General features: G+C 44.7%; 2 protein-coding genes across 2 annotated transcripts; one reads left to right on the plus strand and one right to left on the minus strand.

Moving 5' to 3' along the window:
* Nucleotides 1-10830: 10830 nt before the first annotated feature.
* Nucleotides 10831-24292, plus strand: THEMIS2 (thymocyte selection associated family member 2). The gene is made up of 6 exons (XM_020909119.2): nucleotides 10831-10963; nucleotides 13519-13659; nucleotides 16145-16555; nucleotides 18402-19474; nucleotides 23063-23219; nucleotides 23646-24292. The coding sequence occupies exons 1-6, from the start codon at nucleotides 10870-10872 to the stop codon at nucleotides 23696-23698; spliced, it is 1929 nt and encodes a 642-aa protein (XP_020764778.2). The 5' UTR covers nucleotides 10831-10869; the 3' UTR covers nucleotides 23699-24292.
* Nucleotides 24293-26531: 2239 nt separating this feature from the next.
* Nucleotides 26532-44806, minus strand: RPA2 (replication protein A2). Its single transcript, XM_020909118.2, has 9 exons — nucleotides 44564-44806; nucleotides 44196-44302; nucleotides 39787-39888; nucleotides 39547-39660; nucleotides 33677-33751; nucleotides 33056-33172; nucleotides 28779-28886; nucleotides 28518-28612; nucleotides 26532-27212 (listed from the first exon to the last, which is right to left on the minus strand). Exons 1-9 carry the CDS (start codon nucleotides 44571-44573, stop codon nucleotides 27128-27130), a joined length of 813 nt encoding a protein of 270 aa, XP_020764777.1. The 5' UTR covers nucleotides 44574-44806; the 3' UTR covers nucleotides 26532-27127.
* Between the last annotated feature and the right edge of the window lie 22336 nt (nucleotides 44807-67142).

Raw genomic sequence — 67142 nt, forward strand, 5'->3', positions numbered from 1 at the left:
TACTGAGCCCATGAGCTGCAACTACTGAAGCCCGCATGCCCTAGAGCCTGTGCTCTGCAACAAGAGACGCCACCGTAGTGAGAAACCTGCAAGCCCCCCGCTCTCTGCAACTAGAGAAAGCCCATGCACAGCAATGAAGTCCCAGTGCAGCTAAAGAGACATATTTAATTTTTTAAAAATGTATGTTCATATTGTTGTAATACCAATCTTCAGAAATTTTTCATCTTACAAAACTGAAACTTGATCCCTACTAAGTAATACCTCCTCATGTTCCCTCTCTCCAGGCCCTGGCAACCACCCTTCTACTCTGCATCTCTCTGGTTTTGACTACTCTAGATACCTTGGTTTGGTTTTAGCTGCTGTGTCCGACTCTTGTGACTCCATGGACTGTGGCCCGCCAGGCTCCTCTGTCCGTGGAATTCTCCAGGCAGGAATACTGGGATGGGTTACCATTCCCCTCTCCAGGGGATTTTCCCGACCCAGGAATTGAACCCGGGTCTCCTGCATTGCAGGCAGATGATTAATGACTGATCTATGAGGGAAGCCGAGAGACAGCTTACATAAATGGAATCACAAGGTATTTGTCCTTTTGTCACTGGCTGATTTCACTGAGTATAATATCCTCAAGGTTCATCCATGTTGTAGCACGTGTCAGGATATCCTTCCTTTTTGACTGGATAATATTCCATTTTACATACATACCATGTTTTGTTTATTCATCGTTTGTAGGACACTTGGGTTCTTTGATGTCCTGGATATGGTGAACAACACTGCTATGAACATGTGGGTGTACGAATCTCTGTCTGAGTCTCTGCTTTCTGTTCTTTTGGGCTATACCTAGAAGTAGTATTGCTGGATTACGTGATAACTGTATTTTTAGTATTTTGAGACAGAGAACTTCTTTTTATCTTTGCTGAGAGGAGACTGCAGACCCAGCTGTTTCCCCCAAACCCAGAAACTACATAGAGGTTTTTGTGGTGTTTGGAGCCCAAAGCGACCCCTGCTCCCAGAACTGGGCCCATTTCCTTCCCTCTGTTTGCCAGTCACGCAGGCGCTGCAGTCCCTTCTGGGACAGAAGTAAATGCCACAGAGAGCAGGGAGTTTCGGCTTCTATCCCCTCCCAGCTAGGACTGGTGGGGTAAACATTCTTGGGCTCACACCCACTTCCCCAAGCCCAAGGCCTCTGCTTCTACTTTCTCTGTTCCCGCTCTGCTCCACCCCAGCTTCCCCTTTTGGAACCCAACCTGTCCTGAGGCCTGAGAGCCTCCTACTCAGGCCTTCTCAGCTGCCACCCCTGCTGATCTGGGTCCTGCCAGATGTCTTGGGACCCTCACTACCCCCACCCCCTGGGCCAGTATCCCCCATGCCTTCCCCGAGGTCCTGGGACTTGAAGAGGGCTTGCAGCTAACTTTCAGAGCTGCACAAAAGACGGAGCAGAATCAGACCTTTGAAGCTTCACCACCAGACATGGCTCCTCCTTGACGCACACCTCTCATGACCGTCAGGGCTGGTGCTCGAGGAAGAAGTCCACAGGAGCCCGGGGAAGGCTTCAGGCTGCAAGACAGAAGACTTCTAACCCAGCAACCAGTGTGCAGAGGGCTTCCAGCCTCCGCCAGCTGGCTCACCCCTGAGCAGAGGTGTCCTCCTGCTCTCTCCACACTGGCCTGGACCCTCCTGATGGCCGGCATGTTTTCCGTCCCCTTGGGCAAACTCGCCACGCTGGCGGCCACTGAAGCAGACACCGAGACCCTGGACCCACCATGTCCGGCGCTCCCTTCCTGGAACCACCCCGCCCCCCTTGAGTGTGGCCCCATAACCCCAGGCCACATGACATCACGTGCCAGAGCAGATGGCGCAAACGCAGCAGCAAGGGGCCCGGTCACCCCGAATCACCCTGACCATTGGTGGCCCACAGCAGGCCGTCACCTTCGGACTCCACAGACCTGACAGAGAGACCGTGGAGAAAACTCCAGCCCTGGGCCTGGCAGGCACCCTCCGTGAGGGCTCCTTCCCACAGCACCTCCCCCACCTCGCTGTGGGCCTGGGCTTCCCCTTCCACAACCCACTCAGCTCTTGAGGGACCAGGGGAGGTCTCAGGTGATGGCAACCACAGGCCTGGCTTCAAATTCCAGATCCTCCATTTGCATACTGTGTAACAGCAAAGACCAGTTTTCCAGTCAGAATCTCGTTTTCAAAAATAGAAAGCAGGAGGCTGGGAGAAGGAAATAAGAGCTGAGGGCTCTGAGAAACGTCTCAGACACAAGAGGCGCTTGGGAAGCAAGAGCGATAAGAGTGAGCACTTGGCGCGCGCCCAGAGGCCTGTGTTCCTCTGTAATTTTCACCAGGACGCCCCTTGCTAGTCCCCACCGTACAGAAGGGACCGACTCCGAGAGGTTAGGAACTTGCCCCAAATCACACAGCCAGGTGATGGAGCTAGGATCCAAGCCCCGCTCTGTCTCCAAAGCCCATCTTTTTATCCACCGACCTCTACTGTAATCCTAGGCAAGACTGGGCTGTGCAGAAATCTGTCAGACTTACATTACATCGTCTCCTGAACCAACAGCAGAGAGATGAATTGCCGTTTTCAGGACTTCTCTGGTGGTTTAATAGCTGAGATTCTGTGCTCCGAATGCAGGGGACCCAGGTTCAATCCCTGGTCAGGGAACTAGATCCCACATGTTGCAACTAAGACCCAGTGCTGTCAATTAGAAAAATAAATAATAAAATAAGCAAAAATATATATTAAAAAAAGAATTGCCATTTTCTCTGGCCTGCTGAAGGAGCAGCAGAGCTGGGCTAAAATCCAAGCAACTCCCCTTTTTCATTGCCCAATCTTAGGCCAGTCCTTTCACTTTTCCGAACCTCAGCTTGCTCATCTGTAAAGTGGGACTGTGTTTTGTCTTGCTTACTCTTGCTCACTAGTTTTGTCTTGTTTATGAATAGTGAACTGAGTGAACCGTTGTATAGGGCCTGCTTGGAATAGGTGCTCAGAGAACACCCTTGATGGTGTTTCTGGAAACACATGGAAATGTCCCTTCCATCCCATCTCCTCTGCTTAGCAGACCCTCCTCCTGGGTCTGGAGCCCTCTTGGGTGCCTCAGCTCTTGAAAATGTCTCTCTCCTTCACTGTCTTACTGCATCTAGCAGAGGTATGGCAGCCTGTCACCAGGACTAAAATACACCATTGGAGGCTGTAAAAACAAGCACATCATTTGACCCAGAAATTCCACCTCAGGAATCTATCCTAAGAAAGCAGTTTCCACCCATCAGTAATGATGCTGATCATTGAGCACCTACTGTGTGCCGGGCCCTGTTCAATATGCTGGAAGTACAATGGGAGAGGATAAAGCAGACTGGTACCCTGGTCTCTGCCCCCTCAGAAGCTACCTAATTGCTTAAGAGCAATTAAGCAAATAACAGGTTGGCCAAAAATTTCCTTCAGTTTCTAAGTAAAAACAAAAGACACATTTTTCATTTTCATTAAGAACTTTATTCAACAAAATATTCACCATTTTATTCCACTACATTCTGCCATTTCTTGGGCAACTTCATAATTCCATCTTCCCCAAATTTTGAATCTTTTTGAGCAAAGAACTGTTCCAGGTACATTTCACAGTCTTTCAGAGACACAGGTTGGATCCCTGGGTTGGGAAAATCCCCTGAAGGAGGAATTGGGAACCCGCTCCAGTATTCTTGCCTGGAAATTTCCATGAACAGAGGAGCCTGGTTGGCTACAGTCCCTGAAGTCACAAAGAGTTGGACACAACTGAACGACTGAGCACACACACAGGGAACTGAAATTCTTTTCATTAAGAGAATCTTGCAAAAACGGAAATAAATGGAAATCTGAAGGTGCAATGATGAATGAACTAGAACTTCCCAGCCACACTGTTAACAGTTTTTGCCTGGTCTTTAAGGAGATATGTGGTCTTGCATTACCCTGATGGAAGATTACGCATTTTCTGTTGACTAATTCTGGATGTGTTTCATTGAGCACTGCTTTCAGATGTTCTAATCTGGAGCAGTACTTGTTGAAACTAATTGTCTGCTTTTCTGAAAGGAGCTCTGAATACAGGACTCCCTTCCAATCTCACCACATACGTAACATCACCATCTTTGAATTAAGACTGGCCTTTGGTGTGGTTGGCGGTGGTTCACTTCAGTTGCCCCATGATCTCTTCATTCCACATTATTTCAAATTAATAATACTGGAATTCAACATGAGGGTAGTGGGACTTACGTCCTTTTTATGCAAAAACTATCAGTAAGTAAACATGTTGGGCTTTCCAGGTGGTGCTAATGGTAAAGAACCTGCCTTCCAATGCAGGAGACACAAGAGATGATGGTTCAATCTCTGGGTCAGGGAGATTCCCTGGAGGAGGGAATGACAACCCACTCCAGTATTCTTGCCTGAAGAATCCCATGGACAGAGGAGACTCGCGGGCTACGGTCCATAGGGTCGCAGACTCGGACATGACTGAAGTGACTTAGCACATCCACTCTTCATCACCTGTCACAATTTGTTTTAAAAATGAAACGTTTTCGTTACACTTAAGTAGAGATGGCATACACAAATATGGTCAAGGGTTTTTTTTTCACTTAACTTCTGCGGAACCCAAACCTCAACATGATTAACGTAACCAAGATGGTGTAAATGATTTTCAATGCTTGATTGGAATATTTTGAGTATGTCAGCTATCTCCTGCATGGTATAACACTGATTGTTCTCAGTTTCTGTCTTGATTTGATCACTATAACTTCAACCAGTCTACCTGACCTTGGAACCTGGTCCAGCAAGAAAGCTCCAGCATGAAACTTTGCAAACCACTTTTGACACATTTGATTAATCACAGCACCTTCTCCATGCACTGCACAAATCTTTGTTTGTTTGTTTTTGCATGTTCACCTTTCTTGAAATAATAAAACATAATAGGCCAAAAATGTTATTTTTTCCTTCCATCTTAAATATTTAAACGGCTACACAAAAAATTCACCAATTTTTAGGTTAAAAAAAAAAACGCATGCTGATATGACAGCTATCACAGTACAAACTAACGACAGTGCTTCAAATGAAGTTAAAGATAAGTAAGAGCTACTAGAGCTATCTTACAGAAAAAAACTAGACAAATTTTTTGGCTAACCCAACAATTACACAGATAGATACACAACTGCAAGTTGTACTGGCAAGGAGATGGTTTCTATATGTCAATACTAGTACGTTTTGCCTACTCAGTTTTGGTAATCCCACTTCTGTGCCCAGGAATCCAGGAAAATGCTCACAAGGTAAACACCAAATGAAAAGTCAGGATTTGAAAATTTCTGTTGAAAATGATTACTCAAGAACAACTTCTTCCCCTCCTCCTTTTTCCCCTTCAGCAGCTGTATTTATTTATCTACTTATTTATCTGTCTTCTAGTTTTACGGACATATATTAATAACTGATGTACAGTACTGTGTACATTTAAGGTGTCAGCATAATGGCTTGACTTACACACATCATAAAGATTAGTGAATATCCATCAGCTTATATAGATACAAAAGTAAAGGAACAGAAAAAATGTTTTTCCTTGTGATGAGAACTCTACAATTTGTTCTTAACCACTTTCATATGTAACACATAGAATTGTTAATAGCCTTTATCATCTTCTACATTATATCCCTAATACTTACTTATATTATAAGGAATTTGTACCTTTAGCCTGTCTTCATCCAATTTCCCCTCCCCCCACCCCTACTTCTGGTAGCATAAATCTGATATCTTTTTCTATGAGTTTGTTTGCCTGTTGAGATATGACACTATGTTAGTTCCTGACACACAACACAGTGATTCAATATCTCTGTACATTTCAAGATGATCCCCTTGATGATTCTAGTTATGATCTGTCACCGTACTGAGATGTTACATAATTATTGACTATTGCCCACACTCTATACTTCTTTCTTATCACTCATTTATTTTGCAAGTGGAAGTTCTTAACAGAGGAGCTTCTTCTTGGAACTGAGGGCTGGACCTGACATTAGCTGGGTCATAGGGCAGGAGGTGGTGTCTGTAAATGTCTATGCAATGGAAAAAAAAAAGACAAAAAGAACAGGCAATGCAGTAGCAAGGAGACTCTCAGCAACCAGAGTGTGGTTTCTAAACACCATTCTCCGATAGAAGGAAATCCTGGCTTCTGGGAGAAATGGCTGATTGTATGGTGGGGGCAGGGAGAAGACAAGATGACCTGGGAATGTCTGAGCACCAGGCAGAAAGGAAGGGCTCAGAGAAAGGAACAGTGAGGCCATGGCAAAGGGGCCCAGGAGCCAGACGAGGAGCTCCCAAAGCTGGAAGAATTTGAGCAACCAAATAATGTAGTATTAGATTATAATCATAGTATAAAACAAATATACATGAGTCCACACTGACATGCTGCTGCTGCTGCTGCTGCTAAGTTGCTTCAGTCGTGTCCGACTCTGTGTGACCCCAGCCCACCCCAGCTCCCCTGTCCCTGGGTTTCTCCAGGCAAGAACACTGGAGTGGGTTGCCACTGCCTTCTCCAATGCATGAAAGTGAAAAGTGAAAGTGAAGTTACTCAGTCGTGTCCGACTCTTCACGACCCCATGGACTGCAGCCCACCAGGCTCCTCCATCCATGGGGTTTTCCAGGCCAGAGTACTGGAGTGGGCTGCCATTGCCTTCTCCACCATACTGACATAAATAATTGAATAAATAAATAGGGGAGGGACTTCCCTGGTGGTCCAGTGGTTAAGAATCTGCCCGCCAATGTAGCTGACACTAGCTTGATCCCTGATCTGGGAAGAGTCCACATGCTAGGGAACAACGAAATCCATGCGCCACACCTACTGAGCCTGCAGCCTACAGCCCGTGCTCCGCAACGAGAGAAGCCACCGCAATGAGGAGCCCGCACACCGCAGCAAAGAGTCGCCACCACCCACTGCAACTAGAGAACGCCCTGGTGCAGAAACAAAGACTCAGTGCAACCAAAATAAATCAAGTCAAACAAATAAATGGGGGGGAGGAGAGACAAATTAAAAAAATAAAAACTTCGTTTATTTATTGTTGGCTGCCCTGGGTCTCTCTTCCTGAGCCAGGGCTTTCTCTAGCTGCGGTGCACAGGCTTTTCACTGCGGTGGCTTCTCTGGTTGCAGATCGGAGGCTCTAGAGCTCAGGCTCAGTAGTCGTGGCACGTGGGCTCAGTTGCTCTGCATCATCTGGAATCTTCCCGTACCAGGGCCCGAACCCGTGTCCCCTGGCACAGGCAGATCCTTAACCACTGGACCACCAGGGAAGTCCAAGACAAATTTTTCTTGTAGAAGAATTCCAAATAATTTGGATGCTGCCTCCCAGTGGTTAAGGTTACCATCACACTGAGAAGTCATGTGGATATGTCATGTATGCCCCAGAGGATGTGATAAGAAGGGCACCTCACCTGGGAAGTAACCGCCCCTAAAATTCATAACCCCAGTCTAGTCATAGGAAGACATCAGAAAACAGCAACAGCAATAACAACAAATTGAGGGACAATATCTGACGAGTACTCTTCAAGACAATCAAGGTTATAAAAACAAGGTCAGAGAAATGTTGAGAAAGTGTCACAGACAGGAATCATTATGATTAAATGCAACATGGAAACTTTGTTGGGATCCTGGACCAGAAAAAGGACATCACTGAGAAAACAGATAAAATTCAAATAATGTCTGTAGTTCAGTTTACAGCAACGCAGCAGTGTTGGTTTCTTAGTTTTGGCAAATGCACCCTGGTAATGAGAGATGATACCAACAGGGGAATTTTAAATTAGCTGAGGGATATATGGGAAATCTCTACTATTTTTGCAACTTTACTGTAAATAAAAAATTAAAAACAAATAAACAAACCACCACGCACATTCCCAAGCAGGATAAAGAGTAGAAAGAACACTGCAAAATGTTAGTTATATTTGGGTAGTGAGAAAAGAATGTCCTCTTTTTATTTGTCAAATGTCTTTTTATTTTTATTTTAAGCGTTAGTTATGATTTCTGATTAGAAGTCTTCTGTTACTCTCATAGTGACAAAAACTGAAATAAAGCATTTTGCACAGTATCTATATTATCTCACTTAATTCTCGAAACCAGCTCAGAAAAGGTTCTTTCTTCCATTTTACATGTGAGGAAATGAAAACTCAAAATCAAAGTGATTTGCCTAAAATTATATAACAAGCAACAGAAGGAGCTGGGATTTGAACCTTAGTTGGTCTAACTGCTGAGGGACAGGGAGATGGAAAATCCTTATCCATCTCTCTGCAGTCATCAGAAATAGTTGGTCTCTGTCCTAAGCAGATTTCTCTTTAGCCCAAGGAAGAATTTTTCAGGAGAATTGTCCAGAGGGAAGGAGCATCCTGGAAAGTTAATGAGTTCCCTGTCGGTCGAGGACCATGAAGTGTCCCTGAGAGGGATTTAGGAGACCTGATGCTTTATCTTCCTCTTCAAACCCAAAGGGCAGGGCTGTGTCCCTCCTGTGAGACTCAGAACTGGACCAGGAGTTCTAATTGACCAGGGCAGGGGATGTGGGTGGAATAACGAGGGCATGGGGGGCAGGGGGGAGTAGGGGATTTCTCCTTCATCTTCATCCTCTTCCCCCCTCCACGATAGAGTACATCACTGATGCCTAGGCACATGGGGACCAGTTTTTATTTACTCAGAGCCTCCCGGGACAGAGGTTCACGATATTGTACAGGAGACAGTGATCAAGATCATCCCCAAGAAAAAGAAAGGCAAAAAGCAAAATGGTTGTTTGACAAAGCCTTACAAACAGCTGAGAAAAGAAGAGAAGCTAAAGGCAAAAGAGAAAAGGAAAGATATACCCATTTGAATGCAGAGTTCCAAAGAATAGCAAGGAGAGATAAGAAAGCCTTCCTCAGTGATCAATGCAAAGAAATAGAGGAAAATAATAGAATGGGAAAAACTAGAGATCTCTTCAAGAAAATCAGAGATACCAAGGGAACATTTCATGCAAAGATGAGCACAATAAAGGACAGAAATAGTATGGACCTAACAGAAGCAGAAGATATTAAGAAGTGGTAAGAATACACAGAAAAACTATACAAAAAAGATCTTCGTGACCCAGATAACCATGATGGTATGATCACTCACCTAAAGCCAGACATCCTGGAATGTGAAGTCAAGTGGGCCTTAGGAAGCATCACTGCGAACAAAGCTAGAGGAGGTGATGGAATTCCAGTTGAGCTATTTCAAATCCTAAAAGATGATGCTGTGAAAGTGCTGCACTCAATATGCCAGCAAATCTGGAAAACTCAGCAGTGACCACAGAACTGGAAAAGGTCAGTTTCCATTCCAGTCCCAAAGAAAGGCAATGCCAAAGAATGTTTAAACTACTGCACAATTGCACTCATCTCACACACTAGCAAAGTAACGCTCAAAATTCTTCAAGCCAGGCTTCGACAAAGCATGAACCGTAAACTTCCAGATATTCAAGCTGGATTTAGAAAAGGCAGAGGAACCAGAGATCAAATTGCCAATATCTGCTGAATCATCGAAAAAGCAAGAGAGTTCCAGAAAAACATCTACTTCTGCTTTATTGACTATGCCAAAGCCTTTGTGTGGACCACAACAAACTGAAAAACTTTTAAAGAGATGGAATACCAGACCACCTGACCTGCCTTCTGAGAAATCTGTATGCAGGTCAAGAAGCAACAGTTAGAATTGGACATGGAAGAAAAGACTGGTTCCAAATCGGGAAAGGAGTACGTCAAGGCTGTATATTGTCACCCTACTTATTTAACTTATATGCAGAGTACATCATGAGAAACACTGGGCTGGAGGAAGCACAAACTGGAATCAAGATTGCCAGGAGAAATATCAATAACCTGATATGCAGATGACACCACCCTTATGGCAGAAAGCGAAGAACTAAAGAGCCTCTTGATGAAAGTGAAAGAGGAGAGTGAAAAAGTTGACTTAAAACTCAACATTCAGAAAACTAAGATCATGGCATCTGGTCCCATCACTTCATGGCAAATAGATGGGGAAACAATGGAAACAGTGACAGACTTTATTTCTGAGGGCTCCAAAATCACTGCAGATGGTAACTGCAGCCATAAAATTAAAAGATGCTTGCTCCTTGGAAGAAAAGCTATGACCAACCTAGACAGCATATTAAAAAGCAGAGACATTACTTTACTGACAAAAGCCCCTCTAGTCAAAGCTATCGTTTTTCCAGTAGTCATGTATGGATGTGAGAGTTGGACTATAAAGAAATCTGAGCACGGAAGAATTGATACTTTTGAACTGTGGTGTTGGAGAAGACTTTTGAGAGTCCCTTGGACTGCAAGGAGATCCAACCAGTGCATCCTAAAGCAAATCAGTCCTGAATATTCATCGGAAGGACTGATGTTGAAGCTGAAACTCCAATACTTTGGCCGCCTGATGGGAAGAACTGACTCATTTGCACAGACCATGATGCTGGGTAAGATTGAAGGTGGGAGGAGAAGGGGACGACAGAGGATGAGATGGTTGGATGGCATCACGGACGCGATGGACATGAGTTTGAATAAGCTCGGGGGGTAGGTGATGGACAGGGAAGCCTGGCGTGCTGCAGCCCATGGGGTCGCAAAGAGACCCGACTGAGCTACTGAACTGAAACTGAACTCCCCTGTGTCAGGTCCTGGTCTTGACTTTCTACAATAGCGCCACGAGTGTGAGAGGTGGGTACTGCAACCCCCGTGTAGAGACGCGGGAACTAGGGCCGGCAGGGGAGGGTGGGTGTCCTGGAACGCCCCTGGGCGGGGCCTCAGACCAACCTCGCCCCGCTGGGCCGGCCCGGGCTGGACCGCGCGCAGGCAGTTCAGTCCGCTTCCAGCGAGCCGAACGGGCCATGGAGCCGGTGTCGCTGCAGGACTTCGTGTGCGCCCTGGACCCCGCCTCCCTCCCGCGTGTGCTGCGGGTCTGCTCGGGGGTCTACTTCCAGGGTGAGTGAAGGGCCGAGACCCCTCCGACCCCACGGCCTCGCCTCGGACCGGCTTCCCCCGACCCGGACGTTGGAAACCCGGGGCCTGCGCCCCGGGGTTCGAATCCGACGCTGCCGCTACCCAAGCTGTGTGATTGGGGCCACTCTCCAGCTTCTCCGGGCCACGACTTTGGCCTCCGTGGAATTGGTGGGAGGGGGGTGGTCGCTGACTGCCCGGCAGGGTGGCGATGGGAAGTCACTGAGCTCAGATACTCAGGTGGGTGGAACCGAGCCAAGCTGGGCTGGAACCGTCGGGCGCATTGCAGGAGGTCGGACCCTGCGCGGTCTCGGCACTCAGGCGCTCGCGACGGGGAGCTGTTGCTTGATGATTCTGAAGGGCCAGGTCAGCCCTCCCCTCCTTGTACCCTCCGCTGCCCCACCTTGACACCTGTCTACGTGTCCTATTCTTCCGTCCCTCCAAACCCACCTTTGCCCCTCTAGTCGGCATTGGGCAGTACTTGATTCGACCAGCTCTTTGGTTCGCAGCTGAAACCACTCCTCCTCCGGGAAGCCCTCCTGGCTCCTTGCACGCCCGCACATCTGCCCACCTGGCCGCAGCCCGCCTGGTTCACAGGGGTGGCGCACAGCTGGGGCTTTGTCAGTAGTCATTGCCTGAAAGATCTAGAGGGGAAGAATTGACAGGCCGTGAAGGTGAAGGGAGAGGCGGCAGCTCTGAGCGGGGGCGGGCGGGAGGAACTGTGGGCGGCTGAGTGGGGAAGGAGGAGGCGGAGGAGAGAGGGAAGCGAGAGTCTGGGTGGGGTGGAGAAGGTTCCTTCCTTCGAGAGCAAACTCCGCCTGAGTGCCCTGACCCATCCTGTTCCCTCCACCTGCTCCCTTGCTCCGCACAGGAAAGCGTTCTGAGGCTCCAAGTGGGGTCACAGATCAAGGCTGAGACACCTGAAGGGCCACCGGCGGCGGGACCCGCCACCAGGCCATGGGGCCCTGCCAGGCCCGCTTGGGAATCCCTCTTGAGGGATCTGGGTTCAAATCTCACTCTTCCTGTCTCTGGGAGCTTTCTGCAGGCATCTGTGCTGTTTGCTCTCCTCCTGACTCCCCCCGCCCCACCCCGCACTGTGTCACAATATTTGTTTCCTCATTCTGCTCCCCACCCCCACCCCGGGAGAAGGGAAGTGGAGGAAGTAAGGAGAAGAGAACCTGACAAGGTGACTGCGTGGGGGTGGGGGTGAGCTGGAGAAGGGCCAGTGGTGATCCTGGTGGGACAGGTGGCTCTGATTGCTGCGTGGTTCGGAGCCCCAGGTTGGAGGCAGACATCCGGGCCCGAGTCCTGGTAATGCCTTTTATTACCTGATCATCTTGGGCTGCCCGCCCATTCATCCTTGCCAAGTCCTTATATAGGAACAAAAAGTCCTTCCCTCCAAGGATAGTCATGAGTCTTGAGCACGGTGATACCCCTGCAGAACTGGGCACAGCGGTGGGCATCGAGGCCATCCCCAGCACCAGGGCTGCTGTTCTTACCAGCCCTGAGGGTCTGGAGCCTAAACTGTGTGTTGGAGCCTGAGTGTATTTTCCTGGGGGTAAGGGATGGGGTTTTCATCAGTTTTTCAGGCCCTGCTGGGGCTGCCCTCGGTGTGAGGTAGAGTCAAGTGGCCTCAAGGTTTGCCCACCTGCAATGTCTGTCCTTTGTTCAGCAGGATGGCGGGGTGGGGGCCTACGCACTGTCCTAGTGGAGAGATCTTTATCGAGCACCTTCCATGTTCTGGATGCTGCTTTAAGCTCTTGAAACCAGGAAACGTGGGGCTACTGTGCTTGAAAGTGGGGGCCCGGAACCCTGCCTACAGGGCCCACCCTCTCAGTGGCCTGCCATTCTCTCCTGTGCTTCCTTTAAAAACAAGTCATTTGAGGAAGAAAGTGCCAGTGTGGGTGTTTGGCTCTGTGTGATCTCAGAGCCTCTCTGGGCTTGACTTTGCAACTGTCTAATAAGGGAATTGGGCTTCTCCAGTGACTCAGATAGTAAAGAATCCACCTGCAATGCAGGAGACCTGAGCTCGATCCCTGGGTGGGGAAGATCCCCTGGAGGAGGGCATGGCAACCCACTCCAGGTTTCTTGCCTGGAGAATCTCATGGATGGAGGAGCCCGGGAGGCTAACAGTCCATAGGGTCCCAAAGGGTTGGACACGACTGAAGCGACTTAGCACGCAATAAGGGAATTGGGATTTACTGGGTGGTTTATTCATTTGTGACTTAAAACACCCTCTTTGAGGCTGAGCCTGTGCTGGGTGAGCTGGATCAGTCCTGTTGTATGAGTTAAGTTCTGGAGGCTGGGGGCTGTGACCACAGAGGGGTACGGTCAGCGCTAAAAGCAGGCAAAGTGGCATCGATGCTGCCTGAGGACAGAGGAGCCAGTGGGTGCTGGGCAGGGAAGACAGGGAAGGGCATTCCAGGTGGTGGGAACAGTGCGGGCAAAGGTGTGGTGAGCGGCGCCTTGGGGGAACAGAGCCCTGGCCCCCAGTGACTGGCATTCACTGAATGGGTGAAACCGAGTCTGTGTTTCTGCAGGCTCCATCTACGAGATCTCTGGGAACGAGTGCTGCCTCTCCACAGGAGACTTGATCAAGGTCACCCACGTTCGCCTCCAAAAGGTGGTCTGTGAGAACCCGGGGACAGGCCAGACCACCGAGCTCGCTCCCAACTTCCAGGGTAAGGCGGGCACTTCTGCCTCCCTGAGTGCCCCAGGACCCTCCAGGCACACTCTCAGACCCACTGGACTCCCTGCACAAACCCCCGGCCCTCTGGGTTGGCCCCCACGGCCCTCTCACATCCACCGCCACCTATCCCCGAGGCGCAGATGACCCCTGAGCGCTCTGACGGTGCCCCGAGCTGGCATGGCTTTGTGCTATCCTTGTCCATCTCTGATGACGTCTGCCTCTTGGCGGAGACTTTCCCTATTTTGTGTCTTTGTCCACGTGCCTGTTTTTGTCTTCATCCCCACATTCACTCACCAAACATTTATTGACCCTTGCTGCGCACCAGGCCTTGTGCTAGGGGCTGGGGGGTGTGCGCTCAGGATGAATCAGATGCAGCCTCCTCTGGTGGGGAGCTTCCAGGATGGCAGGAGGAGGACAGCAGCGGTAGGCACCCTTTAGAGAGGGCTCTGGGCGCGAGGGGCCTGCCTCAGAGGTCTGTGCAGGCTTCCTGGGGAGGTAGCACCTGAGCTGGAGGAAGGATCCCAGCTAGAGGGAGTGGCATGTGTACAAAGCACAGTCACTGCAGTAGGTGTGTGGCGGTCTGCAGGCCCAGACGCTAGAACCAGCACCCTGGATGGGAACTCCCAGGTCTGCCGGCTACTAGCTGTGGCCGTGGTGAGTTCCCATGGTCTCTTTGCCTCAGCTCCGTTTTCTGTAATGAGGCAGTCAGGCTTGATGGCATCACCTACTCAATGGACACGAGTTTGAGCCAACTCCGGGAGATAGTGAAGGACAGGGAAGCCTGGCGTGCTGCAGTCTCCGGGGCCGCAGAGTCAGACCCGACTGAGCGATGAACAGCAACAAGGTTTGATGTGAGCATTGAATGAGTTGCCACGTATGATGCGCTCAGAACAGGGCTGGGCTCAGAGCAGGCACCCTCGGGGGGCTTCTTTTCAGTATGGTTTCCTGAGTTTAATCACCGAAGTACAGTTTTGTGAGTGAATGTTTTTGTTTTTTAGGACATGCACCAAATATTAGGAGTAATATTTAAATATAACGGGGCATCAGGTCTGTAAGGGGCCTGGTGAGGGCATGGGTTCCAGGTGAGGAGCAAGAGGTGGGGAGGTGAGTGGAAGCCAGACCACTGAGGCGGGCTTGTGTGGGGCACTGATCCATTTCAGTCTTTATTTTGAAGCTATTAAGTGGCCAAAGAGGGTTTTAAAAAGGGAAGTGATGTGTTTTGTTTTCTATTTTGAGGATTTTTTAAAAACTTGAAATAATTTCAGACTTACAGAAGACTTTCTAGAATTCCTATATACTGTTTATCCAGATTCACCAATTATTAAGCATTTTGTTACATTTGTTTTCTCTCTGTGTATATTATATATACATATACATACATATGAACATATATTACTATTATATGTGTGTATATATGTAATCTTTTTATCTGTGTGTGTGTGTATATATATATATATATATATATATATCTCTTTTTCTGAACCATTTGAGAGTAAGTTACAGACATGATGCCCCATTACATCTAAATATTACTCCTAATATTGAGTGTATCTCTTAGAAAACAAAGGCGTTCACTCACAAAACTATAGTTCAGTGATTAAATTCCGAAAATCTAGTATTGATACAATACTACTGTTTAATCCACAGTCTGTATTCAAATTTCACCAGCTACCCTATAATATCCTTGATAGCCTGGTGTTTGCCTTGATTCAGAATCCAGCCCCAGATCACACGTGACATTCAGTTTGGCCTCCTTTAGTCTCCTTTAGGCTGAAATAGTTCCTCCGCCTGCCTTTGCCTTGATATCAGTGTTTTTTGAAGAGTCCAGATCAATACTTTTGCAGAATATCCTTCAGACCGAGTTTGTGTGCTGTTTCCTTGAATAGATTTGTGTGGAGGGTTTGGGGCAGGAAAACGCAAGAAGTGATATTACCTCCGGACATGGGGTATCTTAGGCCAGTCTGGTGGCAGAAGAATGGACAGGGCAGGGGGCGGGGGTGGAAGGGGAAAAGGGAGGTCAGGGGTCATTTGGCCAATAGCTCTTGGGTTTCTAGTTTGGGAAGGACAGTGGTGCTCACCCACCCAGGACAGGGTGATGGGAGCTAGTGTGTGGAAACAGAGCAGTGCTGAGCTATCTGGGGGCAAAGATGGAAAACGTCAGGGGCAGGAGGGGCTGGGAGCCGGGAGAATGTGGCAGTCAGCGTGTCTGTCCTGTTCTGTCTCTGCTGACAGTCCCTCTGTGTCTGTGTCGGAAGGAGCCGTCCCCAGCCCTGCCCCTCGCTGTCCACTCGATACGGTCACTTGCTGCCTCTAGTCCCTCAGCCCTGCAGCCCGGATATGCCAACGCTGGCCCACCTTTGACCCCTGTCCTCGGGATTCTGCCTGGTTCTCTGCAGCCAGAGCTGGGTGTGGGGTTCATGGCCCTAGGCTGAGCAAAAGCCTGCCCCACCCTGACAGCCCCTGCTGTGCCCCCACAGGCCACTTCAGCTTCCTCACCGGCCCCCAGAGCTATGGAACCCTGGAGGAGCTGGTCTATGCTGCAACCCAGAGCTCCAAGCTACTGCCCATCCGCTTCATGTCGACCCACAGAATCACCACCAAGGCCAGGGTGGTGCCTGAAGAGCAGCCCCTCAAGCTGGAGGCTGTGGAGATGCACATGGGGACCTGCTGTGCCCGCTGCGTGCTGGACTCCGGGGCCCAGCAGGTCCTTCTGCACCTGCCCTTGTCCCAGCAGGGGCCCTTCTGGAAACTGGAGCCCGGGCCCCCTCGGACCCTGCTCCAGGTGCTGCAGGACCCCGCCCTAAAGGACGCCCTCCTCACCTGCTCCGCCTTCCCCTGGCGCTCCCTGACCTTGATGCCCCAGTATGAGGTCGAAGCCATCATGCACTGTGAGTTCCCGGGGCAGGAGGATGGGGGTGGGAGGCGGGAGGGACAGCGAGGTCCCAGGGGAGCTGCTCTGATGGACAATGCCCCCCTCCCTGTGGATAGACCAGGGATTCTGGGTGGTTTACCTGGTATATACAGTGTAACAGAGTAAAGATTCCCCAGCAGTGGAAGCTGGGTGCAAAAGGAGATAGGAAAACAGGGTAACTTAGGTGAGATCCCATATAGTTTATAAAACTGGGCAGAAGTTGGGTTGTGCGCTTGTCCACTGCTAGGACAAAGAAACAGAGTGTTACAAAGTGAAACCTTGAGCCTTTGCTCTGGAGAAATGTATTTTCCTGTTCCTGGGGAGGGCAGGATTGTTGGTGAAGGGCCTCCAGTCTGGGAAAAGGCACTGTCTGGCTGAGTCCCCCGGCTGTTTCTTAGGTCACTTCTTAGGCGGGCTGGTGGCCGCACACAGAGCGTTGGTGAAACAGAGGCAGAACCTGCCAGGTCTGGCCTGTCGGCGGCCACGCTGGAGCAGAGGTAGAAGGATTGGTGTAGATGTCGAGGTTCCCAGGGCACCCCCACCCCGTTCTTCTACCTCCAGTCAGGCTTGGCCTCCAACTGGCCAGACCTCTGTCTCATCAACCCTGCTTTGGATGCTACCAGAAGCCTCACTGAGGACTGTCTTAAAGAACCTATGCTTTGTTTACTAGTTTTTTTTTTTTTTTTAATAACAAGTTGGCTGTCCTGGAGAATGAGGCAGCTCAGGTAATCTAGAAAACATTCTAAAGGAAAAAAAAACAAACCAAAAACAATATAATGAGCCTGCATGTGCCCATCTCCCAGCTTCAACCAGTTATCAGCTCGTCTGGCACAGAGCAAAATTGCCAACCTGTGACCTGAGGGAAGTCATCACCACTCCTCGGGGTCTCAGTGTTCTCATCTGCAAAATGGGAACATTCCCTGTTCCAACCTCCATGTGGTGCGACTCACCCAGCACAGTGGGTAGGCCAGTTTTCCTCGTTCTCTTAGAGTTTAATGCACTTGGCACTTTCAACACCAGGACAGGACGTTGTCCAAAGTCATGTAGTCAGTGTTTTTCTTGATTTGACTTTATCTGTTCAAATCCAGAAAGGATTTGGAAAGACAGTTTATACAATTATATTCAAAATTCAATTAAAATTTTAAAAGTAAACTGACTGGATATTCAGTGATATTAAGGAATTACCAAATTATTATTTCAATGTGATCATTACCTAGTTGTTATTAAAATTTTAATTATTCTTCTTTTAGCAATACACACTGAAATGGTCACAGATGGCAAGATATGATTATTCTGATTCAAAGTAACCCAGTGGAGGGGGAATGGATAGATGGGGGTATAAATGAAAGAAGATGGTTTAATGTTGAAGCTGGATGACAGGTACATAAGGGTTCACAATACTTATTCTACTTTTGTAAACATTTAAAACTTTCTATAATAACTTTTTTTTTTAATTTTTAAAGAGTTTTTTTTTTAATGTAGATCATTTTTAAAGTCTTTATTGAATTGGTTACAATATTGCTTCTGCTTTATGTTTTGGTTTTTTTGGCCACTAGGCACGCATGTAGGGGTCTTAGTTCCCCGACCATGGGTTAAACACACACCCCCCTGTATTGGAAGGCGAAGTCTTAACCACTGGACCACCAGGGAAGTCCCTATAATAACTTTTTAAAAAGAGGTAGAAGGAAAGGAGTGGGCGAGGAAGCTGGCACAATAGGAAAATGCTGGTAGGAAGGAAAAGATGGAGACAGGCAGGAGGTCAGCAGTCCCAGACCTCTGAGGGGAGGAGGGCGTGGGCCCGGGCTGACCTCTCCCCTCCACAGTGCGCAGGACCGTCGTCAAGATCCCCTCCACCCTGGAGGTCGACGTGGAAGATGTCACCGCCTCCTCGCAGCACATTCACTTCATACAGCCGCTGCTGCTGAGCGAGGCCCTGGCCCGGGGAGGCCCCTTCCCCCTGGCCACAGAGATCCTGGAAGTTCCGGAGGGGTCCCCCAGCTTCCTCAGCCCGTGGCTGAACTCCTTACAGAAGGGCCAGAGGCTCTGCCTCCATGGCGTGGCTTCGCCGCCCTGGCGGTTCTTGGCCTCGACCAGGGGCCGGAAGGTGCCCAGACACTTCATGATCTCCGGCGCCTACCGGGGCAAGCTGCGGCGGCGGCCGAGAGAGTTCCCCACGGCCTATGACCTGCTGGGAGCTTCCCAGCCAGGCCAGCCACTCCGGGTCGTGACCACAAAGGACTGTGAGGGAGATGAGCTGGAGAACCTGGGGTTTGCGTCCCTGGCTGTGGGTGACAGGCTGGAGGTGCTGGGGTCTGGCCAGGCCCTTGGGCAACATGAGAAGGACATAGATGTCTTGGTGTGTCAGCGGCTAGGTGAGCAGACTGGGGAGGAAGAGTCTGGGGAGGATGAAGAGGCGGAGGACCAAGAACAGATTCTGCTGCCCCTCTACTTCTCTGGCGGCTTTGTGGAGGAGCTGAGCGATGCCCGGCGCTACAGCCTGCAGGACCTGACTGCCCAGTTCTCACTGCCCTGTGAGGTCAAGGTGGTGGCCAAGGACCCCAGGCACCCCGCCGACCCTCTGCCCTCCTTCCCGGGCCTGCAGCTGGAAGAGAAGATCCTGGAACCCTTCTTGGTGGTCAGCCTGGACTCCGACCCCGAGATGTGCTTCGAGATCCCTCCCCGGTGGCTGGATCTGACTGTCGCAGAGGTCGAGGAGCTGCCGGGCCAGCCTTCTGGGCCCCTGCCCACGGCCACAGTGGAGGAGCTGACGGAGGCCTTCTACTATCGCCTGCGGAAGCTACCGGCCTTTGAGAGTCAAGCTCCCCCGCCCAGGCCTCCAAAGAGTAAGGGCCTCAGTGAGCAGAAGAAGCAGATGAGCAAGGAGAAAGGAGTCAAGGTACCAAGAGAACCCAGCGGGCAGGGAGGGGCCCTCTGTTGGGATCATTCAAGTCCTGCTCTTCTTTCTTTGGCGTCGCACTTCTCTTCCAGTTGTAGGGAACCTGCGGTTTATAAATGTGCACACCTGGTCCCTACTATTCCATCCTGACCATCCTGACATCAGCGTGATTATCCATACTTTATGGTTGAGAAAATGAGGTCTCAGAGACTCTGAGATGCATCCCAAGTTACACAGCTCAGGGGCCCTGAACTGGAGCATAGCGTTGTGACTCCAGGTTCACGGGGTTCTTCGTGTCTCTGCTAACCCTGCTGTCGCTCCCCACCTCAGGCTACAGCACTTTTCACCCGAACCGTTATAGCAGCCTCTTCAGCCCCTCCCCACCAATATCGGAATGGCCTTCTACATCTCTCCTGGTCGCTGAGGGGCCTCAGCCCCATCTTCTGAACCCTTCAGTGGCTCCCTGTTGCTGGGGGTGATGGCCTCCCTTAACATGGTATCCAGGGTCCTTTAGAGCTGACTTCAGCCTCGCCTTCCCAGGCCGATTGTCCATGTCAGCAGCCCACGCTCCAACTCCTGACGTGCCCTCAATATGCCAAGATTCCCGCCTCAGCACTTGACGCAAGCCAGTCTTTTTGCCAGGAATGTTCTTCCTCCTTTCAGACTCCTGGGCAAGGCTCAACTTAGATTTCTTCCAAGGCAGTGACAGTCCTTCCTCATCTGTATGCACACTGCATGCTGTATGTAGCCTGGAGGCGGGGCTACACCTGTCGATTTTTCTTTTTCTGGTTGCGCTGGGTCTTCACTGCTGTGCGCACTCGCTCTAGTTGCAGCGAGCGGGGGCTACTTGAGTTGTGGTTTGTGGGTTTCTCTTGTTGCCGAGCATGGGCTCCAGGCGTGTGGGCTTAGCTATCTCACAGTTTGTGGAATCTTCCTGGACCAGGGATTGAAGCCATGTCCCCTGCGTTGGAGGCTGATTCTTAACCATTGGACCACCAGGAACGTCCAGTCATGACGTTTTAATCAGTTGTATTTGGTCTCTCGGGCTAGAACAAGAGTTCTGTGGGGCAGGCTCCGCTGACTCCAAGGCAGGCGGAGGAGGTGAGAAAAACTCACTGCCAGTGAATCTGAACGGAACCAGCTTGAATTACAAGGGGGAAAGAACTGCAGGGTCAGAAACACCAGGTTCACATCCCAGCTTCCGCACTCTGTGGCCTGCACCCCTTCTCTGGGCACGTTTCCTCACCAGTGAGCCTGAGATAACGTTGATAAATCTTAGTGCGGTTTTGTTCGCCTCAGTTGGTAAGGAACCCGTCTGCAATGCAGAAGACGCCGGTTCGATTTCTGGATCGGGAAGATCTGCTGGAGAAGGGATAGGCTACTCACTCCAGTATTCTGGCCTGGAGAATTCCATGGACTGTATAGTCCGTGGGGTCACAAAGAGTCAGACACCATCGAGCAACTTTCACTTTCACTTGTTGGGCGCTTACTCTGGGGCAGGCACCTTATATGCAGCACCCCCACAGCCCTCACGACCTCCCTCTGAGGTGGGCATTGGCAGTTCTTTTTACGGTTGAGAAAGCAAGAGGCACAGAGTTTACCTCAGATCATAGTTAGAGCTTCTCCAATGACTCAGCAGGTAAGGAACCCACCTGCAATGCAGGAGACAGGACACTCTGGTTTGATCCCTGGGCTGGGGAGGTCCCCTGGAGGAGGGTATGGCAACTTACTTCAGTATTCTTGCCTGAAAAATCCCATGGACAGAGGAACCTGGAGGGCTCCAGCCCAAAGGGTCACAAAGAGTCGGACACAACTGAGCGACTAAGCACACACACACACACACACAGCACACACACACACAGACACAACTGAGCGACTAAGCACACACACACACACACACACACACACCCACACACACACACCACACACACACACAGTCGGACACAACTGAGCGACTAAGCACACACACACACACACACCACACACACCCACCACACACACACACACACCACACACACACCACACACACACACACACACACACACACACACACACACACACACACACACACACACACACACACACACACCACACACACACACACACACACACACACCACACACACACACACACACACACACACACACACACACACACACACCACACACACACACACACACACACACACACACCACACACACACCACACACACACACACACCACACACACACACACACACACACACACACACACACACACCCCTGGCAAGTGGCAGGCTGGGGGTTGAAATTGGGTCTGCACGAAGAGGCGTGCTGGGGCGTAGGGGAGAATGATATATATAAAACGCACTTTGTAAACTGTTAACAAGCCTATTGTTTTGGGATGTGGCGAGACTTGTATTTTGTACTGTGTAGGGAGGTAGTGGGATGGTGGTGGAAGTTAAAAGGTGACCCCGAGCCATCTCAGCCCCAGAAGGGGCTCATATCTGTGGGGCAATGGGTAGGGTAGTTGTTTTCTGACAAGAATCAAGAATAGACTAGGACATCTGAAACACAGGCCTGTGACAGTGTTGGAAAGAATGCGGTACAGAGCTGAGACCTCCGCCCCAGCCTTGGTTTCTTTGGGCCCGTTTCCTGCTTGTTGTCCTAGAACCAGCAAGTCTCCCTCCCTGGGCACAAGTGTTCTCTGCTGCTCACCAGGGAACTGTACTGTTTGCTCCTGAAAGCATGGCGGGAAAAGCAGTGGCTTTAGTTTTGTTCTGTTTATTTCTGGCTGCGCTGGGTCTTCATTGCTGGGCGCGGGCTTTCTCGAGTTGCGGTGTACTTGCTTCTCATTGTGGTTGCAGTGACATCTCTTGTTGCGGCACGTGGGCTCTAGAGCACAGACTCAGCAGTCGTGGCGCACAAGCATAGTTGCCCCGTGGCATGTGGGATCCTCCCAGGCCAGGGATCGAACCTGTGTCCCCCTGCACTAGCAGGCGGATTATTAACCACTGGACCACCAGGGATGTCCCGAGCAGCAGCTTTTTAGAGGTCACAGACCTGTTCTGGGTCCCAAGCTTGACCTGGCCAGGGATCCCGTGAGGTGTGACGTGGCACATTTTTCACTGAGCCTGGTTCCTTACCTACAAACTAGGAACTCAAACAGCTCCTCAGAGGATGAAATGAGCCAACATGCATACAGTGTTTGGCACATCGTGTGTTTGGCACATGGCAGGAGTTCAGTAAAAGTCTTCTTCCTCTGGGACGCTTCTCAGCCCTGCACTCTTAATTCTGAGGCTTTGTGACTACAGTTTATTCCTTCGGTGACAGATCTGAAGGACAATAACTAAATCCCTGTGGAAAAATGCAGGGACATTTTCCTGTCTGGCCCCCAATCCCGTTATCCCTCATCCTGATCCCCTTTTCCCCTGCCAAAGAACATTTCAAATGCTTGTAGCAAAAACTCCTGGTGTTCTGAGATGTGCTACTCTGAAAAGGAAGTTCAGAGGGGAGCAGAGGAAGTGACATTTGGAGGAAATTGTATTTCGTGGACTCTGCCACCCTGTTTTTTGAGACCCCACTGACTTCTGCTTTTTCTCCCACACAGTCCTCTCAAGTCTCCAGATTGCAGGAACCACCTCTGCTACCTAAACTTGGGACGAAGTCCTTGCCAAAGGTCACCCAGGACAGCTCCAATTTATACAGTGAGGTTCCTGGCCGCAAGAAGGGCCACAGGCCCGCCGTGCCCATCACTGAAGATTCAGGTGAGTTCCCGCAGCCCCTGTTCATCCAGTCCTTGCTTCTCCCTTCCCCCACACCATTCTGTTGCTGCTGTGCCTCTGATGGCACCAGCCATACCCTCAGCAGGGCCCTGCCTGTGGCCAGACCCTTCTGCAGTCCTAGTTGGATGCACAGGCCTATATGGCGTGAGCTTAGGCTGAAGGATCCTTACTGTCCTTCTAGGGGCTCCAGGGCCCTGGCAAGCAAAATGACTTCATCCCCCAACTACCCTCCCCGAGGCGCACGGGAACGTTGGCAAAGTGTGCAGACACAACCAATTGTGGCTTCTGGGCTAGCAAGGACCTTAGAGCGTCCAGACCAAACCCTCCCCTGTCCAGGGGGTGGAAGTGCCCTAAAGAGGGGAAGCAATCTAAGGCTGAAGATCCTTACTTACTGGGGTTCTTTTGCAGATGATGAACATGATTACGAAGAAATACTTGAGCAGTTTTCGAAAACCCTCTAGGCCCTGAAGGAACCTTACGTCCTAACTGCTGCTTCTCAGGGAATCCGAGATACCAGCTGACAGTTAGAGGCTTGTAGAGGACCTTGGACAAGACCTCTCAGAAATCAGGATGAGGAATGGCCGTCTGGGGACTGACTGGAAACCTGCACCTGCTCCCCTCAGGTCCAGGTTCCTGCCACCAGAGCTGGCTTCTCTGGGCCCAGCATCCTGCATTCGGCTCTCAGCCTCAGAGCTTTGGTATCAAGTAGCCAACTGGGTTCTCCTCAATCCTGCGTCTGCAATACCAGCTGTCCCACTAGTTAGTGCAGAAAGGAATCCAAGAGACTGCCCACCTTGATGCTGGCAGCACAGTGCCTTCTGCCTCTTGGTAAAGGGGACTCAATCCTGATCACACGCTGCAGTGGGAGTTTTTTTAAAACATGTACCACCCCTTCTCCACTCTCGTCTCCCCCTCCCCATCCCCAGCTCTGAGCCCGAGGGACTGGGACTGTCTTCCTCATCTCTGCGGCACCCAGCACATCAACAGCTAGAGGTGACTATCCAGTATTATTTCAAAACCAGAGAATAAAAATTACATCTGAGCTTCTGGAAAAATGATAATCATGATGACTTATTAAGTTGCATCTGTGTGCCAGACTCTACAAGCCCTATCTAAATTCTCAACTCTCTGAGGTAGACAATGGCAGGATTGTCAGCAGAGGACAGGATGGACAAATAGATGGTAGGAGTCTCCAGGTGAGGTGGGAGCAGAACAGAGGGTCCCGTTTCCATTCCTGGATTCTAGGCATTACACCCGAGTGTCCTTCCTTTGCCTACCACCATCCCTCCGGCTCTCTGGACCCATGCCACACCCCAGCACGGAGCTCTCCAGGTGACCACTGCGCGGTGACTGTTGCTGCTGGGCCAGTCTCCAGTACCTAGCACTCATCCTTGTCTTCACGGCAGTTCCCACACCCTCCTCCGCAGACACAGTCTTACTACACAGCGGATGCTGAGGAACAGAGCACTCTGGGAAAGCAGTAAGCAAAGAAGAGTTCCTCCCGGGCACAGGACCCCTAGGGTCAGGACCACATGCAAAACGGCAGCAGCTTTCACTGTCAAGTCTGCGCTGGGTTTTGGCACCAAACTGAGTGAGGTCACAGAAGGGAGGCAGAGGAGAGGACCACCAGTTTCCTCAGAAGGGCATTTCTGAGTGGCCAAATGCTACCATGAGGAGAAGGCAGTGATTTCCCAGCAGGGAAAGCTGGGCTTAAATGGAAAACATGGTTGAAAACCACATTGTTAATGTCTTACCAGAGCAACGGGGGCAGGCAGGGAATGGACCAAAGGCAGACACCACCCTCAGGCTGCTGGTCTCCTTTCCCTCCACGATAAACCACTGGGCGGGGGGAGAGTATTATTATGAGGTTAGAGTCCCGGCACCCCCCAGCAGTGATCTCCAAAGTGAGCACACACGATGACTGACGGGGAAACAGAAAAATTACAGCTGATCCTGGAACAAGGGGGTCAACGCACTGATCCCCACACAGTCAAAAATCCACATGTAACTTTACAGTTGGCCCTCTGTATATGCAGATTCAGCCAACTGCGGATTGTGAAGTGTGTACTTATTGAAAAAAATCTTGAGTATAAGTGGACCTGCACAATTCACACTGTGATGTTCAGGGTTAACTGTATTAGTATCCCTTCATATTTATTTTTAATATCCTTTTTCATTTCTAATTTTTGAATGTTTTGTAATATACGTAACAAACTAACATAGTAACAGATGTAAATAACTGTTAAATAAAGGAATGTTACTTGGGGGTGCATGCTCAAAAATGTATCAAGAGTTTTGAATTTCTCTCAATATTTCCCACCTGTACACCTAGAAAGATCTTCCTGAGAGAAGGCTGGACTCATGGCTTGGCCGTGACATTGGGGATTTCTGAGAACTTGGGTCACAGTACTGTTCTGCTGTCTCAACAGTATGCCAAGAGAACACTGCATACCCAACATCCCAGGTGACCACAAACATCCAAAAGTGTACGTTCTCCCAGTCTGAGCAGGTAGAAGCTCTACAGAGGCTGGGGTTTCATTCTGCTGAGGAGTGGCCTGCCTCTGCTCAGTCCCAAGGGCCTCTGTAGTGCTCGGGAACCACAGAACTCCTGTAAGATCATGTCAATGCCAAGATGGCAGGGAACTCTATCACTGGGCAGCTACTCTGTGTTACTGGGAATGTGGAATCAGCAACACCTGGGACACCAGTCTCTTGCTTTATACTCCTAGAAGCTGGCAAATGGGCTGACACAGTAGGTACTGAACTCACTGAGTTAATGAGCAAGCAGTTCTTGACTGCTAAGTCAAATTCAAAGTCAAAAGAAGAAAAAAAAACCCGAACCACTGCTCTTGTCCCCTTGCCCATTTGAGGGCGTCAACATGGTAACTAGAAAGAGAAGTTGACTACCCGTGAAAGTATCCTATCATGCATTCCATATTCAAATGAATACATTTTTTTTAAACCTGTTTTTAGCCATTGTTCTTTTAGGAAACAAGAATGGACACACTTGCAAATAAACACACTGCTTGACTGACTTGTAAGCATCTGTACAGCTCCGCAGGTGGGAAGTATCCTGTAAGCACAGAGAGCAACCACATTGTTGTTCACTGTCAGAAACCAAGGGGGGGCGGGCCTCCTTCACACAGCTGCTGGTAGACGTCATTTAGAAACACAGTTAAAGCAGTTATAGAACTTTTATTTGCATGTTACACCTCATTAACTTATCTAAGAATTAGTTGAAATGATAAAGTATTAATTATTGCAGCATAAAGAAATAACATTTTTACAAGTTACTTCAATAACAGAACTATTTTATTAAACATATGAACGTACTTATTTTGTACAACACGCATTTCTTTCTCTCCTCTGCCCCAGGAAGCCAGCACTCTAGAACCCCAGGTTTATAAAAACAGACTTTTGGCAGCTACTATGACAAGGTGAAAAAAGTGCAATTCTGAAAGTAACACCACACAACCAAAGTGGGGAACCAAAACAGGCAGAGGTGAGTAGGCCCAGTGCTGCTCATCTTCTCTCAAGAGGAAACAATTTAAGAATAGAAACTCTTGAGCATTATTTAAGCAGTACTGCCCAACTCTCTTGGTGGCATCTCTCTTTCAATTCCATTTATCTTGATGTTGTAACTAACTAATCTGTTACTTCTTTAAGAAATTCTGCCCTGGTTTATATCCTTTTCAGTGGCCCATATCCCTTTGAACTTCAAGAACACAGAAGAGTAGTAGTAAGTTTCAAAAGGATGTCAGTTGAGATCTTTTACAGATGAAATCTACTTCCTAGAAGTCAACCTGCCAAGTATATGCACAGCTGGTGACAAGAGGCTGCAAAAAAAAAGGTCCAACTGGAAAGTATCTCAGGTACCCAGTTAGATCCAATTATTCTGCGTCTGTGGATTTAAAATGATCATCATCCACGGTGGAATAGATGTGTCCCTCGTTGCTTAGAAAATCCACAGCTAGCCTAGAAAGAAAGAAAACACCTAATGCAGAAGATAGTAAACTGCCTTTTAGATATGGCTGAATATGTAAACTTTCCTCATTTCCCAATTTTCTATCTTCTTGTTGTTTTAGTCAGTAGGTCGAGTCCAACTCTTTCGTGACCCAATGGACTGTAGCCCACCAGGCTCCTCTGTTCATGGGATTTCCCAGGCAAGAATACAGGAGTGGGTTGCCATGCCCTTCTCCAGGGGATGTTCCTGACCTAGGGATCAAACGTGTGTCTCCTGCATTGGCAGGCAGATGCCTTACCAATTCACAGCCATTTTGCTCATAGAAGGCTCTTGCAGAGAGAAACATCAGTTCAATTGCAAAACTGAGGTAATCCATGGAGACAATGGTTTCAGGGCTGCCTTGGATCCCTCTCCCAGATTGTATAAAGCAAAGAAAGTAGGACCTCACTTAAATACCAGTCTAAATGAGCCTCTGAAACTAGGATATAAAGCTGTTGTTCAGCTTGCACATAATGTTTCCTAGTAGAAATAGCTATTTAAAAAAAAAAAAAGCTCCTCATCCATTCATGGCCCTCCAATTTCCCTCTGGGAAATAAAGTTGCAGGAAGGAAAGAAAAGGTCTTCCAGAAATGGTTTTAAGGCCTTCAGAGTTAGTGTCAGTATCATAATTAATAATAGTAACAACTTAGAAAGCACCTACTATTGTAACCGCCATTCTGTACCTCATCACAGTAACTCTTAGGACAGGAATTATTAGTAGGACAGGAAATGGAATGAGACATGAGCATTTTTCTCTACTGAGATCTAGAATTTCAACTGATTTATAGTAACAGCTATCACAAACACAATACTCTGTTTGACGAGTTCATTAGAATCAGGAAGCTGCTCATCTAATAGGTTATCAGGACAATGATGCTGGAAGGACTGTCTAACGGCTTTAGGTCCAGATAGCGTGAGGCATACTCTCCACATCTGGAACAGTAACACCAATGAGACTGTACACCTGAGGACCAGAAGCCAGGATCTCATTCCTCTAGACTAAATTCCATAAGAGCTATCAGGTCAATTTTTGTTCAAAATTACATCCTTCACACATAACTGGACTTACTATTTGTTGAATGAAAAAATGAATAAGGGAAGTGACAGGCAGCACCATCTTTATGAGCACCATCTTTTCCTATTTTTCCATGACTGAACAACTTCCCTCATTTCTTTTTTTAACTCACTTTTTAAAGTCACTTCTCATTAAAGAAAACCTTGGTGAGGTGAAATGTGTACAATTCTGGAACATTAGCTCAAAGAAACCAAACACTCACTTGATTGAGGCTACGGACATGTGTTGGAGTTGGCTCTTGAGATCCTGAAAGTTCAATCCTTCAGGTCTTGGGCAAGCCTTGATCAAATTCAGCACCTGAAGATTCAAATCAGAAAGATTTCAATAACTACTATGAATCAGCTCTCCTATCAAGTGAGAATCTCTTTATAAGAAAGAAATGAATCAGATACTTAGCACCATTAAGAAAGTAACAATTTACAGCTCTGCATCTTGCAAAGTCTGGAGCCACTACATTGTTTACCTGGTTCTGGGCCACAGTGAGGCCATTTGCTGGTATGAAGTTATTCCCACTGAAGTTCCCAACTTCACCCATTCCTGGATTGCTGATAGGTGCTCTCCCTGCTGAGGGCTGAATTAAGGAAGTTCACAACATTAGTAAGTTTACCAATTTAAACATAGTTCTTGCTCTTTTAAATAGCTTAATAAGTAGTTTACAAAAAACAATTTAAGCAAATTTTTTTTGTTTTTCTGACCACAACGTATGGCTTATGAGATCTGAGTTCTCCAACCAGAGACTAAATCCAGGCCACGGCAGTGAAAGTACTGAATCCTAACCACTGGATCACCACGGAATGTTCTAAGCAGAATTTTCCAAATAACAATTGCTTAGACTGGAAAGGACAGCTTTTATCTAATGAGTGTTTCATAAGATAAAGTCATCTCTGAAGTATATATATCATATCAAACAGAGAGAAAGGTACTTCCTGGCGTCCCCTTTTCTTTGCGATGTGAGAGGAACCAGAGGAAAAAGACAACAAAGAAAATGAATTCTGCTATAGTGGTATCTATCTTTGGTGCTCAATCATACAAGCACTTACCAAGCATCAGCTAGGCATTAAGCATTACAAGGTAAGAAAAGGAGACACAATTCTCATCACCCTCTTCTTTTTTTTAACCAAACTTTTAAAAAATAATAGACTATAGTCACTGTTTTCACTTCTCTCCCCTATTTGGATTCTCCCTAAATATACCCCTGAAACTGTTCCCACCAAAGTCACCAATGCTTTTCAACCAATACAGCCAGTAATCCCTTTCAGTCCCTCACAACACTTGACCTCTCAGAGGCAGACACTGCTGACCACACTCCTCTTGAAATGGACCCGTCCCTGGGCTTCCTAACACCATATTCTTCTAGCTGTCCACTTAACTCTTGAACTCTGCCTTCTTAGTATCTCCTCTCAGTCTTCTCGTCTACCTATCTTTCAAAAGGCTGATAGATCCCCCAGGATTTTATCCCAGACTTCCTCTGAGACCACAAAATCCTTGTCCCCAACCATCAACTGAAGACCACCATTTAGATGTCCCATGTACTTCAAAATAAAGTTCACTACTTTCCTCCCCAAAATGGCCTGCCCTGCTATGTATTCCATCTCAGTTAGTAAGCTCAAGTCCAGTCCTGCAGAAGTCAGCCATCTGTGTCTCCAGTCACTCATCTCCCATAGTCTGTCCCCACAGCCTATTAATACAATCTTCAACAGCTCCAGTCCATCCTCATCACCCCTAGTCTCCTGACCAGTGTCTCAGCTGTAAGTCTCTCCTACGTCAATCAACCCTCCTTATTGCTCCAAGTAATAATTTCTGATCATGTCTCTCCTCCACCTAAAAGCTTTCAGCTGGCTCCCCCTGCCTGTGAAAATATGAAACCCCTGGACATTCAAGACCTACCGTAACTAGACATCAGAGTCTTTTTTAATTCTTGACCACTAGCTTTTAACACAGGGACTTCTGGCCATTCACACATGCCTCTACTTTATTCCATGTCTGGAATGCTCCTTTCATCGTCTGCCTGGGAAACACTCTTCTTATCCTTCAAAGCCCAACTTAATTGCCACTGCCTTCAAGAAGCCGTCCCTGACACCCTCCCAGGCCAGGTTAGTTGTGCTCTTTCTTTCGGGTCTCACAGCACTTGCCCCATTCCCTCTCACAGCAGCCGTCACAGTTCTGTCACTTTCCCCTACAAGTCCCTTCAGCTTTGCAGTGCCTGGTGGGCACCAGGTGCTCAGTCAATGTTTAATTTATTGAAATGAATAAAGATGACAAAAGATCAAATATATTAAGTACTCATTACAAGTAAAAGAGCATTGTGGAAGCTCATCAGGGGAACTCCCATCCAGGCAGGAGACTCATTCCTTCAACATTTATCCATTAAATGCCAATGCTTTGAGGTCATAAAAAAAATAAACAACAAAAATCAGTCATGATCCTCTTGTTTTTCAAGCTAGATGCCTTCACACTGCTTTCTGGTAAAACAGAAATCTCATGTTATGATAATACTGACCTGAATGTTATTTCTTCTCTGGATACCTCTGCTGATATGATCTGCTTCAGGTATCCCCCCTACCTCCCATGTAAATTTTACGACTTGGTTTAGGCATCATCTCCTCCAGCAGGCCTTTCTTGATGTCTGGGTCAAGATGGGCAACTCCTCTCTGTGGTTCCATGGTATACTGCACTTGCCACTCATTGCTGCTTTCACTGCTTAAGTGATCTGAACCCCCCTCACCCCCGCCCAGTACTTGAGGAAACTCATTGAGGGAAAGGATTATTTTATTTACTCCTCAATATAATTGGCTATGCTCACAACTTTCACCTATTCTCTTTAAAACCATTTTTATCATAGAACATTTGATACATATGTATATGTTATGAAGCACAGTCATAAGATAAACACCCTAAACTTTCTATTCAATCCCATTCCTTCTAACCCATGTTCCCCCTACCCGTTACTGAATCCACTCTTTTGGAGATCCACGTTTCCAAATTCGACAGACCCCTCTCATCATCTTACCTGACTTCTGGGCAGCATTCTCCAGGTGAACTCCATTCCGTCCTTAAAACACTCTTTTCAGAATATCCTATGGAATCACAGTCCCCCGTTTTCTTCCTGTCCAGCTGACAACTTCTTTGACTTTCCCTGGCTCCTGTGCCTCCACACTCCTAAAGGTTAGTGTTCCAGAGCTCAGGTCTCTAATAACTCACTAGTTATCTCATCTCATCTGAAGCTTTTAAATACCATCCACACAATGACTCTCAAAGTGCTCTCTCTAGCCCTGACCCCTCCCTCGAGTCCCAGCCTTATATAGTCAACCTTCCACTCTGGTCTCCATCTGGGTGTCTAACTGGCACGTGACATTTGTTAAGTCCAAAAGAGAATCCTGGATTTTATCCTCAAAACCTGCTAGCTTCACCTAGTTACTCGAGCCCCAAACCTAGGAATTACACCTGAATCCTCTCTCCTTCAGATCCTGTTTCTAAACTACCAATAGGTCCTGCAGCTCTACCTTCAAAACAGATTAGAATCCAACCTCTTCTCCCAGTTGCTGCTACTATTCAACTATTGCTGTTGCTACTACTGCTGGAGCCTCAGTCTGCTCTCCATACAAGAGCTCAAATGAGCTTTTGCGATAGTAAATCACACCACATCACTCCCTAGTCAAAATCTTCTAAAAGCTTACTATCAAGGAGAAGAAGGCAATTCTTACTACAGCCTGTGAAGCCCTACCTCCTCTGGGTCCCGCTTCCTTGTCTACATCCCTCTACCATCTTCCTGTTATTTGCTTCACTGCAGACAGTGTGGCTTTCTTAATAGTCTCAGATATGCCAAGCTTGTTGCAATCCCATGGCTTCTGATTTTTTATTTCCTCTGCTTGGAATGTTCTTTTCTCACCTAAAATTATACCATACGTTTTCCTCCATCATTGTCCTGTCCTACTCTGTCTTATTGCAGAGTATCTATAACAATATATAATTATATTATTTATTTTCATGTTTATGATCCATTTCTCTCAAGAATGTAAGTTTGAGTGCAGACACTTAATCCATCTTGTTCACTGCTGTATTCCTAGAACCTTGAATAATAACGGGCATATGCTATGCTCAGTAAATTGAATGAATTTCTCTTTGTATCCCCAATGCTTAGCAAAGCGCTTGGCAAAGAACAGGATGCAAAAGCAAACCAGTTTTCCAGCCCCTCCTACTGTAACCAGTCCTCCACCTTGCAACCAGAATCATCTGAGGGCATTCTAATACTCGGATCAACAAACCTTTTGTGTGGTCCTACATGGACTTGTCAAACTAAATTCATACTACAGAAAAAAATGTTGAGAAATTTCAACATGAAACAAGAAATATAATTTCAGGGACAAAATAATGGTGAATAAATTTTCTCATTTAGCCAACAGGTTGAAAGGGAAGCAGCAAAATGCTGTCCTAGTTGGGGTTTTCCTCTGAATATGGACTGAAAATCCTTAAGCGAAGAGCTAAGCCTATCACGATGGGTCTACACTTGAAGTCTGTCTGGGCCTTAACCATTCAAGACAGTGGAGAGGTATTGTGAGAGGAGTATGAGTGTTTCATCTGGAATAAAGTAACATGGCAAAGCTCACAGAGAAAATTTTTTTAAGACTGAATGATGCGTGTCTTCTGGCTTGATCTGCAAAATGTTAAGGAAATCAAAGCCCGAGCACAGAAGCAGTTCCTCCAGGGAAGAGAAAAAACGATGAGCGCGAAACTGCTCACCTGGCTGTTCGGCTTGCTCAGCATCATGTGTGCATTGACTACTTCCAGAATATGTGTGGTGAACTCATTCATATCCTCCAGGGGCATGATCTTAAAGGCTACCAGGCTTTTCTTGTTCTATTAAAATAAAGAGAAAAATGTGAACAAAGGCTAAGCACATTAGAGTCAATTTCAGGCCAAAACATCATGGCTCTTTTCTTGGTTATAGTATTTTATTAAATGAGGAAAATGTGCTAGATATTGAAAATTTTCAGTTCAAAGTTAATTCAAATATAGTCAATGAAATATAGTCAAAAAAACAAAACTAGCTCAGAGATGTTCAATGATTTTCCCAAGGTTAAACAAAGAGTCCAGTCTCTAAATCCAGTGTCTACCCTTCCACACCTAATGAATGTCATAGCTGGCAACTGCAGGCTGAGATCTTGTTCTTTCTCTACCTTTCTGTTTTAAATTGAAAAAACTCATTATTTCCTTTTGAAGAAAATAATGAAATAACTTCAATATAATTCCCATTAAACATAGAGACTTAGTTAAGTCTTAAGTATTCCAAACGTAGGCATGACTCCAGAAACTGCTTCATGCAAATACATTTTAACTGTTTTTGTTTTTTTCTGACTTTACCTGGAATGATCTCAGATGACCAGCCACTTTCACATATGTTTCTGGAGGGACCACAGTGTTTTCACTGCTGGCATCCTAACAGAAAAAATACACACACACTTAGGTTTTAGTGATACTGGTGAAAGCCTCTTTAAAATTTATGAAGATAAAGTTACAATAAGAGCTAAAGGATCCTAATGTAGCACTAACCAGTTTTCCCTGCCTTTTAGAATATTTTAAAAAATAAAATCAGGAATTAGAATAATATTTCTAAAGGTAATTTCCAGTTCCAACTTCTACATAAAAAAAAAACAACAACAAAAAAAACCCAGCAAACAATTACGGCACTTTTCATTCAGTGCTCTCAAGCACACAACTTTCCGGTTAAGACATGCTTCTCAGCACAGCAACTCTAATTTTAGAAATTTAAGAAAATTACTAAGAACATGTAATCAAGATTTAGCTTTAAAAGTAGTCATCTCAGCATAGTTATGAATACTACTAAAACATTTAAAGCAACCTAAATATCCAACAAAAAGTACACATTCATATAATGGGATACTTTACACTGCTGCAAAGGATAATGGAGAATTCTATTTACTCTCTGTGAATATCAGTTGTGACTCATCAGCTGTGACTCACCTTATTTCCCACGAGGTGAAACATACATGTCAAAACGTTAACAAAAGTTAACTGGGATAATTATAAATGATTTTAATATTTCTTTATGGGTTTTCTAGGCTATGTACCTATTATTTATAAGAAAAATATATAAGCTGACTCAGTTCTTTTCTGCTTCTAGAATGCGTGTGTTTGCATTAAATCACTTCAACTGTGTCCAACTCCTTGTGACCCTATGGACTATAGCCCACCAGGCTTGTCTGTCCACGGGATTCTCCAGGCAAGAATACTGAAGTGGGTTGCCATGCCCTCCTGAGGGGATCTTCCCCACCCAGGGATCAAACCCTCTTACGTCTCCTGCATTGGTAGGCGAGTTCTTTACCACTAGTGCCATCTGGGAAGCCCACTTAGAGAATACATGAGTATAAAAAGCTAGAATAGAAAATCTGGATGTTTAAAAATAAAAAGCATTCCAATTCCCATCACCTGGAGGTTATCAACTATTTGCATTTCATTCTATTACTTTACATAGCTGAATCTATACCACAGATAAAACTCTGTATTCCCACAAAGAACATTTTAAAACCACGTGGAAAAAGTAAAGCTGGATCTATACTTCTTCCCTTTTACTAAAATATATCATTTAATTATAAAAAGGCTTAATCATATATAGAAATATGAAAAGAAACCATAGAAATTATAGAAGGAAATATGAACAATTAAAAAACAATAATTTGAAACAAGGAAAAGCTTTTCAAAGTCAAAAGACAAACTAGAGAAATAATATAATTATGATAAGAGATTACTACTTTTCAAGCTCTTGCAAACAAAAATAAACACTCCTAGGGAATCAAAGTACTCAGACAACTAAAAAATCTCCCCACAAATTTACATTTTGTTGTTGTTGTTGTTCAGTCGTGTTCGACTCTAGGCGATCCCATGGACTGCAGCACACCAGGACTCCCTAGCCTTCACTATCTCTCACAGTTTGCTCAAACTCATGTCCATTGAGTTGGTGATGCCATCCAACCATTTTGTCCTCTGTTGTCCTTCTCCTCCTGCTTTCAATCTTTCCCAGCAGCAAGGTCTTTTCTAATGAGGTAGTCAAAGTACTGGAGTTTCAGTTTTAGCATCAGTCCTTCTAATGATTATTCAGGGTTGATATCCTTTAGGATTGACGGGTTTGATCTCCTTGCCGTTCAAGGGACTCCCAAGAGCCTTCTCCAACACCACAGTTCAAAAGCATCAATTCTTTGGGACTTAGCTTTCTTTATGATCCAACTCTCACATGACTACTGGAAAAACCATAGCCTTGACTAGATGGACCTTTGCCGGCAAAAGTAATGTCTCTGCTTTTTAATTCACTGTCTAGGTTTGTCATAGTTTTTCTTCCAAGGAGCAAGTGTCTTTTAATTTCATGGCTGCAGTCACCATCTGCAGTGATTCTGGAGCCTAAGAACATAAAGTCTCTCATGTGTCCATTGTTTCCCCATCTATTTGCCATGAAGTGATGGGACCAGATGCCATGGTCTTAGTTCTCTGAATGCTGAGTTTTAAGCCAGCTTTTTCACTCTCCTCTTTCACCTTTATCAAGAGGCTCTTTAGTTCTTCGCTTTCTGCCATAGTTATGGTGTCATCTGCATATATGAGGTTATTGATATTTTTCCCAGCAATCTTGATTCCACCTTGTGCTTCATCCCACCCAGCATTTCTCATGATGTACTCGGCATATAAATAAGCAGGGTGACAGTATACAGCCTTAACATACTCCTTTCCCAATCTGGAACCAGTCCATTGTTCCAAGTCCGGTTCTAACTGTTGCTTCTTGACCTGCATACAGGTTGTGCAGGACACAGGTAAGGTGGTCTGGTATTCCCATCTCCCTAAGAATTTTCCAGTTTGTTGTGATCCACACAGTCAAAGACTTTAGCATAGTCAATGAAACATAAGTAGATGTTTTTCTGGAATTCTCTTGCTTTTTCTATGATCCAATGGATGTTGGCAATTTGATCTCTGGTTCCTCTGCCTTTTCGAAATCCAGCTTGAACATCTGGGAGTTCTCGGTTCACGTACTCTTGAAGCCTAGCTTGGAGAATTTTGAGCATTACTTTGCTAGCATGTGAGATGAATGCAACTATGCAGTAGTTTGAACATTACTTGGCATTGCCTTCTTTGGAACTGGTACGAAAACTGACCTTTTCCAGTTCTGCGGCCACTGTTGAGTTTTCCAAATTTGCTGGCATATTGAGTGCAGCACTTTCACAGCATCATCTTTTAGGATTTGAAATAGCTTAACTGGAATTCCATCACCTTCACTAGCTTTGTTTGTAGTGATGCTTCCTAAGGTCCACTTGACTTCGCATTCTAGGATGTCTGGCTCTAGGTGGGTGATCATATCATCATGGTTATCTGGGTCATGAAGACCTTTTTTGTGTAGTTCTTCTGTGTATTCTTGCCGCCTCTGACTAATATCTTATGCTTCTCTTAGGCCCACACTGTTTCTGACCTTTATTGTGCCCATTTTTGCATCTCTAATTTTCTTGAAGAGATCTCTAGTCTTTCCCATTCTGATATTTTCCTCTATTTCTTTGCACTGTTCACTTAGAAAGGCTTTCTTATCTCTCCTTGCTATCCTTTGGAACTCTGCATTTAGATGGGTATCTTTCCTTTTCCCCTTTGCCTTTTGCATCTTTTCTTTTCTCAGCTATTCTTACAAATAGCCTCCTCAGATAACCATTTTGCCTTTTCCATTTCTTCCACTTGGGGATGGTTTTTATCATCGCCTCCTGGACAATGTTATGAACCTCCCTCCAGAGATCTTCAGGCATTCTATCAGATCTAATCCCTTGAATCTATGTATCACTTCCACTGTATAATCATAAGGGATTTGCTTTAGATCATACCTGAATGGCCGAATGGTTTTCCCTACTTTCTTCAAATTAAGTGTCAATTTGGCAATAAGGAGTTCGTGTTCTCAGCCACAGTCAGCACCCAGTCTTGTTTAAATATAGTTAAAAAAAATTCAATCTCACTAAAACTAAATTACATATAAAAAATAACATTCTCAATGACAAGATTGTATTTTTTAAACTATCATACAAAAATTTAAGACTCATAAAACCTACTGTTAGGGTGTGGGGAACTAATTGGGCATTCTCATGCACTAATTAAATAAAAAAATGCAAAATCATAAATATAAGATTAACCCAAAAAAAAGTATTTTAAAATGTATATTTCCTCCAGAAAACCTAGTTTAATTCATCTTAGAGAGATTATCTCATAATCATGAAGAAATATACACACAGATACTCACTGGGGCCTATTTTATAAAATAACAAATGATGGAAATAAGCTAAATGTTCCGACTGGGTCTAGAAGCAAGGGATGATGTATCCTTATGATGGAATAGGTGGTCACCAGAAATGGGAGAGTTCTGAGTGAAAAGGGCAGATAATGAAGCAGTTGAATATCATATTATCCTTTATGTAAACCTGTAGGCATCCATCTCATAAATGTACAAATATGCAGAGAGAAATGTCTGAAAGGGTATTTATCAAAATGTACTATAACAGGGCACCCCACTCCAGTACCCTTGCCTGGAAAATCCCATGAACGGAGGGGCCTGGCAGGCTACAGCCCATGGGGTCGCAAAGAGTCGGACACAACTGAGCGACTTCACTTTCACTGTAACAGTAATCATTTTGGGATGTGGGATTTCAGGTAATCTTTAAATGCTCACTTATTATAAGAGTGAGCAGCATACACTTCACATGAGTATGTAGTATTAGGCATTTCTAGTAATCACCTCCCCACTTGATGGCAGGGATTGTGTGGTTACATTCTTCATCTACCTGGAATCAAGCAGTCTAGTTCAGAATCGGTATTCCAATTATAACTGTTCAATAAATTCTCCTATATTTTTCTGAGGTGCAAAAAATAAAGAACGCATAACTATCAAGTTAACTCTTCATAGATGATTGTGGTTTTTTAAGTGAAAATAGCATACAAAGTATCCAAATTTTCTAAAATGAATGCACTTTTAAAACAACATTAAAAAATGAAGAAGCTGGGAACTTCCTGGAGGTCCAATGGTTAGGACTCCATGCTTTCACTGCAGGGAGCATGGCTTGATTTCTGGTCAGGGAACGAATATCCCAAAAGCTGCACAGTGCAGCAAAAACGAAAATCTAAAAGGCTTCTGCCCAATTAAAAAATAAAAGGGTAAGAAGCATATATTTTCTTTTGGTCTATTTTCTCCATGTTTATACATACACTCAGATACATGTTGCTTTGCAAAAATAAAAACATACTATCTTTAACAAGCTCTTTTCCTCTCAACATTTATGGTAAATACTTCTTTGTGACAATACATACATTTCTACATCATTTGCAGTATTTTAAATATATACCATGGTTTAATTAACAATATCCTATTGCTAACATCAAGATTCCTTTTAGTTTTCCATTATGATAAATAATGTGATGATCAACAATCTTACAACTGAAACTTTGCACACATCTGTATCTCCTTAATGGAAATTTCCAGCAGTAGACTGCTAGGTCAAGTTTTCTGTGATGGGTGACCTGGATCATAGGCTGATTTTTGAGAAAGGTTATACTCATAACATCAAGGTAGGATGGCATCCTCTTTCCCAAACACTGACAAACCATTTCCCAAATAAAGTGCCTCCTGCTCTCAACAGAAGTAGACGTTGCCATTCTTTTAACTTAGTAAGTTAAAAGTGGTATCTTAATGTTCAGTAAACCTGCTTTTTTATTGTTGTTGCAATTTATATTTCACGTATTATGAATTACTTGTGCATTTCTTTCCCTGTTTCCTAAGGTGCAATTGCTTTTTCCTTTGTAAGAACTTTCATTAATAAAAAATTTTAAATGTTTGTAATATGTTGCAAAAAAATTTCCCACTCATTTGAATAATATTTACTCAGGGCCCACTATATCACTGGCATTGTTCTAGGTGCTGGGATACAATGCCAACATAAAAAATCTTTGTACTCACAAAGTTTACATTCTAGTATATCCTGTCACTTGCACTTTAACTTTGTTTATAGTATTTGGGGAAGTTTCAAAGATTTTAAATTTTAATGAAATAAAATGTATTGACCGTTCATGTTAGGGTTTCTGTGTTTGACGTTTTGCTCATGTTTTATTTTTATAACAAGATCCGCCTTTAAAAAGTAAAACTAAAAAAGTTCGACATCTCCAAAGTCCCAAAATAACCCCACCCTGATTCCAAAACAACTACTTACATCTGTGTCAACCCATTGGCGAACATCCATGGGTGCAGCTGTCATGTCATCTATCTTGTAAACAATGTTGGTTGCAGCCTTCTCTGCATTTCTGATTATCCCCACAATAGTGACCTAGACCAGAAGGAAAAAACATTTAGTTTTCTTGGAAACCAAAGTAACATTTATGTATTTTTAAATGATGTTAGTTTTATTTCATTCTTCATGTTAAGTGACTCTTCAACAAATTATTTTCCATACCTGTGAAATTTCAACATTTCCAATTCTGAATACTTCATCAACCAGAGTAGCAGAAAGCAGTTGAGATATGGTACAGGGTACAATGTGCTGAGCTCGAGCTCTCTGAAAAAAAGTATGCATAAATTCAATCAAGAAAATAATTAACTACTGTTCATTTAGCATCTGCTATGTGCCAAGCACTATACATATAACACTGAATCTTCAATATGATCCTATCTCTACTTCATACAGGTGAAAACCAAGGTTATATAGTTAACAAATGCCATACTTTAGATTTCAAACCCAGGTCTGTCTGACTCCAAAGTTCCTGATGAATGGATAAGTCTGTGCTGGACTAGGGATCACCAAAATGAGTAGACCAGATTGTGGACAGCGTAAGGACCTGCTTCTGGAACAGACTTTTAAGAAGAAACTCCACCTTTAGGATGAAGGCAAGCTGGAGCTGGATATTCATCACTGATGAGAAGGGGTCTGAGAAATGATCAGCAGAGAGAGAACTTTGGAGTTGTTCTAAGTCTCATGATAAATGACAACAGAAATTTAGACATACAGCTTTAGGACAGATGTTCTGACAATCAAACACGAGTATGGGGGAATTGGGATTTAGGCGTGGTCACACTGGACATCCTAAAGGAAAGGGACAGGAGGCAATGGGCAGAAGAGGACAGACACCCAACTCACATCCGGAAGCAACCTAACAACAGCATGAACTCTTATTTTGCCCACCACTGGTCAGAGGACATAAAGATGAATATAATGGAATAGGATTTACCCTCAACATACTCCTAGCTTAGAGGGGGTACAAATGTAAGCAACAATCTTGATCTTTGTACACTACAGAATGAGAAACTCTACGTGGAATCTCAGGAAAGTTTATTGGAAATTTCAAGAAGAGGGAGCATTTAGGCTGGACCTTGAAGCATAAAAATTTTGATGGTGAAAAAACAGTGGGTAAGTAACATGCATTACAGACTGAGAGCAAATATGCACTTTCATAGACTCTTTAGGAAGGACTCTATACAAAACAGAAAAAGCAAGGTGCATTAAAGATGAGGGTTCTTCCTGTTGGAAATCAGTAAAATGTAAACCCAGTAACTGTTCTATATGTAAAACTGATTTAGAAGTCAAAGCGTATCTCTGAAGGTCCATGATATTAGCAACATTTCACTTTACTGAAGCATAATTTTGAATAGTGAGTACTGCCAGGATAGTAGAAAGTAAGCCCAGCCAACTACCAGCACATATGTCACAAAAGGTGGCAGCCAAGCTTGAGAGTAAAGATTATAGCTCCACCACTCAGGAGTAGTGTGCCCTTGACCACATTTCTCTATTCATCTGTTTACCTCTGTTTCCTCATCTATAAAACAAGGAATGATAAAATCACTAAAAATCATTATGAGAAGTAAATATATGGTGAAGTACCTAGACTATCTGGCATACTATAAACACTCAAGAAATATCAGCAATTATTAGGCCAGCTATTGTTCCTCACTCTTTCTATCTGCAATAGCTTTTAATAAGGATGTAAAGGAACCAACTATGTTTTCCAATTTTATGGTATTGGTAAATGAAGTTATATGCTATATTAGTATTTATACATTTAAAATCTGTGGAGGTTCTGTTTTCATCTATCACACTTGAGATTTTCACTGTATCTTTAGCATAAGAAAACTTAAGAGCCACTATGGTAAGAGCAGCACGAACATGGCTTTGGAGCCCGACAGTCCTATAAACCTGTGTTCAAACCCCCTTCCACAGCCCTGGACACACTGCCACCTATTCTGTAAAATGAGGATATCAACCTGTGGAGCTGTAAACAAACATATAATGTATATAAAAGCGCTAATATCAATATATATAGCCATATGTATTCAATAAAAATTATTATTCCTCAGGTAAAAATGTTATATATGGGTAATCATTGAGGTGTTAGTAACACCTTCAAATTTGCCTCAAATCACAGAGGATTCTTGTGTTTTGTTAGTCAGTCAGTCGTGTCCGACTCTGTGACCCCAAGGACTGTAGCCCACCAGACTTCTCAGTCCATGGAATTCTCCAGGCAAGAATACTGGAGTGGGCAGTCATCCTTTCCTCCAGGGGATCGTCCCAACCCTGATCCCCTGCATTGCAGGCAGATTCTTCACCGTCTGAACCACCTGGGAAGCCCTCTTGTGTTTTAACGAGCACCTATTATGTGCCAGGAACTGATCACAAAGAGGTCCTGGTTTCTTCCAAAGAGTCTGAGAGAGAGTGCAAGCACAAGTATGTTTAATTTTGAAAAAAAATTATTTTTTAGTTGACTATGAACCACTGGCTACTCTGATAATACCATAAAAAACCCAAAAAACAAAAAAACCCCACCATTTTAAAAGGCAAAACATGATCAAGTTTGGAAATTTCACATGAGTTGATCAAATATAACAGGTTTATAGTCAACAGGAGACATTTTAGATAGAGTGTTAACCTCATTTACTATGGAAAAGGCACTGGATTTAAACACAAAAGACCTGGGTTTGAGACTCCAGCTTACAACCATCATTTCTCTGAGAGGTGGTCTTAATATACAGCCCCAGTCAGGTGGAGATTCTGAGATAAAAATTCTAACAGCCGGAAATGAAGAAAAATATTAAGCTTAAGAAGAAAAGATGAGAACCAATGATCTATCTTTTATTTTTTCCTTTACAGCCTCAAAGAAGACAAATTTAGAGGACTTGGAGTTCCCTCTGGTCTTCCTGGGAAAAAGATACAACAGACAGAAGTTGCTCACCAGATTTTGGATTTGTGCAGCATCATATGTGCACTGTCTTACTAGCTATGCAAGTTTAGGTGTCCCTTAATCACCTTGAGCCTATGTTGTGCAATGGAGTGAATAATAAGTCTCTTACAGGATTATATAAAATAATCATATGAAAAATATAAAGCAATGCCCAAATGCATGGGAATTATCAATGAATTCTTTCCTACTGATACACACCTGTGAATCAACAGCTCAGGTAAAAACTTATCAACCTGGACAAAAAACACAGAACCAACTAATACTGAATCTTAACACCAAATTCTGTATTTTTAAAAAGATGAAATCAACAGCAGCTATTAAATGCAAACTTATTTCTGAAAGAGTGAATAACAAGCATTTGGGAAGCTTTTTACAGATCACTTTCCTATACACTACTTTATTTATCAAGTCTCAGAATGACCCTGTGACATGAGTAGTACTAGTACTATTATCTGATGAGAAAAATCAAGGGCCACCAAAACTAAGGATGTAAGTTGCTTCACTAAACTCACAACAACACTTAAAAGGCAAAGTTGATTCTGGACACCATGTATTCTGGCTCCAAAACTCAAGCTGTTTTCAATAATACTCTCTGGGACCACTTATTGAAATCAACTCTGGGATAGGCATAATTATATTATTATAATATTAAGTCTCACAACAACTTCGTAAAGTACGTATTATTAATCCCATTTAGCAGGTGCAAAACGGACTCCCAAAGTTAAGAAATTTATCCGATGAGACTCTACAAGGAGTGGCAGAGCAACGGTTCAACATATAATATATCCACCAGACTTCAAACACCAAGCTCTTTCCACTGCATTAGAACACCTCATTTGTCCGACTCTTTGCAACCCCATGGACTATACAGTCCATGGAATTCTCCAGGCCAGAATACTGGAGTAGGTAACCTTTCCCTTCTCCAGGGGATCTTCCCAACCCAGGGATCGAGCCCAGGTCTCCCACATGGCAGGCGGATTCTTTACCAGCTGACCCGCCAGGGAAGCCCAAGAACAGGTTAGCCTATCCCTTTCTCCAGGGGATCTTTTGGACCCAGGAATCAAACAGGCTCTCCTGCATTGCAGGCAGATTCTTTACCAACTGAGCTATCAGGGAAGCACCTCATTGCAGCTTCCCTAGAGGCTCAGCTGGTAAAGAATCTGCCTGCAATGTGGAGACCTGGGTTGGGAAGGTCCCCTGGAGAAGGAAAAGGCTACACACTCCAATATTCTGGCCTGGAGAATTCCAAGCACTGTATAGTTCATGGGGTCACAAAGAGTCGGACACGACTGATAACTTCTCACTTTTCAGAGCACCTCATTACATTTCATTGAAAACTGACTTTCAATACATGAAGAATGCAAACTAGGCTATACAAGCAAGTTTTTTTCCCACAAGACTGACTCATTAATTCTACTGGTAAATTTCAAAATAAAGTCAAGTTAATAGTGGATGTAAAATTAGGGAAAACATCACTTTTCAATACTAACAGCATTCAATTATAAAATTCGATAATAACTGACAATTACAGCTCAGGTTTAACACCCTTCCTTCGTCTCATAGATTTTCTCTCACGGATGAGTTAACGACTTCAGGAAAGGATAAAATAAAACGAAATAAGCGTTCAACCTACCGATTTCTTTTCGGCCTGTGAAGCTGTCGGCGATCCAAAGCCCCCAGGGGACTGTGTGTAGCTGCTGGCTCCCCCGAAAGAGGAGGAGCTATAGCTTTCAAATCCACCTGGTTTTAAACAACAACAGTATAAACACCTATGCTGCCCTCCAAACCTCTGAAAAACCCACCGGACCCCCACCCCAGACTTCACCCTAACCATCCCAGTGTCTCCCTAACCGTCCCCCGCCCCATCCCACCACCCCTGGCCCACACGCCCCCTCAGCCGGCCCCCCGCTCCTCCCTGACCCTCGCCGCCACAGGCCTCTCCCACCCCGCGCCTTGCTAAATCTTTTCTTTGATTCTCATCACGCGCCCCGCTCATCATACTGTTCCACATCTTCGACACGATTCCCTCAGGAGAGAGTTCCAGAAGGTTCCCGTCTGGTGGGTTCGCCGACCCCCTCAACACCCCTGCCGCTGCCGCTGCGCTGTATCTACTTTTCGGTGGCGCCACAAACTCCTTCCCGCGAAGGACAGAGCCAATCAGCACCCAGAACGCTTAGGGCTTCAGCCAATCAGTGCCCACGAATCTACGCCTTTTCCTGTCTTCTCGGGCCAAGCTCCAGAAAACTCGCACTCTGCTCCGGCGAGGGCCAGAAGCTCCGGCGGCCATCATTACAAAGGGCAAAACAAACTGCGCAAGCGAAAGTAAGGCTGAGAACCACTGAGATAGGACGACGTCTCAAGAAAATAACCAATCAAGACGATACTTCCGCATCTCAGCCCGTGTACTCTCACCCGCGTCAAGTGAGTGACACCTTACATCACTTCCTTTGTACAGCCTTCTCCTCTTCCCGCCAAACTCTCACTAATCAAACGAAGCCCTAATCTAGAACGTTATGGTAGAATTCCTGCTTCTGCGTCTCCGTCTGGTGATCGCACTTCATTTGCGCCTCCGGGAAAGTAACAGTACTGGTTTCACGGTTCCTAGTAGAGTTGGTTGCGTATTCTTTTCCGTAGGTCAGTTGTATCCGACTCTTTGCGGCCCCATGGACTGTAGCCTGCCAGGCTCCTCTGTCCATGGAATTCTCAAGGCCAAATTACTGGAGTCGGTATCCTTTCCCTTCTCCAGGGGATCTTCCCAACCCAGGAATCGAACCGGGGTCTCCTTCATTGCAGGCGGATCCTTTACCAGAGCTGCTAGGGAAAACCTTTCCATAAAGAGCCAAGTTCATTTCTTATTGCTACCTCCTCGTCCTTACTTTCCCCAGTGAGACTGTGAGAAAATTACACTTTACCAGAATGGCAAAAAATATGAGAATAACATCCCCCCAACCAGTCTTTCCTCACTCAGATCTAATTCAGCTCTGTGTCCTCGGTTGCTTCAAGTGCTCCGTATAACGTGGTTGTGTCCCTACCAAAGAGAGTGGACCCTCTCAGTCCTCTGCCTAAGTACTACTACATTGTTAGGACTCCTCCTCCCTCCTCCCCTGCCCCCAGTTACTTAAAAGTGTTTATTGACCTTCCATGCAGAAGGAAATGGCAACCCACTCCAGTGTTCTTGCCTGGAGAGTCCCGTGGACAGAGGAGGCCGATGGGCTGCTGTCCATGGGGTCGCACAGAGTCGGACATGACTGAAGGGACTTAGCGTGCATGCATGCATTGGAGAAGGAAATGGCAGCCCACTCCAGTATTCTTGCCTGGAGAATCCCAAGTACAGAGGAGCCTGGTGGGCCGCCATCTATGGGGTCGCACAGAGTCGGACATGACTGAATCAACTTAGCAGCAGCATTGACCTTCCAAGCTCTGTGCTGGCCACTGGTATTCAGTGGTAAATAAGATAGTCATAGTCCCTGGGCTTCTGGGCCATTCTATTTCCATTTGATAAAACTGCTGGCACTCTCTTAAACATTTTACATTGATTAACTCAGTCCTGTGAGGTAGGTAAATATTGCTGCTGTCCTCACTTTACAGATGAAAACCTGAAACTCAATTGTGGGAGTCTACATTCAAGTCCAGGATGTCTGATTCCATCAACCAAAGTAGTTAGTGTACCTTCCTGGACATCCTAGAATTGGGGCACAAACTCAATTTGATAACAGGATCAGGCAGGAAAACTGTAAACATAATAGATTGGATAGTAGAGGAGAATTTGAAAAACTTTTCTTCACAGTAAGGAAAACAACTACACAAGCATAATGATAAATATCGACTGACATAAAGAATATGGACTCAGTGGGACTTCCCTGGTGGTCGTGGTTGGGAATCCACCTGCCAAGGTAGGGGACACGGGGTGGATCCCTGGTCTGAGAAGATCCCACTTGCTTCAGAGCAGCTGCACCTGTGCACTACAGCTACCGAGTGTGTGCTCTGGAGCCGGGAAGCTGCAGCTACTGAGCCCGTGCGCTTCAAATACTGAAGCTCGGGTGCTTAGAGCCTGTGCTCCGCAACAAGAGAAGCCCCCCAGGAAGCCCCTGCCCTGCAACTAGAGAAAGCCTGCAGGCAGCAACAAAGACTCAGGGCTCAGCGTTGCCAGGTCATTTAAGTTTTTTTTAGTAGGCGCCAGAAGCCTGTGATTTTATGTAAAAATTTGCAAATTTTGAGTGTAAGGAATTTAAAAATTGCAAAATGCTACCCGGGTCGAAGAAAAGGTATCTGTGGGCCAGATGTTGCTTGTGTGCCATTCCTTTCCTATGTAAATTCCGTTAGCCTCAAAATCATTGCTGAGAAATACACAAGATACAGCCAAGAACAAAAGTCATACCAAGATAACATTATTATGTTAAGCTTCAGGTGACTGAAACTTACAGTGTAACAAGGAAGAACATATTTATGATATGTAGAATAAAATGTTTGCAAATAAGAGTATTTGGGAAAAATCAGATGTGCGTTCATTTGGGGTAGTCACCCTCATTTGAGGTGTAACTGGTTATAAATTCAGCTGAGAAGATCATACTTAAAAAAAAATTTATTTATATTTGGCTGTGCTGGGTCTTCACTGCTGCAAGGGCTTTTCTTTAGTTGCAAAGCACGGGCTTCTCATTGTGGTAGCTTCTCTTGTTGCAGAGTGCAGGCCGTAGCACAAGCAGGCTTCCGTAGTTGCAGCTCTTGGGCGCTACAGCACAGACTCAGTAGTTGTGGCTTATGAGTTTAGTTACTCCAAGGCATATGGGATCTTCCCACACCAGGGATTGAACCTGGGTGCCCTGCATTGGCAGGCAGATTCTTTACCACTGAGCCACCAGGGAAGCCTAAGATTATATTTTAAAAATAAATAAAATGTTTTAAAATTCCATATATATGCGTTAGTATACTGTATTGGTCTTTATCTTTCTGGCCTACTTCACTCTGTATAATGGGCTCCAGTTTCATCCATCTCATTAGAACTGATTCAAATGAATTCTTTCTAATGACTGAGTAATATTCCATAGTGTATATGTACCACAGCTTCCTTATCCATTCGTCTGCTGATGGGCATCTAGGCTGCTTCCATGTCCTGGCTATTAGCCTCCAACTAATAAAAATAAATGGAAAAAAAAATAAATAAAATGGTGGACTTCTCTGGTGGTACAGTGTATAAGAATCCACCTGCCAATGCCGGGGAATGTGAGTTTGATCACCAGCCCATGAAGATTCCACATGCTGCGGAGCAGCTGAATCGTGCACCACAACTCCCGAGCCTGTGTGCTGCAACTGCTGAAGCCCAGGAGCCTAGAGCCTGTGCTCAGCAACGAGAAATCCCCGCAACAAGAAGCCCATGCAGCACAGCAAAGGGTCCTTGTTTGTGACAACTAGAGAAAGCCCATGTGCAGCAACAAAAACCCAGAGCAGTCAAAGTAATTAAATAAATAAAATGAAATATTGCTGTTTTAAATATAAGAATGCAAAATGTCAAACTAAGATTTTTGCACCTCTTTTCAAGAGCTTGATGATCTGATAAATTGAGCAGAGGGCTCAGTTCTCAGTTATTGATGAAATGATTAGTATTTACTTTCTGTTTGTCCATGGGGGGCAGTGAATTCATCTGTCCAAGGTTTTGTTTTATCAAGTTGAAGTCTTCCTGTCACATAGAAGGGATTTCTGAGAAGTCTTTCATTTCCCTCTCCAGGTAAACTGCTATCAGGGAAATTCACAGCAAGGCTGAGAAAAGGAAAGCGAAGTGAAGTCACTCAGTCGTGTCCGACTGTTTGTGATCCCATGGACTGTAGCCCACCAGGCTCCTCTGTCCATGGAATTCTCCAGGCAAGAATACTGGAGTGGGTTGCCATTTCCTTCTCCAGGGGATTTTACCGACCCAGGAATCGAATCCAGGTCTCCTGCACTGCAGGCAAATGCTTTACCACCTGAACTACCAGGGAAGCCCTAAAAAGGAAAAGCTACACTTTAAAAACAATCTGGTGAGGACTTCCCCACCAGATTGTGCAGGGGTTAAGACTCCACCCTTCCAATGCAGAGGGCACAGGTTCAATCTCTGGGTTGATCTGGCAGTTCCATTTCTGGGTGTATATCCGAAAGAACTGAAATTAGGGACTCAAACAGATAATTCTACACCAGTGTTCATAGCCAACATTATTCACAAAAGTCAAAAGTGGAAGCAAACCAAGTCTCTATTGACAGATGAATTGATAAACAAAATGTGGTATGAATATACAATTGAATATTATTTAGTATGAATATACAATTGAATATTATTTAGTCTTGAAGAAAATTCTGATACATGCATGCTATAATATGAATGAATGTAGGAGACTATGCTAATGACAAAAATGGCATTATGTCTTTCATAAAAGACATGAAATAAGCCAGTCACAAAGGACAAATATTGTATGATTCCATTTATATGAGGTACATAGAGTAATCAAATTCACAGGGACATGAACTGCTAAGTAAATAGCAGTTATCAGGGGCTGGAGAGAGAGAGAAATGGGAAGTTATCATTTAATGGGTATGGTTGCCATTTGGGAAGATTAAAAAGTTCTGGAGATGGATAGTGGTGATGGTTGCACAATAACAGGAATGTAGCTAATGCCACTGAACTATACTTGAAAATGGTAAATTTTATGTTGTTTCTATTTTACCACAATTAAAAAAATTTAATCAACCCTACTATTTCTTGAGTATTTACCACATGCCAGATATGTGCATTATCTCTACTAAATGCTTCATATGCATTATCTCCCAAAGTTTTTGACCTGCCATTTTAACCTGCAAGTTCATTTTCCCTCCACATCATAAATAAACATATTTTGATCAGAACTGTCTCAACATCAATGAACTTTCATTTAGACTTGATTTCCTGTTCAATTTTTTATACAGTGAGTTTTAGCAATTTATAATTTTTTTCCATTTTCAATTTTGCAGAAATCACTGTGAATCAGTTCTTTCCTGGGTAAACTTTACAATGAGGGTTAAATTCATCTTTCAGATTTGATCCATACCAAATTTTAATTTTTTTCACATCTGCCGCTGTAGTTTCTTGGGTGCTCATTTCCATCGAATACAGTTTGATTAAGGGGATTCCTGGTAGTTTTCAATGTTATATGCAAAATATGATTCTTTTTTTCTAAGATAATTTTACTGGATGGAGTAGTCATTTTCAGTTTTATATTGTACTGATCATTTCTACTAGTAATTGTCATTATGAATTGGTTGATACTGGTAGAATTCTTTTTGATAGGGATTGTTGTCTTTCAGTCACTCAGTCATGTCTGACTCTTTGAGACCCCATGGACTGCAGCACACCAGGTTTACCTGTCCTTCAGGCATCTCCTGGAGTTTGCTCAAACTCATGTCCATTGAGTCAGTGATGCCATCAACCATCTTGTCCCCTGTTGTCCCCTTCTCATCCTGCCTTCAGTTTTTCCCAGCATCAGGGTCTTTTCTAAAGAGTCAACTCTTCACATCAGGTGGCCAAAGTATTGGAGCTTCAGCTTCAGCATCAGTCCTTCTAATGAATATTCAGAGTTGATTTCTTTTAGGATTGACTGGTTTTATCTCCTTGCAGTTCAAGGGACTCTCAAAAGTCTTCTCCAGCACCACAATTTGAAAGCATCAATTGTTTGGCACTCAGTGTTCTTTATGGTCCAACTCTCACATCCATACATGACTACTGGAAAAACCAAAGACTTGACTAGATGGACCTTTGTTGGCAAAGTAATGTCTCTGCTTTTTAATATGCCATCTAGGTTGGTCATAACTTTCCTTCCAAGGAGTAAAAGTCTTTTAATTTCATGGCTTCAGTCACCATCTGCAGTGATTTTGGAGCCCCCCAAAATAAAGTCAGCCACTATTTCCACTGTTTCCCCATCTATTTTCCATGAAGTGATGGGACCAGATGCCATGATCTTAGTTTTCTGAATGTTGAGCTTTAAGCCAACTTTTTCACTCTCCTCTTTCACTTTCATCAAGAGGCTCTTTAGTTCTTCTTCACTTTCTGCCATAAGGGTGGTGTCATCTGCATATCCGAGGTTATTGATATTTCTCCTGGCAATCTCGGTTCCAGTTTGTGCTTCGTTCAACCTAGCATGGCTTACAGGGTAAAGCATCTGTCTGCAATATGGGAGACCCGGGTTTAATCCCTGTTTCGGGAAGATCCCCTGGCGAAGGAAATGGCAAACCACTCCAGTACTCTTACCTGGAAAATCCCATGGATGGAGGAGCCTGGTAGGCTACAGTCCATGGGGTCACAAAGAGTCGGACACGACTGAGAGACTTCACTTTCTTTTCACCCTGCATATATATATGGAGAAGGGAATGGCAATCCACTCCAGCATTCTTGCCTAGAGAATTCTATGGACAGAGAAGCCTGGCAGGTTACAGTCCATGGGGTCGCAAAGTCGGACATGACTGAGCGACTAACACACACACACACACCCTGCACATAAGTTAAATAAGTGGGGTGACAATATACAGCCTTGACGTACTCCTTTCCCTGTTTGGAACCAATCGGTTGTTCCATGTCCAGTTCTAACTGTTGCTTCCTGACCTGCATACAGATTTCTCAAGAGGCAGGTCAGGTGGTCTGGTATTCCCATCTCTTTCAGAATTTTCCACAGTTTATTGTGATCCACACAGTCAAAGGCTTTGGCATAGTCAATAAAGCAGAAATAGATATTTTTCTGGAACTCTCTTGCTTTTTCGATGATCCAGCGGATGTTGGCAATTTGATGTCTGGTTCCTCTGCCTTTTCTAAAACCAGCTTGAACATCTGGTAGTTCACGGTTCACATATTGCTGAAGCCTGGCTTGGAGAATTTTGAGCATTACTTTACCAGCGTGTGAGATGAGTGCAATTGTGAGGTAATTTGAGCATTCGTTGGCATTGCCTTTCTTTGGGATTGGAATGAAAACTGACCTTTTCCAGTCCTGTGGCCACTGCTGAGTTTTCCAAATTTGCTGGCATATTAAGTGTAGCACTTTCACAGCATCATCTTTTACAAACTTAGTTAACTATTCTTAAATTTTTAAAGTAGTTTTTTTGGTGGGCTGTGCCACTCAGCTTGCAGGATACTTCTTAAGAATTTATTTATTGATTTATTTTTGGTGGCACTGGGTCTTCATTGCTGCACATGGGCTTCCTCTATCTGTGGTGAGCCAGGGGCTGCTCTTCATCAGGGTGCATGGGCTTCTGATTGCAATGGCTTCTCTTGTTAAGAGTACAGGCCCTAGGGCATGCAGGCTTCAGTAGTGTGGCTCTTGGGCTCTAGAGAGTGGGCTCAGTAGTCCAAGGCATGAGGAATCTTCCTGGACCAGGGATCGAACTTGTGTCACCTGCCTTAGCAGACAAATTCCTATCTACTCTGCCACCAGGGAAATCCTCCTTAAAATTTTAAACTGCAATTAAAGTGCTGGTTTGGCTGATGCTTATGAATTCTTCAAATATCTTCAAGAGTGGATCAGAAACAAAAATGATAACTGAAAGTAATGAAGTTTAAATTTCAGTGCTCTTTGCTTGCATGGCCTCTTCCAAGGCCATTCTTTTGCCTGTATGCCTTTTTAATAACTTATTATGCATTTTTTTCTTAAGTAGGGCCACACAAATTGTTTCAGCTGTGGGCCGCACAAAATCTGGAGCTTCTTGCCCCCCGCTTTCTTGGACCATTGCTTTCTTTTGTTATCATCCTATGGTTTCTGTAATGTTATTTGTATTCCTTTCTGGGCTTTCAAAAATCCAATCAGACTGGAAAGAAAAAAATGTCATCTTAGTCCAGTTGAGGTAATTAGATCTGGGTCTTCAATCAACTGATTCTTGGTCAGTCTTAAGATTTGCTTGTGTGGCCCAAGGGGATTGTCACCAGGCCACTGATGATCAAGCTGAGCTCCCTTTTTATAATGTCTATAAGAGTTTTAAAATCATACCTTTCTCTTAGGTTTTCATTGATTGTAATGTGATATTGTCCGTCAGAGTCATGAGCTTTCAGTCTCACTTGGGTGGCCTTATATAAACTGCTGTCCTGTCTCATGGGCTTCCCACGTGGCTCAGTGGTAAAGAATCTGCCTGCCAAAGCAGGAGATGCAGGGGACATGGGTTCAATCCCTGGGTTGGGAAGATCCCCTGCAGGAGGAAATGGCAACCCACTCCAGTATTTTTGCCTGGAAAATTCCATGGATAGAGGAATCTGGCAGGCTACAGTCCATAGGATTGCAAAGAGTTGGACACTGCTGAGCGAACATGCATGTACACATGTCCTGTTTGATACATTGATGGGTATTTTTGCAAGTCATGTATCCTACTGATATATTATTTTGTGATATTAGTAGGGCCACCTGAATTCTTCACTTCTGAGAGGAGGAGGTATAGAGTCTTTCGGGTTAGCAGGACTCTAAGATGGTTGACTAATTAGCTCTTGGAGTCCCTTCTTGATTATTGTGTGTGAGCAATCCAGCCTGTCAGCCTATCTTCTTCTTCACACAATTCCCATTGTTTGGGGCTATTTGACTCCTCACAGGTCAGTGAATTTCTTCTATACCCAAGTGGGAACGGTACTTATGTATATTTTATAAATAGGCATTTAGTTAATGCTTCTTTTAAGCAAAGTATCCATGTGTTAATTTTTCTTATGAAAGAAAAAAAATTAAACATATCCTGTACTAGTCACCATTCTTGTGTGTTTTAACTAACTTTTTGTGCTCTTTTTCTCCTTGGAAAGAGGAACTAAAGAGCCTCTTGATGAGGATGAAAGACGAGAGTGAAAAAGCTGGCTTAAAAATTCAGCATTCAAAAAACTAAGATTATGGCATCTAATTCCATCACTTCACAGCAAATAGAAGGAGGGAACGTGGAAACAATGGTAGATTTTCTTTTCTTGGGCTCCAAAATCACTGCAGTGACTGCAGCCATGAAATTAAAAGACACTTACTCCTTGGAAGGAAAGCTGTAACAAATCTAGACAGCTATATTAAAAAGCAGAAACATCACTTTGCCTACAAAGATCCATATAATCAAAGGTATGGTTTTTCCATTACTCATGTATGGATGTGAGAGTTGGACCATAAAGAAGGCTGAACGCTGAAGAATTGATGCTTTCAAATTGTGGTGTTTGAGAAGACTTTTGAGAGTCCCTTCAACTGCAAGGAGATCAAACCAGTCAATCTTAAAGAAAATCAACCCTGTGTATTCTTTAGAAGGACTGATGCTGAAGCTGGAGCTCCAATACTTTGGCCACCTGATGGGAAGAGCTGACTCATTGGGAAAGACCCTGATGATGGGAAAGACTAAGGGCAGGAGGGGAAGGGGGCAACAGAGGATGAGATGGTGGGATGGCATCAGCGACTCAATGGACATGATTTTGAACAAACTCCGGAAGACAGTGAAGGGAAGCTTAGCATGCTGCAGTCCATGGGGTTGTAAAGTTGTACACGACTTAATGACTAAACAACAACAACATGAACTCATGTCCTTTCACAGATGCAACTTGCTCCAATAATTGTGACAATAACAATAGGAAAATAATTATCATGTTATTATTAATGCTGCAGTTGTCACACCTTGGCCAATTAGAGGCTGGTGCCTTAGACATACCAGCGCTGCTGATGCTCCTTTAAACCTTCTGGTGTTCTGGCAGCAGGAGGACATTCCACCTCATCCAGTCTGACCTTTTTCTTTTCCCAACACAGACTCAGTTCTCCTCCTTTGCATGGAGAAGGATACAGAAGGACCCTGCTGTTAGAGCCTTCTTAGTAGTCACTCATGAATGGAAACATTTCTCTCTTCAAGTTAGGAGTTAACATTTATTTTTCCAGTTTAACAGAGCATGTTGCTGTACCTTACATATATTATGCTGACAAATACATTGTGGGTAGTTTTTTAAAATGCCTTGGTGCCCCAAAAGGCATTAGATTGGGAAAGACATAGGACCTGGGTGTGCCTCTGGATTGGGAAGGCAGGATCAAATATCCTGCTTTAGTCACTTCATCTTCACAACAACCAAGTGAGGTAAGCGCTGTTGTCATCCCCGTTTTACAGATGAGGAAACAGCTTCCCAACCTGCTTTTATGTTGTAGACATATGAAGAAAATAGGACTTGTGTGGCATGCTGAGCTAAACACATGGGGCTGGCAGGCACCAGAGGTGCAGGAGCTAAAGGGGCACTCATCCCAGTTTGCCCAGGACTTTCTGGTTTTTTTGACTGTACAGCATGTGGGATCTTAATTCCCCAACCAGGGATGAAACCCGTGTCCCCTACATTGGGAGCATGGAGTCTTTTTTTTTTTTTTCATTCATTTTTATTAGTTGGAGGCTAATTACTTTACAATATTGTAGTGGTTTTTTCCATACATTGACATGAATCAGCCATGGATTTGCATGTGTTCCCCATCCTGAACCCCCCTCCCACCTCCCTCCCCATCCCATCCCTCTGGGTCATCCCAGCGCACCAGCCCTGAGCACTTGTCTCATGCATCCAACCTGGACTGGCGATCTGTTTCACACTTGATAATATACATGTTTTGATGCTGTTCTCTCAGATCATCCCACCCTCGCGTTCTCCCATAAAGTCCAAAAGTCTGTTCTATACATCTATGTCTCTTTTTCTGTCTTGCATATAGGGTTATTGTTACCATCTTTCTAAATTCCATATATATGCGTTAGTATACTGTATTGATGTTTATCTTTCTGGCTTACTTCACTGTGTATAATGGGCTCCAGTTTCATCCATCTCATTAGAACTGATTCAAATGTATTCTTTTTAATGGCTGAGTAATATTCCATTGTGTATATGTACCACAGCAGGAGCATGGAGTCTTAACCACTGGACTGCCAGAGATGTCACAAGAATTTCCCATTTTTAAAACTAAAGGTCTCTTGTCTTGGAAAGCCCTCCAGTCTCAGTGAAACCAAGATGCTTAATCATGCTTCAGAGGTCTCTGATCAGCTTCTCTGTCTATATCAAACCCAGCCTGTCTGACTGACCTATGTGTGAATATCTCCTTGCTCCTGTGACCTGTTAGTGATGTACTGATGTGCCTGGATATTCCATGTGAGGTTCAGTAATCAGCCTGAGGTTGCAGAGCTAGTAAAAAGAGAACCTGGATTGAACCCAGCTCTGTGTGACTCCTGAGCCCAACTCTTAATCATGAAGCTTTGTCCTTATTGCCCATTCCCTCACCCTTTCAGCTCTTCTTTACCCTAAGATGCTTAGTACTTTGATGGTCTAATCACATTGAACAAACAGAGGGGAAAGGAGCTTATTCTTGTTTTTCTCAAACATAGTTGCAATTTTAAAGAGTACCCTGGGTTCATTGCAATGCTATTTACAATAGATAAGAAATGGAAGCAATCTACATGTTCTCCATTTATATGGGGATAAATGGAGAAAGATGTCACACACACACACACACACACACACACGCGCGCGCGCACACACACACAGTGGAATACTACTCAACCATAAAAAAGAATGAAATAATGCCATTTGCAGCAACATGGATGGCCTAGAGGTTATCATAATAAGTGAAGTAAGTCAGACAGAGACAGACAAGTATCATGATATAGCTTATATATGGACCCTTAAAAAAAAGATACAAATGAACTAATTTACAAAACAGAAACAGACTCACATATCTAGAAAACTTATGATTACTAAAGAGGAAAGGGCAGGGAAGGGCTAAATTAAGAGTTCCGATTAACATAAACACACTACTATATATAAAATAGATAATCAACAAGGACCTCCTGCATAGTGCAGGGAACTATGCTCAATGTTTTGTGATAAGCTATAAGGGAAGAGAATCTGAAAAAGAATATATGTATGTATAACTTAATCACTGTGCCATGTACCTAAAACTAACACAACATGGTAAACCAACACTACTTCAATTAAAAGAAGGAAAACATTGAAGAGGATCTAGATACATAAAGAAATAGATTGCACTCATGGGCAGGAATATTCAACATCATAAAAATATCAAGTTGAGAAGAATTGGCCCATAGATTTTATGCAGCTCTATTAAATATTCTCAATAAAGTTAAAAAAAAAAGTTCCCTGAAAGAGGACAGATGGAAGAGAGAGACCTAAAAAGAGCAAACAGTGCCCAGTCTGCATGCCTTGTAAGAACTTAGAATTTTTCTCTGGAGCCACGGGTAGCCACTGAAGGTTTTGGAACAGAGGAATTACATAATCTTGCTGACAGACTGGGGAAGTATTGATAGGCTGGGAACTACCCAGGACTAGAAAAAGGGTGATCGGTTAGGAGGCTGGAGAAAACAACCAAGGTAGCAGTGATGTGGGCCTGAATCAAGGCAGAGGGAGTGGGAAAGAGAGAGACAGAGAGAATGGAAGTTATAGGAAAGGTGGAGGTTTAAAATGTCTTCAATTTATTAATTTTATTCATTCAATCAGTCTTAGTTACTCCACAATTTATTCAACAAATATATATTTAGTGTCTATTAAGTGCCAAGAGGTATACTACTCCTGAACTGATGTACTTTTGAGGCTGGGTCACAAGGAGAAATAAATGAGGAACTCAACAGCCAGAGCAGGTTTCTTCAGTTCGTATTTGGCTTTGTGAGTTTGTCAGTTGTGGCCAACTTCACAATTTGCCTCTGGGATCTTTAAGCATCGACCATCACAGAAAATCCACTTTGAGAGGACACAAATCATAGTATAACTTGAGGCCTCTCAGGTTTCACCATTAGATATTCATTCTTTTGGATAATTCACTGCAGCTGCAAAGGGAAAAGTCAGTTAATTATTTTATGATCTTTTCACTCCCCTGTTCCAAAATCCTCAGTGGTTCCCCATGACCTATAGGACAAAGTTCAAGGTCCTTAGAATGGCATCCAAACTGGGCACCATCAGAGTTATAATTTTATGCTTATCTGTTTGAATCTTGTTGTTATTGTTCATGTCTCTGCTTTAGAATGACTGGGCTAGACATCTGCATTCACGGATTCTACTGGTTCCTTTCTTGAACTTCTTGGACTAAGCCTCTGTGGACTTGAACCCCAGGCCAACCACAGCTGCAGCCTGGGTTTCCAGGGGCCCTGAGGACAAGAATGGACAAACATCCTGGTCACTGAAGGGCTGACCCCCTCATTCCTATCAGGGTATTTGTTTTATATGCATCACTGAAGTGATAGAACTAAAAGGCAACCACAAACACATGAAGAATGCCTGCCTTTTTCAGTTTTCATAGCACACGGTTTTCTCTTAAGAGTGATAGGGATTTTCTGAAGATGACAGTTACCGAGAATCAAATAAGCACTTTGGGCAATTTGAAGTAGAGTGGCTGTTTTGTACTTAAGAAGGCAAGGTCCAAACGCTTCAAATTTCTCTACCTCACTTACCTATTCTAGCAAACCCAAGTCCAGTGGGCCAGACTGAGCCCAGGGAGACACCTTTATTATTTAGGTAACCGGCTCTTGGCAGAGGGCTGAGTGGGGCCTGAAACCCTCTTGGCTTTGTTCTGAGCCCTATTGGGGTACCTTTTCCTTCTATTTTCCTGGCCATGCCACGTGGCTTGTGGGATCTTAGTTCCCCGACCAGGGATAGAGCCCAGGCCCCTGCAATGGAAGCAAGGAGCCCTCATTACTGGACCACCGGGACATCCTCAGGTACCTTCTCTATTTGAGAAAAGAGACCTTATGGGTTAGTGGCAGTAATAGTGACCAAAGAGCTGAGATACTTAGAAGAAGCCCCTGTGGACTTCCCTGGCGGTCCGCTGGTTGAGACTCCTCCTGCCGGTGCAGGGGACACGGGTTCGATCTCTGGTCCAGGAAGATCCACATGTTGCTGAGCATCTAAGCCTGTTTGCCATAACTACTGAGCCTGTGCTCTAGAGCCCGGGAGCCACAACAACTCGAGTCCACAAGCAGCAGCTACTGAAGCCTGAGTGCCTAGAGCCTGTGTTTGGAAACAAGAGAAGCCACCACATTGAGAAGCCTGTGTGCTGAAACTAGAGAGTGGCCCCAGCTCGCTGCAACTAGAGAAAAGCCCGTGCACAGCAACGGATGCCCAGCACAGCCAAAAGTAAATTAATAAATAGATAAGCAACAAAAAAAGCCCCTGCCTCCAGCCAAAAGCTGAGTAAGATTCTAGTAGCCCTCAGACGGGTTTACAAGGAGCAGCTAGGCTCTCTCAGAGGTCTCCCCGTTGTTCCAATGTCAAGCCTGTGAAAGCAAAATGAAAGTAATAGTCGCTCAGTTGTGTCCGACTCTGCGACCCCATGGACTGTAGCCCTCCAGGCTCCTCTTTCCATGGAATCCTCCAGGCAAGAATACTGGAGTGGGTAGCCGTTTGCTTCTCCAGGGGACCTTCCTGACCCAGGGATCCAGCTCAGGTCTCCTGCATTGCAGGCAGATTCTTTACCCTCTAAGCCACCAGAGAAGCCCAATTTCAAGCCTAGTTGTTGCCAACTCCGTGCTGAGCCCGCAGTGAGCTGCCTGCACTAGACTCCTCCTTCCATGACGTTCTTCCTCACTAGTCTCACGGGTTACCTTCCAAGCGTATCTGGATGTGCCCTAGATACTGTCCATGTGCGTGTGCTCAGCCACTCAGGCGTGTCCGACTCTGTGACCCTCTGGCCCGTAGTTCGCCAGGCTCCTCTGTCCGTGGGATTCTCCAGGCAAGAATCCTGGAGTGAGTAACCCTTCTCATTCCCTTCTCCAGGGGATTTTCTCAACCCGGGGATCGAACCCATGCCTCCTGGTCTCCTGAATTGGCAGACGGGTTCTTTACCACTGAGTCATCTAGGAAGCCCAGATACTGTCCAGTGATTATGAATTAGGCCATAGGCTCAGGTGTAAGAAAAGTCATTCTGCCTTATTTGTGTTAAATCAAAAGTAGTTGGTTCCCTGAGCCGCCTTCTCTCTGCACTGGCAGAAAATTCATCTTGGTGGTTATTTTGATGCCCTCCTCTTCCCTGGGGCCACCCAAAGCCTGAACACAAATGGGGCTTTAGTCTTTTTATTTTTTAATTAAAGTACAGCTGATTTACAACATTGTGTTAGTTTCAGGAGTAAAACACAATTATTTTATTTATTCATTTGCAGATTATATTTCATTATATGTTATTGTAAGATATTGGGTATAGTTCTCTGTGCCAAACAGTAAATCCTTGTTGCTTATCTATTTTGTGCATAATAGTTTGTATCTGTTAATCCCATATTTCTAATTGTCTTCTCCCTTCCCCCTCCCCTTTGGTAACCATAAATTTGTTTTCTATGTCTGTGAGTCTGTTTCTGTTTTGCATATAGATTCATTTGTATTGTTTTTTTATTTATTTATTATTTATTTATTGTTTTTTAAATTTTATTTTTATTTATTTTTCCCATTTATTTTTATTATTTGGAGGCTAATTACTTTACAATATTGTAGTGGTTTTTGCCATACATTGACATGAATCAGCTATGAATTTACATGTGTTCCCCATCCCGATCCCCCCTCCCACCTCCCTCCCCACCCCATCCCTCTGGGTCTTCCCAGTGCACCAGCCCTGAGCACTTGTCTCATGCATCCAACCTGGGCTGGTGATCTGTTTCACACTTGATAATATACATGTTTTGATGCTGTTCTCTCAAAACATCCCACCCTCGCCTTCTCCCACAGAGTCCAATAGTCTGTTCTGTACATCTGTGTCTCTTTTTCTGTTTTGCATATAGGGTTATCATTGCCATCTTTCTAAATTCCATATATATGCGTTAGTACACTGTATTGGTCTTTATCTTTCTGGCTTACTTGACTCTGTATAATGGGCTCCAGTTTCATCCACCTCATTAGAACTGATTCAAATGAATTCTTTTTAATGGCTGAGTAATATTCCATGGTGTATATGTACCACAGCTTCCTTATCTATTCATCTGCTGATGGGCATCTAGGTTGCTTCCATGTCCTGGCTATTATAAGCAGTGCTGCGATGAACATTGGGGTGCACGTGTCTGTTTCAGATCTGGTTTCCTCGGTGTGTTTGCCCAGAAGTGGGATTGCTGGGTCATATGGCAGTTCTATTTCCAGTTTTTTAAGGAATCTCCACACTGTTCTCCGTAGCGGCTGTACTAGTTTGCATTCCCACCAACAGTGTAAGAGGGTTCCCTTTTCTCCACACCCTCTCCAGCAATCCCTACCAATGGTATTCTTCACAGAACTAGAACAAATAATTTCACAATTTGTATGGAAATACAAAAAAAACTTCAAATAGCCAAAGTAATCTTGAGAAAGAAGAATGGAACTGGAGGAATCAACCTGCCTGACTTCAGGTTCTACTACAAAGCCACAGTCATCAAGAGAGTATGGTACTGGCACAAAGACAGAAATATAGATCAATGGAACAAAACAGAAAGCCCAGAGATAAATCCACGTACCTATGGACACCTTATCTTCGACAAAGGAGACAAGGATATACAATGGAAAAAAGACAACCTCTTTAACAAGTGGTGCTGGGAAAACTGGTCAACCACTTGTAAAAGAATGAAACTAGATGGACTTCCCTGGTGGTCCAGTGGTTAGGACTTTACACTTCCACTGCAGGGGCTGCAGGTTCGAGCCCTGGTCGGAAGACTAAGATCCCACATGCTCTGTGGCACGGTTATATAAAAAAAGAATCAATGAATAAAAACAAAAAAAGAACATACACCTAAAGTTACAGTACATATATATACACACTTATGTCCAGATACACATTTAAAAAAAAAAAAAAAAAAAAGAATGAAACTAGAACACTTTCTAACACCATACACAAAAATAAACTCAAAATGGATTAAAGATCTAAATGTAAGACCAGAAACTATAAAACTCCTAGAAGAGAACACAGGTAAAACACTCTCTGACATAAATCACAGCAGGATCCTCTATGACCCACCTCCCAGAATATTGGAAATAAAAGCAAAAATAAACAAATGGGACCTAATGAAACTTAAAAGCTTTTGCACAACAAAGGAAACTATAAGCAAGGTGGAAAGACAGCCTTCAGAATGGGAGAAAATAATAGCAAACGAAGCAACAGACAAAGGATTAATCTCAAAAATATACAAGCAACTCCTCCAGCTCAATTCCAGAAAAATAAATGACCCAATCAAAAAATGGGCCAAAGAACTAAACAGACATTTCTCCAAAGAAGACATACAGATGGCTAACAAACACATGAAAAGATGCTCAACATCACTCATTATCAGAGAAATGCAAATCAAAACCACAATGAGGTACCATTAGACGCCAGTCAGGATGGCTGCTATCCAAAAGTGTACTGTTTTTTAGACCCCGTATATAAGTGATACCATAAAGTATTTGTCTTTTTCTGTCTGACTTACTTCACAGTGTAATATTTTCTAGGTCTACACATGTTGCTGCAAGTGGCAATATTTCATTATTTTTATGGCTGAATAATACTCTTGTAATATTCCATATATACACCATATTTTCTTAAGCCAGTCATCCATTGATGGGCACTTGGCTAAAGCTTAGCAATGCTGAGCATCTTTTCATGTGCCTCCTGGCCATCTGTATGTCTTCTTTAGAGAAATGCAACCAGACCTCATTTTATTGCACTTTACTTTATTGCACTTTGCAGATACTAAGTTTTTCACAAACTGGTCTTTGGCAGCACTGTGTCAAGCAAGTCTACTGGTGCCATTTGTCCAACATCATTTGTCACTTCGTGTCTCTGTGTTATATTTTGATAATTGTCACAATACTTCAAGCATTTTCATTATCATTATATTTGTTATAGTGATCTGTGATAATAGGTGATCTTTGATAATGTTACTACTGCAATTGTTTTGGGGCGGCATGAGCCATGCTGATGTAAGACAGAGAACTTACTCCATAAATGTTGTGTGTGTTCTGACTGCTCCACTGACCAGCTGTTTCCCCAACTCTTTCCCTTTCCTCAGGCTTCCCTGTTCTCTGAGACACAATATTGATATGGGGCCAATTAGTAACCCCACATAGCATCACTGACTCAATGGACCTGAGTTTGAGCAAACTCTGGGAGATAGTGAAGGACAGGGAAGTCTGGTGAGCTGTAATCCATGGGGTTGCAAACAGTTGGACACGAGAGCGACTGAACAACAATATTAACCCTACAATGGCCTCTAAGTGTTCAAGTGAAGAGTCAATTGATGAGGCAAAGTTGTTATTTTAAGAAATTGCCACAGCCACCCAAACTTCAGGCACCACTACCCTGATCAGTCAGCAGTCATCAACATGGAGGCAAGATCCTCTGCCAGCAAAAAAGACTACAACTCACTGAAGGCTCAAATGATGGTTAGTTTTTTATGTTTTTTAATTTTTAGCAATAAGATATGTACATTTTTAAGGGAGTTCCCTTGTGGTCCTGTGGTTAAGACTCTGAGCTCCCAGACTTCCCTGATGGCACAGAGGATAAGAATCTGACTGCCAGTGCAGGACACATGGGTTCAATCCCGGTCCAGGAAGATTCTTCATGCCTCGGAGCAACTAAGCCCGTGTGCCATAACTACTGAGCCCATGCAACAAGAGAAGCCACCGTAGTGAGAAGCCGGAGCACCACAATGAAGGGTAGGCCTTCTTGCTGCAACTAAAGAAAGCCCGAGCAGAGCAATAAAGACCCAGTGCAGTAAAAAAAAAAGACTCTGAGCTGCCTATCCAGAGGGCATGGGTTCAATGGGAACTATGATCCCAAGGCCAAAAAAATTTAAGGTCTGTACATTTTAAAAACATAATTCTGTTGCACACTAAATAGACCACAGTATAGTGTAAATGTAATTTTTACATGCACTGGGAAACTAAAAATTTCATGTGACTGCCTTGTTTTGATATTCACTTTATTGTGGTGGTCTGAAACATAACCCTCAATATCCCTGAGGTATGCCTGTAGGTTGGCCTTCCTAGATGTCTCAGTGGTTAAAGACTCTGCCTGTCAATGCCGGAGCTGTAGAAGACCCAAGTCTGATCCATAGGTCAGGAATATCCCCTGGAGGAGGAAATGGCAACCCAATCCAATTTTCTTGCTGGATAATCCCATGAACAGAGGAGCCTGCGTGTCAAGGTCCACGGGGTCTCAAAGAGTCAGATGTGCACATGTGCTAAGTTGCTTCAGTCATGTCCGACTCTTTGCGACGTTATGGACTGAGGCATGCCAGGTCCTCTGTCCATGGGATTAGCCCAGCAAGAATACTGGAGAGGGTTGCAGTGCCCTCCTCCAGGGGATCTTCCTGGCAGGTGGGTTCTTTACACTAGCGCCACCTGGGAAGCCCAAAGAGTCAGACTGTCTGAGCAACTGAGCATGCAGGCATGCCTGCACATTAAGCTGATGGGACAACTATACAGTTATGTGCCTTTTCTCTGCAGTGCAACGGGTAGGACACAAGACCACATGAGATGTCATCTTGCCAAAAAAATAAAATCTAAATGTCATGAAAACTTTAGATCTAACTACCAGTTTATAGGAAATATGGAGAATGGAAGAGCAACTTAAATGACACCACCAAGAAGCAATCAGCCAAATACTCCAGAATGTGGGAAATTTCACAAGACAAATGACCTAGTTCCTTAACAAGGAAAGACAAATATTCGAGGAGGGGGAAAAGTCTAAAATTAAGAGAGATGTAAAGACACATAAACTACATGCACATGTGGGCTTGGTTTGGATCCTGATTTGAGGAAAACCAATTGTATTTGGTTAGCCAAAAAGTTCGTTCCAGTTTTTCCATAAGATTAAAAATATTTAAATTAAATTACAAAGAAGTACTTTGAGAAGATCAGGAAAGTATAAACACTGACCAAGTATCTCCTTGGGATATAGTTCCTAGGAATTACTATTGAGATAGGCTGGGACCTGGGGCCCTCTACTAGCGTACTTGCACTTTCACCTGGGTAAATGCCTCCTTGAGTAACAGAATACAAGGAAACTATAAGCAATTAAAAATAACTGCAAGCATGAGCAGCTGGGCCAATTATGAACAATAAGATACAAACAGGCCACAAACTTCTGAGGTGCTGGGAGCAAAAGCTGGGTACTGTGCATGACCCCTACACACAGCACCAGCGAGGGGTTGGGGAGACCATCTAAGCTACCCCTCCCATCCAACCATCTACTTTATCCTCATCCCACTTAAAGAACCAGCCTGCCCTCCTGGCAGAGTGAGCCAGGGCACCGGTTTCTTGTTTTCATTCTGTCGTGATGCAGCACAAGTCCCATAAAGCCTTGCTTGAATCTCTCGTCAGGTCTCTTATCAATTCCATTAAATTAAAAGACACTTGCTCCTTGGAGGAAAAGTTATGACAGACCTAGACAGCGTATTAAAAAGCAGAGACATCACTTTACTGACAAAGGTCCATATAGTCAAAGCTATAGTATTTCCAGTAGTCAGTAAGAATGTGAGTTGAAACATAAAGAAGGCTGAGTGCTTAAGAATTGATGCTTTTGAACTTTGGTGCTGAAGAAGACTCTTGAGAGTCCCTTGGACTGCAGGGAGATCAAACCAGTCAATCCTAAAGGAAATCAACACTGAATTTTCACTGGAAGGACTGATGCTAAAGCTGAAGCTCCAGTGCTTTGGCCACCTGATGTGAAGAGCCGACTCAATGAAAAAGACCCTGATGCTGGGAAAGACTGAGGGTGGGAGGGGAAGGGGACGACAGAGGATAAGATGGTTGGATGGCATCATCAACTCAATGGACATGAGTTTGAGCAAAGAGAGATAGTGAAGGACAGGGAAGCCTGGCGTGCTTTTACTCCATGGAGTCGCAAAGAGTTGGACACGGCTTAATGACTGAACAACGAACAGTAAAGGGAAGAAGGTGGGAGCGGGATTCAGGAAGGAGGGGACACATGTTTGCCTATGGCCGATTCATACTGATGTATGGCAAAAACCATCACAATGTTGTAAAGCAATTATCCTCCAAATAAAATAAATACATTAAAAAAAAAGAAAAATGAGTCCAAGGAGGAGGGTCAGTAACACTTTTAATTGTTTTTAGATCCTCTATGCTGTTTTTAAAAAAATTCTTTAAAAAAGTTCTTATCTTTTAGAGATATATACTAAAGTGTTTATGGGCAAAATGATATGCTCTCTGGAATTTGAAAAGAATCCTTTGGGGTTGGGTTGGGGGTACAGATGAAGTAAGATTGGCTGTGAGTTCATAATTGCTCTTGTGGGAGGATGGGTACGGGGCTCCTTACATTGTTCTACTTCTGTTTATGTTGCAAATTTTCACAAAGAAGAGACGAAGCCGTGTCACCTCCTCCCAGAAGCCCTCTGACTTTCCTCAGAGGGTGAGCTCCCTCCTCTGGGCTTGTCCAGCCAACTGTCACGCAAAACTGCAGTCCAGTGGCTTGCTTCTTCCTCTTGAGGGCAGAGTGGTGGCCTTGCGTCCCTCTATCTCCCCAGGATAGGGTTTCCGGCATGAATGAGCAGATGACTCTTGGTCTGGGTTCGTTTGTGGTCAAGCAGCTCAGTCTCCAACAAGCACTTAAGTTCCTCTGATAGCAAAGGCCGGACATTTTCTATGGTCTGTTTGTTCTCCTGGGGTGGGGCAGCGTGAAAACTCCGAAGTGGTTATTTGCCGGTCAGTGACCTCGGCTGAGTGAGTTTCAAGGGAATCCAGGTGCTGACTGGACCGACCGACAGGCTCTGAGGAACTGGCAGGACTGGTGCTGCTTCTTACGTGAGAGTCCAAAGGCCTGGCAACTCCTGGGGCAAATCCTGCTCACACCCCCCTGGGCACAGGAATAAAAGCCGGAGGAGCCGGATGCCCCCAGTGTCTGGGTATAGCCGGTGACTGGACGGGAAGTGCTGCTCTGACACGCGGCCACCAGCACCTAGCTGGGAAGTCTGTGGCTCCAACAAAAGCTCGGGAGAACCCGACGGCTCCATCAGGCAAAACCCCAGGATGAGGCTGCCGGAGGTGCTGATTTTCCTGGCCTCCTGGGGAGTCGCCGGGGCTGCACCAGGTAGGCAATGAGGACACCTGCGATGGCTCTGCTTTGTACTGTGAGCTCAGAGTTGAGCGCGGCTGGAAGCTGCTCCGGGAGAGCTGGAAATGTTGCTAAAGAGAGCAAGACAGGGCGCTCAGCTGGGGAGGCCGGGTGAGAGAGTTAGTGGGTGGAGGGTGTGCTGCCTGAGCCTGAGATTGTTAAGTGGAGGTGGCGGCTGGCCACGGGAGGAACATGCACATTGTTCAGAACTGTGGGTATCTAAGAGCCAGCCAGCTGGTAGAGGTAGAAAGTGACAGGCAGATTCATGAATTCATTCAACAAATATTGGTAGCTCTCAAATCCAGTATTTTATTGGAACTCTGTTGAGGCATCATTCCCTTTTGATCTGTAACACATTTTAGAATTTCTTAACAGAGTTTACTGTTGTTCAGAAATCTGCAACTGGAGAAGGGAATGGCAACCCACTCCAGTATTCTTGTCTGGAGAATCCCATGAACAGAGGAGCTTGATGGCTGTAGACCATGGGGTCGCAAAGAGTTGGACACGACTTTGAGACTAAACCACAACCACAGAAATCTGCAAGGGTTTCTTTTCTGCAAATGCCACCAGCAGAT

Source organism: Odocoileus virginianus, chromosome 30 (assembly GCF_023699985.2).
Source record: "Odocoileus virginianus isolate 20LAN1187 ecotype Illinois chromosome 30, Ovbor_1.2, whole genome shotgun sequence".
In the NCBI taxonomy this organism is placed as follows: Eukaryota; Metazoa; Chordata; class Mammalia; order Artiodactyla; family Cervidae; genus Odocoileus; species Odocoileus virginianus.

Excerpts from the sequence above, each read along its gene's own strand:
- RPA2 (XM_020909118.2), bottom strand. Across the intron at positions 39,661-39,786 it reads GAAATGTTGAAATTTCACAG|GTCACTATTGTGGGGATAAT; the intron begins GTATGGAAAATA and ends CTTCTGGTCTAG. Across the intron at positions 33,173-33,676 it reads GTCATCTGAGATCATTCCAG|AACAAGAAAAGCCTGGTAGC; the intron begins GTAAAGTCAGAA and ends TTATTTTAATAG.
- THEMIS2 (XM_020909119.2), top strand. The coding sequence starts at position 10,870 with ATGGAGCCGGTGTCGCTGCAGGACTTCGTGTGCGCCCTGGACCCCGCC. Across the intron at positions 13,660-16,144 it reads GCTCGCTCCCAACTTCCAGG|GCCACTTCAGCTTCCTCACC; the intron begins GTAAGGCGGGCA and ends GTGCCCCCACAG. Across the intron at positions 16,556-18,401 it reads GGTCGAAGCCATCATGCACT|TGCGCAGGACCGTCGTCAAG; the intron begins GTGAGTTCCCGG and ends TCCCCTCCACAG.